This window comes from Onthophagus taurus, chromosome 3 (assembly GCF_036711975.1).
Source record: "Onthophagus taurus isolate NC chromosome 3, IU_Otau_3.0, whole genome shotgun sequence".
In the NCBI taxonomy this organism is placed as follows: Eukaryota; Metazoa; Arthropoda; class Insecta; order Coleoptera; family Scarabaeidae; genus Onthophagus; species Onthophagus taurus.
The window spans coordinates 11508509-11580597 of NC_091968.1; the positions used below are offsets into that span (position 1 = coordinate 11508509).

The window sequence follows — 72089 nt, forward strand, 5'->3', positions numbered from 1 at the left end:
TTTTTTTTTTAATTTTTAGGTTAATATTTTTTTAAATTAATATTTGTTATAAATATATACAAAAAAAGAATGTTTTATAAGGGAAAAAGGAGAATTGGAGTAAAATGCGCACGCAATCTAAAAGGGGTGGATCCAATAAACGTCGAAAATTACAAAAGACAAACCTCCAGTTTAACAGAAAACGCAGTTGAGGAAAGGAGAGTGTGTCCTGGAAAATAAAAACCCACGGGTAAGTCGATCACTTTTTAAATGATCCAATTAAAAAAACCAAAACTGTCACTCGGCGTCCGCAAAAAATGACGGATTTCGCGAAATCGAACGGCGGCAACACCAATAACAACAATAATAACAATAGTTACATCGTTCGCGATCGCAACACGTTTTTAAAACCAAAAGGGGGACGTTGGGGTGGACCCCATTTCTACGTTCGCACCCCTTTTGGCGCCGTCCGAAGACCGACATCTAACAGACATGGAATATCTCGAATTAGGGGTGTTGGTGGTAGTAGTACTTTACCTCAAATCGCAATCAAACGAAAAGACGAATGCGGAGTAAACGCCGAGGTACAATTTTAAACAAATAATTATAATTTCTCTTTTCTTATTTTCCATTCCAGGTTGTTCTTTTGAACGGAAATTGGGATACCTCGAATGAAATCCCAAATATCATCGCAGAAATGCACAACGTAAATGTTGAAGAGTTGCAGGGTTGTCTTCATCGCGGAGTTTCCAGCAAACACTTGAAGATGGAATCAACGGTGGATGCTTTGGGGAGTCCCATGGGGTCCGATAGCGGAATTGAAGGAGATTGTTCCGAAGGAAATTTATCGTGGTTGTTGAATTATAAAATACAGGAATTACCACCTGTACCTGGTTAGTATTTTTTTTTTGAAAAATTAAGTTTTCACTTCACAAAAACTTGTTTATTAAAATTGTAAATAAACAAAACTATGTTTATTGTTTTGTTGACATTTTCACCTGTTTTGTCAATAATCGCTTAGAAATGTGACGTTCTTTTTGATGTTGAGGGTAAAAAAAAATCAACAACATCAAAGCTTACTAAAAAATACTTATACAATTTAAAGATTTTTTTTGTTAATTTTAGATTGTGCAATACCCGAGACGCAAACTTTTAATTTAAATCATTTCCAACCGACAAATTGCCCAACTCAAACTTTCGTTGCAACGGAACCTCCGAAACAATTCTATTTCCATCCTCAACAACAACAGCAGCAAATTCAAAACGTAAGTTATTTTAATTTTATGATAAAATTAAATTAATAATTTTTGTGTAAAGGTTTCAACTCAACAGCGACAAGAAAAATCAACCACACCATCTTCATGTCGCCTATTAGATGATGGTAAATCTCACCACAACAATTCATATCGTTATGCTGGCCCGAAAAAGCCCCCGTTTACTTACACCGAACTCATTGAGCACGCTCTTAATGAAAAAGGAGAATTAACGGTTTCGGGAATTTATCAATGGATATCGTAAGTATAAATGTTGATTTTTGAGGTTATCTGTAAATATTGTCTTTTATTACTACATTGGGGTTGTTGAGGTAAATCCCTGCGGAAAATGTGTTTGCGTTCTGTGTCGATAAACGGTGTCTTGGTACCGCGTGGTACCCCGTTAAAATGACCCCCGAACACGCGCCCTTGCACCCTATAAACCCCCCTCAAGCCCATCCGCTCTCACCAAGTGATGGTGCGGTGTTCACTTTCAAATGTGATTACACGATGACGCCTTAAACGTTTTCGTTTCGGTTGAGTGGAGAAAAACCGGAAACAAGGTGCATAATGCGTTTATTGCCTCAAAAAAGGAAAAAAAGGTTTATAAAAAATTAAATGCACCTGGTTTTTTGAATTTCTTTTTTTAATAGGGTTGTTATTGAACCGTTAAATAATCTAATTTTTTTCGGTACAAAAATAAAATAAATAAAAGTGAGTTTTTGGAGAATAGAAATAAAGGGAATTTTTCTTTTGGGGGGTTGGAAAATGGGGTGGAGACACGAACGGCGGTACCAGGCACTGATAGGACGGCACCTGTTGCACGTTTCTCTCCTAAATGGGGATTGGGTCACGAATGACCCTCATTTCTAAGCAGACGGGGGTTAAAAAATCGGTGAAAGTTCTCAACCAATCAAATGATTTCGAATAATATCTTTTCTTTATATTTTAAAGGTTATCGATCACATAATGTTTTATACGATATTTAGGAACTTAAAGCTTATTAATGTGTGCTTCAGAAACAACATTACCTCTTAGCTTCATGTAGTAACGAAAATAACAAGAATTGTATGCTTTTAAAAGAACAAGGAATACCGTGCCTGGAACTTCAAGATAAAAACTGGCTTTAAGATTTAATGTTTCTGGCTAACAATCATGCAGCTAGCTTTAATTCTAATTCAGCGTTAGATTGTTGTACACTGAGAGAAATGGATAGTTCTATGCACTAAAAATATACTATAAAGTACAATAGGTTTACTACCAATAGTGACAGCGAGACGAGATTGTATTCAGTACAATAAATATAATGAATATAATACAATGAATTGCTGCATGTATAGAATGAATCTGCATGTATAAAATTTTTTCTATAATACGATTCGTACAATCTATTTCTCTGAGTGTATACTTTACATTGAACTGATTTAGCCGTCTTAAGAGATGTCCGGCTAAACCCGAATGTTTCTAATTCTAGGTCTAGTGTTAGTTATAATGCTAGTGTTAGTTTTAGTTTTTGTTTAGTTAAACTATGTAGTTTACTATGTAGAAATTAACACTATACTAATAATAGATATTTTTAGTGCATAGTACAATCCATTTCTCTCAGTGTATTACTACTATAGCTACTACTATAGCCGTCTTTAGAGAGTGTTAGTCTAGTTTGACAGTAGCACTATTATCATGTAGAACTAACACTATACCTAGAACTAACTACTCTACGTCTAATGTTAGTTCTAGTGACAGTGCAAGTGCAGTTCTAGCTTTAGAACTGACACTATAGCTATAACTAGAAACATTTGGGTTTAGAGGCATGTCTCTAAAGACGGCTAAACCCGAAACTTTCTAGTACTAGGTCTAGTGTTAGTTCTAGTTTTAGTTGTTATTCAGCGCTAGATTGTTGTATACTTTTCTTGAACTGATTCGGGTTTAGCCTTCTTAAGAGACGTACGGCTAAACCCGAATAATTCTAATTCTTGATCTAGTGTTAGTACTACTTTTAGTTGTTATTCAGTGCTAGATTGTTGTATACCTTTTTTGAACTAAAAGTAGAACTAACTCTAGTCCAAGAACTAGAATCATTCGGGTTTAACCGAAAGTCTTTTAAGACTGCTAAACTCGAATATTTCTTGTTCTAGGTTTAGTGTTAGTTCTAGTTTTAGTTGTTCTTCAGCGTTCATTCTTCAGAAAGAAATTAAGTTGAATTGAAAAATCTTATTTACTTTATTTATTGGAGTTAAGAAACGATTTATATCACAAATTGAAGTTAAAGGGTGCTATTTTCAATATCATATAAAACTTGTTGAGTTAATAATAAAAGATTGTAGAAAATAAGTTTTTAAAAGGAATTTAGTTGAATTAGGATACATTCGAAAACCTCAAAATCAAAAAAATCCCATTGACTTTATTTTTTGTAGTTAACAAACGATCTATATCACGAATTGAAGATAAAAGACGGTATTTTAAAGTTTAATATAAAAATTGCCGTGTGAATAATAAAAAATTGTAAAAAAAATTTATTTAAAAGGATTTAGGTTGAATTAGGTTATGTTTGAAACGTCAAAATTGTGATTTAGTGCAAGGTCTATACTATAGAACGTAAGGTTACCCAATGCCGATTCTTCTCTCAGGGGCAAGGTGGGTCAGTGACGTAGCTGGTTCTATGAACAACACAACACGATGCGAGGTTTAAATATTTTATATAGACTGTACCACAGTATAGGCACATATAGGCTAGTAGTATAGACTCTTAACGGTTTCTACAGAAAAAACTAGGGCAATGATTTTCTCTCGGAAAAGAAACATTACTCGGGAACGGTTATTGATACATTTCAACAACAGGCTATCATGGAAAAATCAAATTGGTGAATCTGTTAAGGCTACTTTCAGTGGTTTAAACAGTCATTTGCCTCTACAAAATGGGGCAGTGACCAGAAAATATTAAGATTGCTCTACAGAAATATAATTAGACCTAGATTAGAATATGGACTTTGGCTAACCATTCCAACTGCGAAGTATCAGATCTTAAGAATGGAGAGAATAGCCTATGATGCTCAACGATTGGTTTTGGGGGTACTGAAAACTACTCCTTTGAATGCACTAACAATAGAAATGGGGGAAATGCCTTTGTCAATTAGAAGAAATATTGTCGACTACTTAAATTTATCTTAAACGATATGAAAGAGCAACCAAACATTATTATTAAAACAATGGAAAGTGAACAATATGGTGATTTGAATCATATATTCCTCGCATGCAACAGATGAGTTGGCCAGAAATATCCTGTTTGAAAAATTAATATAAAGAAAAGGTATAATTTAATCTCATTACTTGCTGATAACGGTTTAAAAATATTTATTTATTTACAATTTATGGGTACAGAAAAAGGAAAAACCAAAATGATCTGTACCACAAAAAAAAATTTACAATAAAAAAAAAGAAAACGTGTACCAAGGAAAAATGTATAAAACAAAAAATAAAAATTATCAAAATTCAAGCGAGCAATAAAAATAAAATTAAACATGAAATGAAACAAAATGATAAAATAAAATAAAACAATAATAATAATACAATAAAGCAAAACAAAACAATGCCTAATAGTAATCAGGCATTGTTTCACTTAACAGTAACGGCGAAATTAAACATTATTAAACACAAAAACTGAACCAACGAGATACCAAAACGTAGGAGGCAATTCGCAGACTGCATTAAAAAGTAAGCGCCTAAACGTAAAAAATGAATGCTGAAACAAATCAATATCGAGCTTATCAGTCTGGCGAGCCATTCGCAACATAGGAGAGTTTCGAAAAGCATTGGTGCGCGGAATAGGGGTACAGAACAAGAAATTAAAGCTAAGAAGACGGGGAGGTACATGAATATTGACCGAATTCAAAAGAACTGTGGAATCACACATATTGTGTAAAACCTTATAGAAGAATAATACGTCGTTACACCGGCGACGCTGTCGAAGGGGTATGGAAGATTTAAAGTTTAGATAGATCTAGATTGGATTTTTTCAATTCGGTCAATATAAATAAGATATTGGGGATTCCAAACTACAGTGCAAAAATTAAGAATATTGTAAACATATGCGAAATATAAATTTTTAGTCGCGTCAACGCTTACAAAGTAAGAGGTGGATCTCATAATGAAACCGAGCATACGCCAAACCTTATTAACAGTAGTGTCAATGTGCTGTGCGTAGAGAAGCTTGGAATCAAGAGTCACTCCAAGGTCTCTAATAAAGGAAACACGTATTAAGTTTTCGCCAGCGATGTTGTAATCGTAATGAACAGTATTCTTCCTTCTCGAAAAAAAATAACGTTACATTTAGAGAGATTTAGGGTCAAATGGTTTTTAGTGCAAAACTCAGAAATCCTGAGAAGGTCAGTCTGCAGTCTAGAGCAGTCCATCGGAGAGGAGATACGCAGATAAAGCTTGAGATCATCTGCGTACATTAGACATTCACAATGCTTCACAACCTTGAAAATATCGTTATCATAAAGATTAAATAGCAAGGGTCCGAGGTGGCTACCTTGAGGGACACCCGAGGGAACTGACATAGGGTCAGAGCAATATCCGTTAACAGACACAATCTGGCTCCTACCTCGCAAATATGAATCAAAATATGAAGTTTTGATAAAAGAAGGCTGTGATCCACACGATCAAAAGCCTTGCTAAAAGCGGTGTAAACAGAATCAACTTGACAATATTGGTCAAATGACGTTAAAATATAATTTGTGTATGCTTAGTGGTTGCTCTCCACTGACCGATTCGCAAAAAAACATGTTGTCTGGGATCGATTTTGGATTTAAGGCTAAAGAAGAGTCTGGTATAAACCAGTTTCTCTAAAACCTTACCAAACACAGACAATATAGATATTGGGCGATAGTTAGATATAAGGTTACGACTACCGGATTTGAAAACGGACAAAATATATGTACGTTTCCAAAAGGCAGGAAACGTACCATCATTTACAGATTTGTTAAATAAGATGGAAAGTGGTAGAGAAAGAGATTCAAAACATGATTTTATTAGGATAGGAGGAATACCATCAGTGCCTGGACCCTTATTTATGTTTAAAGCAATAAGTGCTTCCTCAACCTCAGACCGCTCAAAGCGCATCGGACCCAAACATGTAGTATCATTAAGGTCAGCATTAGCAGAGTGAAGTGAATTAACAGAATTAACAGAGGGAGGGACATACACCGAAGAGAAATATGTTGCGAATAGCGAGCAGACACCCTTACCGTCCCCGGCAACAGCCCCATTTAATGTCATAGGTGTAGGAATTGTATCCGCACCTTTCTTGTTTTTAATATAAGACCAAAAGTATTTAGGATTAGCTTTAATAGTGCTCTCGACACCACCAACATACTTCCCATAGTCGCGCCGAATGAGAAACTTGGATCGCCCTCGCAATAATGAAAAAGTCAAATAATCTATTTGTTTTCCATACTGTTTCCACTTAACATGAGCCCTTCGCTTTTTTCTGATCACTCTGATAGTATCTCGCGATAACCACAACGGAAAACCATTAGTGAATTTGCGCTGGATCGGAGTAAATTTTTGAATGGCAAAATTTAAATGGTAATAAAAGAAATCAACAGCAGGGTCCACTTCACGAGTATTTAGCTCTGTATCCCAGTTAATAGTAGACAGGTACGAATCAATGTCAGAGAAATTAGCACGTCTGAAGTTAAACACGTTAGAAGATTCAGTAGGAAGACGGTGTGGCATTTCAAACGAGCAAAAGAATTCTAAAGTGTTGTGAGCACTATCTTCAGGGATCAGAGGATGAGTGCTTAATGAAATAGAAGATATATTAGAAAAATTAGCAAGAATTAAGTCGAGAGTGTTCTGAAAGGCATTCCTGTGAAAATTGAATTGGTTGAGACCACATAATGCGAGGGCATCCAGAAACTCACTCGAACGAACAGAAGAAGTGTAGGCACCGGTTGCAAGATCGGCCGACCACCGAATTTCAGCTAGGTTAAAATCGCCACAAATCAAGAATTTGTCGTTAGGATGGTCTTCAATGATTAAATTAATTTCATTACATTTAAAATTAAGCAATGCATTTTGATCAGAGGGAGGAATATAAACGCAGCAAATGTGTAAAGTAATAGAACCGGTCCGTAGAGTAACAAACACTGCCTCAAGGTCCACAAGCCATGTTGATTGCGGAAGGACAGACAGGGAAGATGCTACCGCAATCAAAACGCCACCACCACGTACATTATTATCGGGGACGTTCGGGTGATCACATCTGAAAACTCTGTAACAACAGGGAAAGCCTTCGGCAGAGTGAATACCTTGGTGAAGCCAGGTTTCAGCTAAGGAAATAACGTCTAAGTCTGTATTTAAAAGGCAGTTATACATATCAACCAGTTTAGTGCGAAGACCTCGCACGTTTTGGTAGTAACACGAAAGAGGAGCCATTGAACATTAACAAGTAAGTTATAATGAAGGAGATAAGACAAATGACAAATGAAAGCTTAACAAATTAAAGCTTATCAATGTCACCCGTAGATCTTATTAAGATGAGGCGTGAGTCATCCCCCCTACGCACAAATATTTTGCAGTCACGGATCCATACCTATTTGTACTTCTTCTCCCTGGCCATCTTCTTGGTTCTCCCGAAGAGGATTTTATTCGCTTGGGTAAGATGCTCATTGATAAAAAGTTTATCCGAAATCCCATCAATGGACAAACCAGGGCCAGCATTCTTCGAAGTCGATCGTCTCCGCAACTTGGCGGCAGCAAGAAGCTGATCGCGAACAATGCGACTACAAAAACGAACCACAATTGCTTTCGGGTCCGTATTGAAAGCTCTGCCGTGACCTTGGGGAACCCAATCGATGTCGGAAGGTGAGATGGAAACATCCAAGGATTCACCAAATAGTATGTCATAATCCGTGTTCCTCTTTCCTATTCTCGCCTATCATTTTTTTTGTTATTTTCACGTTAGCCTGTGTTTTCATTAGGTCATTCCTTTCATAATACCACATGGCAAAATAAAATATAGTAATGTTCTAATAATTTTAATGAGTTAATAATATATACATAAATCATAGACACTGCCGGAATGAAAGTGAAGCACTAACATCGAGACTGGAGAAGAAGAGCTAATGCTCAAACTCCAACACCTTACCCGGAAGCTATAATCAATCAGTCAATCAATAATCTTAATTTTTCTTTGAACTGAGGTTCAAATAAAGGTAACCGTGTTCAACAGTCTTTCACGGTATAATTGTCATTTCAAAAGAAAACTAACCCAATTTAAGATCCTTTTCTGAGTTGATTGACATTTGTAAATATTATTAATATTATCACTTCCCATCCTGTTAGATTATGTAAATAAAAATTTTCGGCTCCTTGAGCCGAAAATAAAAGATACCCTTCTGAAAAGCAAAGTTTTTTATTTACATAATTTGTAAATATAACTAACCTGACCTACCATTTTTTCCAGGCTGACTGACATTTCTACACAAAACTGACCTATTTGTATAATACGATTGCGTTGGTGATTTGGTGAACGGCCAATTTTTCCATAGACATATGGTTTGATAACAACAGATGGCGCTTTAATCACATTTATTTATAATTTTAATTAATTTATAGGTACATACTGCTCAATTTATCATGAATTTCTTCATTTTCAAAGATAGTATACACTAACCCATTAAATAAATAATTTCGGGCTTCTGCCATTCTTTTTTGTTGATTTTAAATTTAAGATGACACCAAACAGCGTTTGCTAGCGGAAAAATCTTACGATTGATAAAATGGCGGCCGTCTACTAAACACGTTTGCAGTTAGGGTTGCGTTCACCAGAAATGTTGCCAACAGTTTGGTCTCCGTTTGCAAACGTTGACAGTTGGTGAACGCGCCCAATCTCTGGTGAACGCGCCCATTTCTGGTGAACGCAACGCTTAATACATATCCTATATACATTCAAAATAAATAATAATCTCTTGATATAAATAATGAATTTTTTGAAATAAATACTATGTCACTATTAAAATAGGAAAAAGTAAAAACTTTTTGTGAGAAATATTAAAAATACTTAATTTATTTCAAAAAGTAAACATGTTTCGAAACAAATGTTTCATCTTCAGTACTTAAAATAATTACAAATTGTTGGAAAAATTTTAAAATATGTTGCGAATAGGTATGAGTTTTAGTTTTCTTTCTTAAAATACAAATTATTTTCAAAAAGTTTTTTACAAAAATCAAAAATAAAATCTTTTAAATTTCTTGGAAATTAACTGCCTTTAATGTTATGCGCAAATAATAGGCTTTAAAGGTAGAAATTTACCCCTGATAATCAAACTAAGTAATGAAAACTAAGTAATTCGGAAACAACTTCATACACACAATAAGCTGCTCGCGTACACGGTAATAGAATAAAACAAAGTGTGTCTGCTATGCGCCTACTGTCATCTGATGAACCGGGGGATCCCACGCCGGCACTAACCGGCGTAAATCGAACCGGCGCAAAACGACGTTTACGTTTACGTTGTATTATAATTTTATAAAACGTACGTGGCGCGTTTTTTATATTCGTCGTTTTTATAATCTTGTTATATGTCACACTCTTATATTTTAACAAAGCTTACTAAATAGTTTCTTTACATCACCCCTCCTCGGGAAGAAAATATTCACAAAACACTATATTATACATATACATTTTTTTATAGTGCAGGAACCGGAATAAGTTTTGTAATATGAAATAGATTCGATTCGGATTTTTTGTGGCCTGTATCTATCTTGTATATTGATATTTTATCCAATATTTGATATGACCCTATTTTCAGTTCGTCCAATTTTTTTCTGGTTAATCTATTACCATTTTCGACATACTCAGTCTCCTGTAGTAAAATAATGTTCATTTCTGTGTTTGTCAAATTTGTCTTTATTATAGTCATGTGACATTATTGTATTTTGCAAGGCTGATTTCCTGTCTACTAATAGGTTATTTGTACCTCCTTGTTTCAATTCTTCGGGTAGAATTCTAATCTCTGCATCTTCTAATAAGTATTTTGGAGCGAATCCAGTAATTATATGTTCTGTTTCATTGTAGTTTTCTGTAGTCTTGTGCAATGGTCGTCCACGCTGATTTTTTTCTTTCCTTTTTGTTAATCTTATGTCTAATTTTATTAATTAATATTTGATTCAACCTTTCATTCAGGCCATTAGAGAAAGGTAAATTTACAGCTGTAAAAATAATAAAATTGGTATATCTCTGTTGCGTAAAAACAGTTTAAATTTTTTAGAATTTTTTAAAATCATTCCAATTTCATTATTGTCCGATACTTTTTTAATAAGTTTCGATGTTAAAATGTATAGAACAAGAAGGTGCAAGTACTTTTTGTTGATCTGGTCCTCCAAATTCTCCTATTGTATCTATAGACCTTATTTCAAAAGGTTTTGTGGCTGGACCGATTATTATTGTTTTATTTAAAATTTTGAAACGTAGAGTGAACGAGCGTAAATGCGATAGAACTTTATTTAAAAATTAATTTGAAAAACAATAATAATAATAAGAAAAGCACTGACATTTAAACGTCAAAAATATTTCTGACAAAGATTGCAAAGCCTACTAAGGTTTTTTCATTAAAAATTCATTCCAACTTTCGATTAACAACCCTACAGCTTAACAGTTAGTGTTTGCTTAATTATTTTTTTTCTCAAAAATTAGTCGTTTTTGGAAAAATTTTAAAGAGACAAAAAAGTTTTAGGATACTTTCATCTACCTAGATAAAATTTTTTTAATGTATTTATCATCTGCATAAAAAAAATATTAGCAAAAATGTAAAGGGGGTGGTTACGTTTAGTAGTTTAGAGGGGTAGGTTGAAAGTACAAATAGGGTCAAAACATGCCCTATTATGAGTTAAATATATTCCCCAAATTTCATTTTCCTAGCGTTTATGGTTTTTGAGAAAAAAAAATTAAACCAAAATTTTCCGCCATTTTTGAAGGGGTGTAGGGGAGCCGAAGTCGCCCATGGTTCATATATCAAAGTACCCTTAAAATTCACTAAAGAATCACCACTTGAAGTTTGTTGCAGTCATTCAGATACACCCTGTATATCTGCTGTAGTAAAGGAACTGATATCGCCTGAGCACAGTTTCTGACCAGTATAGCAAACATAAACATAATGATAACAATAAAGGGTGCCCCGTTAAGGGTACGAAGCGGCTGTATGTCGATAACGGTAAGGCCTAGAGGTTTGGGAAAAAATCCTTACAGGCAAAGTGGGCAAGAGAAATAGCTGTTAGGGGAACTAACTGCCATAGAGAAGTATAAAATTCCCGCTATCTCAGAAAGTTACACGATGAGTTATAATTTTGACATCATTTAGTAGCTTGGATAATACTGAATCGCTTTTGTTTTGCGATATTTGTCATATCTGTCAGAATAGGGGAGGGAGGCCAATCTGTTTTCAAATGTTTACATTTTAATATCTCCTAGACCATTCAACCGATTTGAATATTTTTGGTCTTGTTTGAAAGAGCATAAATGATATTTTCAGTAAGACCGTTGGTTTAAAACAAATAAGCTAGAAGGCGTTATTTGCAGCGATTACATATTTATGTGATTTTTGAAAATAAGTTAAATGGAACGGTACTATTTACATAACAGATCCTTAGTCACCATAAAATTTGCTAAATATTAGTGAAAACCGCATATCAATATCTGCATCCATTCTCGAATTATAGAAGAAAATGTTAAAAATTCGTATATCTTAATCGGATCAAGTCACTTTAGCAAACAAATAAGAGAGCACAAAAATGTTATTACCTAGAACCTTCCTTTACACTTTGTCCAAGCTTAGAACTGGTGCAAAACTAAAACTAAAAGCCAACGGATCAATGAAACATCAACAATGACAATAAAATAAAATAAACCAAAACACATAGAAGAACTTAATTTTTTGGCAAAATTAGCTCACAAGTGTTCGAAATGCCTTCCATAAACATCGATGCGCATTTAATCTAGTTTCGACGGAAACAATCGCTGTTTAAGTCTCAGCCCTGGACACGTTTCTAATGGCATTTAGTGTTTTGTCATATTTTCCCTGGTTTTTGGTTTCTCTTGAAAAGTTAGGTCGTTTAGTCTACCCCATAGGTAACGGGGTGAAAGCAATGTGGGTTTGGCTCGAACCAAGAATGCATATTATGCATGTTGGTGTAGCTTGTAGCAAGATGCTTCATGCATACATTGCATTTGTGATAAAATGTTTGGGTTTGCCCGAATCATATTTAAAAGTCAATGATAATAGTTCAATCTGTTATCATAATCGGTATCTGTTAAACCTGATGTAAAACAATGTGGTGGAGATACTTATTATTCCCTTGAGGAATCTTGTGGACAATTGTTTTCGGGGTTCCCAGATTATGTGGTATCGCATTGCCCACCAATGTGATTTACGAATTCATAGAGCTGTCTGAATGGGCTACACGTTGCCAGTTTCCCGTAATCGCTAAGCCAATCTTAAAAACATTGCTAGAGAAAAATATCTTTCTTTGTCGTAATTGCATTGCACATTTTTGCCATGCAGTTGCATTATATTCGAAACATTGAAAATAAATCATCATACGCTCTATCATACGCTTCTGCGTTAGTAAATGACATGTTTACAGTTACCATGGTTATGTGATTTGTTTTTCTCGATGAGGTAACTGGATCCGATTGCTGACACTCGGGTTTTTAACATTTTCTTCTATAATTCGTGAACGGATATCGAGATGTGGTTTTCAGTAATATTTAGCCAATTTTAAGGTGACTAAGGGTCTGTGAAGTAAATAGTACTGTTCCATATAATTTTCTTTCAAAAATCACATAAATATGCAATCGCTGCAGATAACGTCCTCTAGCCTATTTGTTTTAAACCATACGGTCTTACTGAAAATATCTTTTGAAAGAGCATAAAATGCTCAAAAAAAATATTCAAATCGGTTGAATGGTCTAGAAGATATTAAAATGTAAACATATGAAAACGCATTGGCCTCCCCCTCTCTTATTATGACAGATATGAGAAACAATTTCACGCTAAACATTCATTTTTCGCTAAACAAAAGCGATGCGGTATTCTCCAAGCTATTAAATGGTGTTGTCAAAATTATAGGTCATCGTGTAACTTTCTGAAATAGCGGGAATTTTACGTTTCTCTATGGCAGTTACGCCCCTAGCGGTCGAATTACGACCTTCAAAATAATGTCTAGCTATTTCTCTTGCCCACTTTGTCTATAAGGATTTTTTTCCCAAACTTCTAGGCCTTAACGTTGTCGAGATGCAGCCGCTCCGTACCATTAACGGGACCCTGTATAGAACACAATGGTAGATTCGCGGATTTTTTAAACCAATTTGAGGAGTCTTTATCAGTGTTATGTCCCGTAGGTGATGAATTGTTTTGTATGGGTGATGTGAATGCTCTTGTTACGGAACACTCTGTAGACAACCTAAGTCACCTAAGTCTTGACGTCACAGAGATGGGCGGAGCTTTTTTTTAAATAACATTTCCAACGACAATTTTATGGCGATTTATCGTTAGCAACTGTCGTTAGCAACGAAATTCTTTGGAGTCGGTATAAGTTCCGCCTATCTCTGTGACGTCAGACTTAGGTAGTCTATAGTTTATATCAATTAAGAGTATGACAATGTCAAAAACTGGTGTCGTCGATGACATGAAATTAACCCAGGAATTAACAAATTTTAAGACCGGGTTTTCTCTAAATAGCAGGATTGAACACAACGCTATACAGCACACGTGGGAAACTAATATTTTCCACTAACTTGTATGTCTTTACACACTCGCCTTCAGCTCGTGTGGGAATCCGACATACGCATTAATGAAAAATCTTAGTTTCCTCACTTGTACTGTAATATACTATTATTTTTTGTTACTATTAAGCGGGTTTTCACTTTTCCTGTGAGGTAATTGTATGATATTCTCATATAACTTATACAGGGTCATCCACGACGACCGTCCATTAGAACTATACAGGGTTCTGGCCAAAATAAAAATTTGAAAATTTACATTTAAGTATTATCAATATTGCGTTCTCTTCGACTAAAATATTTTCAGATTTCTAACACTTCTGGTTTTACAGGAAGTCGCCACCTACTTTATTTTTTAAATTTAACACTTGTATATTTTTACATATTTGGATTTGTCTGTTTTCAAGGTTTATGAATAACTTTACTTTTTGCAATTTGATTCGGCCGTTCTTGAGTTATTCGAATTTTTCTAGAAAAATCTGCTCCAGCAGACATTTGCTCAAAAAATCAGAGAACACTCCATTTTTGGGATATCAATTGAGAATTCAGAACATGCTTAACCAACATGATGGAATAATCACGTCTTAAACTGACCAAAAAATGTAGTAGTTAATGCACCGGAAGAGGTGAATACCTTGGTTTATTTCGAGGTCAGTCCCAACGCCTCAATTCGAGCTGCCAAGGAAGATTTGGAAATCCTACTACGAACTTTGTCGCGCTTTTCATGTATAAAAAATAAATTAAGACTTTCTTGATTTATGTAAATATTATTTTCGTTATTGTTATCGATTTTAACTCTTTTTAGTGCTAATATTAAGGGACCTAACAGATAATTATTAGCTTACATGCATCAAGTGACGTAAACAAGTGAGTCTTTGACAGGAACTCATTGAAAAGGTTTGTTTTCCATGGCACACTAGGTTAAATATCGATATATGTGTGCATTTTTCAAAAAACCCTAATTATCTCCCAAACTATAAATGTTAGTTATAGGACATATGGGATATAAAAGATGTAAAATGAGACACCGAAGACGACTAACAAGGGAAGTATCAGAACTGTCCCTCACCGATTTTGTTGAAATTTGGTACAGCGATCGTATGGCCAAAAATAAGGTTTACGTATTTTTTTATACATGCTAATAAAGCCCCTGGGGCGAGTTATAAGGGTTGGAAATCGGGGCAAAATATATATATTCGCTTATAGGCTGAAAACGAAAATAGCTATCGAAATGTGGTAAATGTAAACCGGTATTCATTTTCAAAGAGCTTTCCATTGATATATCACACATATATCTGAGGGCTTCAGGGGGTAAACTACCCCTAGCTTTTTGGAATATTTTAAAAACTACCCTGTCGATTTTGGCGATATTATGTATCCTTATAGTACGTTTAAAAATATTAATGACGTGTTTTTTCTTATTTGCCTCTGACCATCCCCTGCAAAGTTACGGGGTATGATAGATAACCCCTTTCCTTAAGAATAATGTGATAAACTGTTACACTTTTGAACAATATTTTGAAGAAAACCATTAATTAGATGTAAATTAAGATGTACGCAGTAAAATAAACTCTATACGATATTAAGGGGTGGCTGGGGTTAACTACCCTAACCACCCCAAAAATTATTCTTTTTTGCGAAAATTGTGTGCCGATTTTGGTGCAATTTACCACGATGATTTTTTTATACATTAGGTAGTACACTATTGTAAGAACTTACAAGGGTTAGAAGTTTGGGGTAGAAAATATATTTTCGCTAATAACTTTAGCAGTTTAGCAGTTATAACTTGTGCATGGTGTAAACAATCGTTGTGTTTAAAACATTTTTTCCATGATTTTCATTATTGCCAACAATATATTGAATAAAAAAAGTAAAAATAAAGAAATTAAATTAATAATGTAGAATTCAATTTGTGATAGTCAACCATTCTTTTGTCAGTTACTTTTTAACTCATTATTAATAAATATTTATATAATTATCCAATCTTTTGTGTTATTTAATTAAAAAGCTTTTTCTGTAGGAGTACGAAAGTTATTAGCGAAAATATATTTTCTACCCCAAACTTCTAACCCTTGTAAGTTCTTACAAGAGTACTACCTAACGTATAAACAAATCATCGTGGTAAATTGCACCAAAATCGACAAACAATTATCGCAAAAAAAAGTAATTTTTGGGGTGCTTAGGGTAGTTAACCCCAGCCACCCTTTAATGTCCTATAGGGTTCATTTTACTGCGTAAATCTTAATTTACATTTAATTAATGGTTTTCTTCAAAATATTATTCAAAAGTGTAACAGTTTATCACATTATTCTTAAGGAAAGGGGTTCACTATCACACCCCGTAACTTTGCAGGGGATGGTCAGAGGCAAATAAGAAAAAACACGTCATTAATATTTTTAAATGTACTATAGGGACACATAATATCGCCAAAATCGACAGGGTAGTTTTTAAAATATTCCAAAAAACTAGGGGTAGTTTACCCCCTGAAGCTCTTAGATATATGTGTGATATATCAATGGAAAGCTCTTTGAAAATGAATATCAGTTTACATTTACCACATTTCGATAGCTATTTTCGTTTTCAACCTATAAGCGAATATATGTATTTCGCCCCGATTTCCAACCCTTATAACTCGCCCCTGGGGCTTTATTAGCACGTATAAAAAAATACGTAAACCTTATTTTTGGCCATACTATCGCTGTACCAAATTTCAACAAAATCGGTGAGGGACAGTTCTGATACTTCCCTTGTAAGTAATAAAATATGGGGGTGCCATTTAAAAAAAAAGAAGTTGTGGCACTTCCAAATTTCGAAAAGTTAACGTGCCGTAGTAATGTGACCAAACGTTCTAGACAGCCCCTACTCGGCACCCAAACATACTCCATCATGTTGCTTAAGCATGTTCTGAATCCTAAATTGATATCCCAAAAATCGAGTGTTCTCTGATTTTTTGAACAAATGTCTGCTGGAGCAGATTTTCTAGAAAAATTCGAATAACTCGAAAACGACCGAATCAAATTGCAAAAAGTAAAGTTATTCATAAACCTTGAAAACAGACAAATCCAAACCGGAAGTGCTAGTAATCTGAAAATATTTTAGTCGAAGAGAACGCAATTGATAATACTTAAATTTGAATTTTCAAATTTTTATTTTGGCCAGAACCTTGTATAGTTCTAATGGACGGTCGTCATGGATGACCCTGTATAATTAACTAAAATATAAATATTGAGGTTATCTCGTTATTAATGAATATTTATTTTTCCACAGAGATCACTTTCCATTTTACAAACAAAACGACGACAGATGGAAAAATTCCGTTAGACATAACTTGTCGATAAATCCCCATTTTCGTAAAGGAAGCAAAGCAATACATGGAGCGGGTCATTTGTGGACGATAGCTCAAAAAGAAGATAAGAAAACCTGGAACATTGTAAACGCAAAATTCTTTATTTTTTCCTTTTAAATAAGTTATAAGATACGATTTTCAGAAAAAACAACGAATGCAACAATTTATTCAAACGACTTTAAACGATTGGAACAAAGAGAAACAACAGGAAATGGAATTGGCTGCTGCCACAGCGAGTATTTTGCCGGCGGATGGTCGAGAAGATGTTAACGTAATGAAATTTCGATATTTTTTGAAGTTATTGTAAACTTTTTGATTTTAGAATCACGCGAACGTATTAAAAATGGAAATTGGGACGCCGCAAATACAAGGCGTCAATCAAAAGCAGAACGTAGAAGTTGAATATATCATCGATATGTCAACCGGGTTAGGAGGTAAGTCTTTTAATTTATTTTAGTTAGATTGAAAGTTTTTTGATGATTCCTCTTTCTTGTTTATGTCGGTCAAGTTGCATCATTAGGTAGGTTTTATTTATATTATACAAATCTCAAACTTGAGGTTAGAGTAAATGTCAAATTTATTTTTCGGTTATATTTCCCCAATGATAATTAAAAACCTTGCAATTTTTTTTTGATGAGTTACGATAGATATTAGATAACAGAGAAATTTTTATTGGAATTATAGATTTTCTCTGTCCGCCAGTTTCAAAAGAAGAGGTCGTCGAAGAGTGTGGTCTTGGCGGAGGTGACTTCCTCATCACCGATCTCAACCCGAACGCCCTGGGTCTTAACCTAACCGAGGCGGAGATTATTAATGGTTCGAATCTCTACGACGACTTAAACTTCCAGTGTTACGAATTACAAACCGAATAGCAAAATTTTAACATAACAAAAAAAATTAATAACTTTTATTAATTTTGTTCAATCCGTCCTCACCATCCCCGAAACAATGATCCTATTTAATCATTTAGAGATTGCTTATAACCTATAATAATAATAATTTAGAATAATTTAGTGGAATAAAATAATAAAAAAAATTATTAATTATAAAACATTTATTTTATTCTTAAAAACGAGTTTTTAGTTTTGGGACGGATATAAAAAATACTTTTGACTTAACCTAACCTTAAAATAAGAAGAAAAAATGGTGAACATCAAGATCTGTCGAGTAAACATATTGTAAACTGACCGGCAAAAAAAAACCGGCCACTATAAATTAGCCACAACTTCAAAGCTGGGTTTCTCGCGAACCGGGCATTCGAAGAAGAAGAAAACAATATTTATTTGGACTTATATGAAAAAATAACTATAACAAATGAGAAAAAAAAATACATATATATATAGAACAAATATAAAAGTGAGTTGAAAAGGGCTATAGACCTGAGTCTTCCTGCCCGTGACTTTGACTTCGGTTTGGATGTAGGTCTTCTCAGTTCCGGACATTCGATTTTGACGATTCTTTTTTTGATCGAAAGGTTGATTCTTCGGTAATAATAATCGGTTATAAATTTTCATTCAGATTTTAATTTGAGCAAATACGAAGTGCAAGAATGTGAAAAACTTTTTGTCGAAATTTCTAATACCCTGTGGGGTGCAGTTGCTACAGCAGAGGGTGTTAACTGGAATCAAACGGTGATCATTTTGTTTTTTTATTCACTCAATTATCTCTGTTACTAATGCAGTGTTTTAAAGCGAGCGTCTGTGAAAACTAGACAAATAAGCATAAAAAATCTAAGGTGACGCGCTAGGTCATGCTGTGTTAATTCCGTATGAGCTTGCGTTAACTATAAATTTAGTTCAAACTACCGCCACGTTACGCACACATACGTACAAATACTCACACATACGTATCAAATACGTCATCATAGGAAGTATAAAATCAATAAAATTTTGACATTGAAAAGTCAAATTGTTTTTGACTTAACATTTTGTTTTAAAACTGTGTGTGTTGAAATTTTGCAGAAACAAATTCTCTATAAACAAAATTAACAGCTTTTGCTTATAGTGAATATGTTTCTGTAAAATTTTATCATGCATGGTTTTAAAACAAAAACCTAATTCTAAATATTTTTCAAATTCCCGGGTAGAATGCTACCGCGCTACTAGCGCTAAATGAGGGTAGTCTGAACTAAAAACAGCGTTTCATTTTAAGGTGAGGAACCCACCATCTATATTAGTATATTTATATATTTAATCTATGCGCTAGGTAGCGTATGTCAGTTGTTTCGAATAATAAATAGACAGTTGTTAAAGATTTTCAGTCTTTTAAAATAATAGCAATGCCGTTGTCAGTAATTGATGTTGCGCGTATTGTTACATTAATTGAAGATGGCAAATTTCAGCGGTACGTTGCCCATACGTTGGGTATACCCGGAACAACAGTTCAGGATACTTGGAACCGATATGTGGAAATAGGAAATTTCACTAGGTGGCAAGGTTCCGGTAGAAGACGAGTGACAATAGCAGTTGAGGGAATCGTAGAACGACAGGTGTAGAAACTCGGCATCGTCTTCAAATGGTGCGTGGGGTTGACGTAAGTGAAAGAACCATTCGTCGAAGACTTGCTCAAAGTGATCTGACTGCAAGAAGACCTGCCGAAAGACAGTGGCTACTCCAGAGACGTCGGCGAGCACGTCTTTAATTTGGGGGAGTATATATGAATTGGGGAATGGAACAATGGGGTAAGATGCTCTTCACTGACGAGTCCCGATTTTGTCTCCAGAATATGTTGATGAGGTGGGTATTGAACGGATGGAGTGGACAGTGTGCAGCCCGGTCTTCAGGAGTTACGAATTGCTCTTGAAGAAGAGTTTGCCGCAATTCCTTAGGAATCAATTATCAGTTCGATGCCGCGTTGACTACATGACGTTATTTTGGCTCGTCACACACACTTAATTTTCGTGTTATTAATAATTATTACGTTCAATTAAATTTGTTTTTTATTCGTTTCTGTTTTTACCGCATATCAGAACTGAGAACAGATGTTTACAATAATGAAGGACGTATGCAATTCTGTAATTCTAAGAAAATGTAAATGGTTTGCTACAAAACTGTTTCGAGTGCCCAGTTTTTGTTTTCAATGTCAGTGATTTAAGGCGCCACTTTTAGCAAATATTAAAAATCTGTATAGACTTCTTTGGAAATTCCCGGCCACACCATCACAGAACCACCATCGAAACATTCGCGTTTCATAATTATATAGTCCACAAATCTTTCATTTCAAAATCTTCATATTCGCTCCCGACCATCGGGTGATAGTAGACAAAACTAAAGTCTCTAGATTTACAAAGTACCGCGGTTCGACGCCATTTTGGCTCGAAAGTCAAGCGGGAAATTTAAAACTATGTCGTTCTATTGGTAACATTACGCCAAATTTCCTTTCTTTTTTTCTCGTGGTACTCTGAAGAGTCGAAAGTCCTTCTTACTGCCATTTTTGCAACTCCAAAGGCAATAAGACGGCAATATTTTTGTAAATAAGTGGTGAGATGCAGTGACAAGCTGTCAAACCACCATTGTGGCTCGAAAACAGGCTTCATGAACCGCGGTACTTTGTAAATCTAGGGAGTTTAGACAAAACCAGTACTCATCCGTAAAAAGGACTTTCCTCCATTGCTCGATCTCCCAATTCACATGTAAGCGCGCAGATTGAAAACGCGCTCATCGGTGTCTTGGAAGCAACCTCGGTCCTTTGGCAGCCTTCTTGTAAGTTTTCAGTGAATGGTTTTCTCACTGACATCAACAAAATGCACCATTTGACGACGACGCCGAGCTTCTACAGCTGTCGTTCTACAATTGCTTAGAACAATAAAATAGTCTTCAGCTACTATTGTCACTCGTCTTGTTTTCACACGCCATCGGTTTAAAATACTGCATCTTCGTTAGTAACAGAGATAATAGAGTGAATAAAAAACAAAATGCTCAGAAAAGATTGTGTTACTGTTTGATTCCAGTTAAAACTTAAACAGCACTACAGTTTTGATGTTAATATGTTTGATCATTTCGTCTCTGACCATAAATTGATAGACATAAAACTTACAATAGATATAATGACTAAGATAACAAACAAAGCAGTCGTATGAATCAAAAATAGTAAAGTACGATGCCTTAAAGCAGAATGTTGAAATTGTGTTGAACTCTAGACAAATCGAAAACATTGAAATAGATATTTTGCTTGGCGTTCTTCAAGCGGAGATTGGTAAAGTCACGAATATATCTGTAAGACGTACAACAACAAATATAAGTGAGGGATGGTTCACTACAGCAGTCAAGAATAAAATAAAAGAAAGAGATAAAGCGTATAGTAGGACGAAGTGTTTTCGTGGAAGTGAATTACACTTGTGTCATTTTGTCAAATTACGGAAAGAAGTCACAAACGATGTCAAAAAAGTTGTCGATTTATATGGAAAATAAACGTATTTCTAAGATTGTAAGCAGTAAGGGAGATACAGTGGATCCTAGGGTAATTTCTAATGTTCTGAATGATCACTTCACCTTCAGTGTAGATAGGTTGCTTGCGGGAAAGCGGGCCGCCAATGTCACCTTGGATTATGGAATAGATTCCTCAATGTACCTTAAGCTTACAACTGCAGATGAAATTGGGCGTCAATTTCCCGATATCCTAAAAATAGGAAGAATAACTCCAGTGCATAAAAAAGGCTCAAAAACTCTCCCGGAGAACTATAGACCAATATCTATGCTGTCAGTCTTTGTCAAAATAGTTGAATAAATTTTAAAAAGTAGACTACTGTCCCATTTGAATACGATTGGTTTCCAAACTTGTGAGCAGCATGGTTTTATAGGCGGTAAGAGCACACAGACTGCTATTATATGATTGTTCGGATTTGTTTATAGAAATTTCAATGAGAGCAAAACCGTTTTGGCTGTTTTCCTGGATTTGTGTAAGGCGTTTGATGTGGTTGACCATGCTATACTGCTTAGTAAGCTCTAAGCTTTGGGAGTTCAGGGACCATCACTGAGAGTTTTTAAAAATTATTTAAAAAATAGAAAGCAGTAGGTACACTGTTTACAATAATGCTACTATACTCTGTTTTTAAACCAGGAGGAGTATTTTAAATTTGTCACCAGATTGACCTTGCACGTGATTGGTTGAATGCGAGGAAGGTTCACACACATGCAATTTTGAATTTTGATTTTAAATTTGAAGGTTAGGTTATTGATCGTTCGACCGTTTCGTATCATTATTGTAAATTTTGTGTTTTAAACCCTTCTTTATTATATTTTAAAATAAATACACTCCTAACTTCAATGTTAGTTTGTATGTTTAGTGTTGACGATAACAAACGAAAATAAATACAATAATAAGTAAATAAATAAATAATAATAATTATTAATTTAAATTTACCGCCAAAATATTTAGTGATATTTTCAGGTGATTTTTCCTAGTGTAAATCTGACTTTCGTATTTACTCCTGGTTTAAAAACAGAGTATAGCAGCAATAAGAAAGCTATCACCTAAAAAGTAATGGTCAATATTTCAACAATGAAACGAGATTTTCTATTTATTATGCCTATGCTCACTCTTACTTAAATTATATTTGCGGTTTTTGGGGTCACGCTCGTAAAAAAAGACATTAACAAGATAAGTTTTTAAAGATTCTCTTTTGTAAACCACATAGCACAAATACTACATCATTGTATAATGAGTTAAAAGTGCTTAATGTACATGAGATGATTAAGCTTGATAGTGTGAAGCTAATATATAAAATCAAAAATAATCTAATGGAAACTGGCATTCACTTTATCCTCAACTGCGATATGCATGCGTATAATATAAGAATTAACTAAAATATTCACATCTTGCCCCTTGCAAGAAACATTGGGAGAAGAAGTGTTACAGCAGCAGTAGCGGAGTGGTTTAATGATTTACCATAAAGGGTGAAGAATCAGAATGGTCTGGACTCCTTTGCGGGAGAAGCAAGGACTTATTACCTTAATCTTAGGTTAAACTGATTTTGAAATGTTTTTTTGTGTTGTATATGTATGTATGTAACTTCTTCTTGCGTTGTCGTTATATTTTAGTGTTTATATACCTGTTATGGACTCTTATGTCTTTTTGGGAATGAACAATAAATCAAAAAAAAACCTCTGCTGTAGCAGCTGCACCCCACAGGGTATTACAAATTTCTTGCACCCCTTATATGCTCAAATTAATATCCCAATAAAAATTTCTATCGCAGGATTATTACAGAAGAATCACCCTTTCGATCAAAATCGAATGAGTGATTCGCGAGAAAGCCAGCTTTGAAATTTAGGCTAAATTTTAGTGGCCTTTTTTTGCCGGTCAATGTATAAGGTTGTCCAACTCCCTATGGATGTATCCCCCCGCAGAGACCTTGCTGTGACGTCATTGGAGGAATTGACATTTCTATATTTTTATTTATATACGTAAACCAACATAAACTCTCTATTTCTTGAGTTTAATAACACTTGTTTAGTGTTTAACTTGATAGATATTATTATTATATTTATATCTAAAGTTAGGATAAAAATGTTATAATTGTAGTAATAATTGTTTGTTTAGAAAATAGATGGCGGCACTATACATTATTTTTATCGAATTTTCTTTAAGGAAATACTTTAAGACAGTAGTGTTGAGAGAGTTAAAACGCCTTCGTTAAATATTAAGTTAAATTGACTATTAATGATGGTACAAATTATTTATGGCCTAACAATAATATTACACTATATTATATTTTTCCTCCAATGACGTCACATTTCCCTCCTCACCCCGCCAACGTCAATTTGTTCGTGTTGTATAACCTTATAAATAACCAATACTCAACAGACCTTGGTGAATTACCTACAATAATAAATTCCAACTTATTAAGCCTATTAATATCATTAAATTGGGCACTAAATTAAAGCTTCCATTACACCGATGATCTAAAAAGCAAAAACAATACTGTACAGATTCAAAATAGTTTCGATGAACGTCCAATTCTTTAATTGAATTGTTTACGTAATGTCCCAAACGGACATCTTTAGCAGCCGGACGACATCCTTCGTAATGATCAGCCGGAATATCGGTTCGATAACCTCTAATTGTACTCAAACAAGCCCTCGTTATAATTTCATCAGCTAAAATTATTTTATTACTTTTATGTACATATTAGAAAGCTTATACTCATACTATCTTTCCGTTCTTCAATTTTAACACAAACATCGTCATCTTCGGGGCAAATTTTAGTCCAATGCCACCACCAATTAAATTCTCTCCCACAACCGGATTCTGTACTAACACATTGGTAACACCAAACGCGGACTCCGCCAGAAACTGAATTAATTTAAAGAGACACACCCAAAACATGAATTTGAGGTTATGTTTAAAAAAAAATCTTTTTCAGAACTTACCGTTAATTAAAACCGATATGATTAAAATCGAGATTATTATTTGAAGATAATTTATCATTTTTTGGGTTTTAAAAACGTTATCTAATTGTAAATAAATAAACTGAAACGAATGAGTAAGAAATGAGTCAATGTTTCTTTATTTTTATTAAGTTGGTAAAACAGGAAAATATTAGTAAGGTTAATTGATAATGTTGAAAGCAATAACGATAAATAATATATTAAATTATAAATTAAAATATCAATTATTTCATAAATTTTATTTAAATAAAATTTTTTCGGTAATTGGGTAAAATAGAAAACTATAGAGATATGGGGTTTTTCGTTTTTAAAATTTATGTTGGTACTTGTCTTTGACATGTGTCAAAAGTGACAGTGAAATACCGCAAAACACGTAGATTTTTGCATATTTCTCTATAAATTGGAGGTGAAAATAATGATTATAACTTAAGTAGTGATTCAAAAAAGCCATCCTAAACGGTAAATAAATTCTTTCGTTTCAATGCGTTTAATGGGGATTAAAAAAATCAATTTTTATTTGCGTTTCGATTTTAGTGATTCACACAGAACCAACTATGCATAAGTTAACAATAATCTCTGCTTTTTTACTTAATCTTGTTGCTTACGCAGCAACGGCGCCGGCAAGCACCAACAGTACTTTATTAGATATCCTAAACAATAGTGACCAGTACGCTGAGTATAAGTGCCCTTTTTTACGATCAACATTTCTTGATGGCGCACAGTATCCATTTTTAAAGGAATGCCCTGCGAATATGAAACCAAAAAGTAATAATGAAATAATGTGCACAATTTTTTATAATAATTTCTTGAAATTGTGCGTTAATTCTTCGATTGCTATAAAATCTTTAATAAACGAAAGTACTATCCAAGCCAGTTATGATATTAATATTGCTTGTAATAATTTGAAAGCAGTTGAACCATTTCGTAGTTCTTATAAAGATGTTTTTGATCGTATAAATACATATATGGCGATTAATTGTCATGGAATTTGTATGGATTTTTTAAGTGGTGAAGTTTCAAAAATTTGTGCTCTTTCCGGATTGATGAGTAACGTTATCAAACAAAATATGATGAATGTAGATAAGGTTGAACAAAATGCTGCAAAAATTAAAAGTAAAAATGAAACTGCTAAATTAACACCCGAGGTAAAAGATAATAATAAAGATGCAGTGCAAGGTAAAAGTGAAAATGTTGGTAAAGATGCGGGTGATGTAAAAAGTGATGTCACTCAGTCTGTAAACAATCAGAAAACCCAAAATGAACAAAAACCAACTGGAAATCAATCCCAAAAAAAGCCACAACTCAATGATGCCCCAAAACCAAATAAGGTTCAAACTAATCCTGAAGAAACTGTTGTGGCTTCAAATGTTGCTCCGAATGCTGATTTAGCTGCATCGAAAGAAGATCAAAAGAAACCTAAACAAGAATCGAACGTTGAAATATCTCCTGATCCGGTTAAAGAATTAAAAAAGCCTAAAGACAACGTTGTTATAAAACCAAAACAAGATCAAGAAAAGAATGATGCAGTTGATATACCGAATGAAAATGTTGCTAAAAAGGATCAGCAAAAAGCCAACCTTCAGCAAGAAAATGACGACCTTGAAACTAATTTTGAAGAAAAACCTGAAGACCAAGATAGAATTGAGATGATGAACGACGACGATCAACTCGATGATGACGATATTCAACCTGCAAATTCAGAGGATTTAAAAAAACCAGAAAAAAAATCTTCCAAACCAAAACCGAAAGAGGTCAATGAAGATGTTAATATGCCGGTTAATTCAGATCAAATCGAAGAAGAGGATTCATTCTTTTTTGTTTATTTCATGATGGTTTGTGCAGTTTTTATTTTAGGATATATTGGTTACCATAATAAACAAAAAGTAAGTACCGCTTTAATATTAAATTAAATTATTCGATTAGAAAAAATAGTTTATAAGAATCGAATTTATTTATTTCTTTTTTAATAGGTGTTAGCCTTGGTTATTGAAGGCCGTAGAGGAAGAAGAAATTCTCGAAGAAGCGGTAGACCAAATTCCGCTAATTACCATAAGTTAGATAGTAATTTAGAGGAAGCCGTTACGTCGTCAGTGCACAAAAACACCACCAATATTATCTATTAAAACGTTTAGACGTCGTGGAACGTAATACGAAAAATATTTAAATGTAAAATTAATTTAATATTTTCTTATTTGGTTTTGATTGGTTGTTTTTTTTATTGTGATCTGTTTCGCCTGTAAATACACTTATTTGTAATGTATAAAGGTTTAATATTAATAAATATTCTTAATAAACGTATTGGTTTTATTAAAATTTTATTATTAAATTATTATTGAGCATTAGTGTTACTTTTGGATAAGCGATGTCGCTAGGGTTTTTGTTTACTCCATATACAGCCTGTTTCAGAGTAAGCGCCTTTTTTTTTTGCGACACTGTAGCCACAGAATAACCAAAACTGATAGCTTTGTCGGAACGTTTGATGTTTTAGATTGGCGAGTTTGGGACCTCGATGCTTTGGCGCCATGTATGGCTCCACTGATTCAGCCATTTTATTGGAGTTTATAATACAGGTTTATACGCTCTAATTTGTATCGTAAAAGAATTATTTATACAAGTTACATTCGCCAATCCTGTAGGGTTGCAATAAAATAAGAAGTAGGAGTTATAGATAAGCAGCTTCTATATAATAAGATGCACCACTACAATTAAGGAAGTCTACTTTTAATCGCTGTACCGTGCGCGTCGGGTCATATGTTAATTTTCCAATAAAATAAAACAAATAAGTTTCAAGTTCAAAAGTTGTTTTGATTTAATTTGAATTTAAATAAAATAAACTCTTTTTAAAAACCTTAACCGCTCGACACGATTTGAAACTGGCGCAGTCAGTAGGATAACTTGTACGAATACTGGAATTTAGTGAAAGTGTTCGGTGAATTTTAATTCTTCAACAAGCGAATACAACAATTGGAACTTAACGGTGACTTAAAAAGGCGTTCACTGTACTTAGCGAAGAAAGAAAAAGGGACCCACGGTGGAAGGTAAAATTCCTGAAATCAACGAACAAAAGGGTCGGATCAATATTTCCTATACCCACGACACCCACAGCGTGAGGATAATATTTCCCATACGCAACACACCCCCCGGTCCAGAGGATAGAATTTCCCAGCGATCACAACAAAGAAAAACCGAAGAAACGAACAAAGAAGAACGAAGACAAAAACCGAAAACAATTTAGAAATTAAGAAAACAGCTTCCACGTCCGCAACTGACGACAACAACAACAACAACAACATCAACTTTATGTGCACCACAAGGACCATAGCCTCACTCATAGTCCTGTAAGTGATTTCTTTTATATTTTTGTAAAACTGATATTTTCAAAATTGACGAATTATTGGCAAATTTCAAAAATTTGAAATTAAAAATGGCAAATGCAAATCCAGTTCAACCTGTTGCGAACATAAATAGAATAGATCAGATAACAACTGTTGAGGTTAATATTATTCCAAAATTTTCTGGTAATCCTATATCTTTACCGCTTTTTATTGAAGCATCAGAAAGTTTAATAAACAGACGAGCCAATAGGGTTAATGAAGATGATCCAATTAATTTTTATATATTGCAAATTATAAAATCACGTTTTGAAGGAGACGCGCAAGATTTAATTGCATCACGGGAATTAAATACCTGGGTTGACATAAAATCATGCCTTGAATTAGCTTATAGTGACCAACGATCAGAAGATTGTTTGTTAACTGACTTAATGAATATTTTGCCTACTACAAACGAAAATCCTTATTCTTTAGGTAATAGAATTAGAAATGTTTTAAATCTCTTGCTGACAAAAGTTAAGTTAACTGTACACCAACTTGCTGATAGACAATTAAAAATCAGTATGTATAAAAAAACTGCATTACAGACGTACATGCGTTCATTGATGCAATATTCAGATTATGGAGAATATATTTATTTAAAAAATCCCGCAGATTTAGAAACTGCTATGCAAAATATTTTGGAAAAACAAAATTGGCAATATTATTGTAAACAATCATCAAAAATAAATCAATTTAATTCACCAAAGCAAAATTTATTAATTCCGGGAAAAGATTTAAATTTATCTCAAAATTCACAAAACAAAACAAATCCTTTAAATTTATCATCAAATTTAAATAGGATAAGAGCAATTGATAAATATCCACAACAATTCAATAGAAATCCATTAGGTCGAACTCCACAATTTAGTATACAACCAAGACCCACAACTTTTGCACAACCAAATTTCAATCAAAATCAATTTAATTTTCCAAGACCTCAATTTAATCAACCAAATTATATGCAAAAATATCCATATCAAAAGCCAAATTCTAAACAAAATATGAAACCATTTGTACAACAAAAGCCACACATGCCAACTCCGATGGATGTAGATACCACCATGAGTAATTATAGATTAAATAAATCTAAAATAAACAACATTGAAGGCGAAAATCTATTTTATGATGAAGAAAATGGAATGTACTACCAATACGTCGATCCTTACTTGCAAACACCATCAAATGAAAATTTTAATTCAACACAAGAAGAGATTACAGATGAAGAAACTCATAATTCTTGTCCTGAAATTTCTGAAGTAGACTCTGAAACAAATTTTCCTGTAACAGCCTCACCACATCAGAATCCGTAGTTGAAGTAAATTTTCAGAATTCTTCAACATTACCTTATATCATATTACCAGAGTTAGATAATGTCAAAATTTTAATCGATACTGGTGCAACACATTCGGCTATATCTTCAAAATTAGCAAAAAGTTACTTTCAAGAGTATTATTATTATGAACCATATGTAGTAAAAACTATGCATGGATTAACAAAACACTATTATAAATTGAATTTACCCAGTTTTAAAACTTTCAATGACTACGAAAACAATTATTGTTTCAATATAATAGATTTTTCTGAAAAATTCGATGGAATCCTAGGTAGCGATCATTTAGAAATGATGGGAGCTAAATTAGATTATCAATCAAAAACGTTACAAACTAAAAATGCGAGTATACCATTTTATTTTAATAAAACTGTAATTAATCTACCCCAACGAACACGACAAATTGTTAAAATACCTGCAACTAACAAGGAAGGACAATTTTTAATAAATCATTGCGAAATAATGAAGAACGTAGAAATACCTAATGCATTAGTAAGTGTTAATAACTACGAATGTTTAGTAGAGATAACAAACTTTAACGAATATCCTGTACAACTAAATTGTAATCCTGTGGAACTTGAAGAACTTGACGTAAAACAGTATGAAACAAACAAAACACTTACAAAACAACAAGTAATTAAAATCCAAAGAGAAAACATTAGTAAAAAGTTACGTTTAGATCATCTAAACAACGAAGAAAAATCGATGATAAAGAACTTGTTACATCAATATCCAGAAATTATACATGATGAAAGAATTCCTTTAACATTTCATTCGGAAGTAAAACACGAAATAAATTTATCAGATGAAGTACCTGTTTACCAGAAGCCATATCGACAACCATATGTTCAACAAAAAGAAACAAAAAGGCAAATTGAAAATTTAAAATCACAAGGGATCATCAGAGATAGTTGTTCCCCATGGGCAAGTCCAATAGCGTTGGTACCAAAGAAATTAGACGCATCCGGAATTCCTAAATGGAGGATGGTAATCGATTATCGACGTCTCAATGATAAAACAATAAAAGATCGGTATCCCTTGCCTAATATTAACGAGATACTAGATAAATTGGGAAGAGCAAACTATTTTTCCTGTTTAGATTTAGCAAGTGGCTATCATCAAATTGAACTAAAAGAATCAGATAAATATAAAACTGCGTTTATTACAAATCAAGGTCAATACGAGTTCGAGAGAATGCCATTTGGGTTAAGTAACGCACCCTCAACCTTCCAAAGGACGATGAACAGTATGTTACGAGGACTTACCGAGGATATATGTCACGTATATCTTGACGATATTATTATATTCAGTACCTCATTGCAAGAACACAAAGTACGGTTGCAAAAGGTATTTGAAAGACTAAAGCAGAATGGAGTTAAGATATCTTTAGACAAGTGTGATTTTTTAAAAAAGGAGATCAAGTATTTGGGACACTTAATATCCGAAAAAGGAATAAAACCTGATCCTTCGAAAATCGAAGCAATACAAAAATTTCCCTTACCAAGAACTAAACGTGAAATAAAATCATTCACTGGGTTATTGGGATATTATCGAAAATTCATTAAAAACTATGCGAAATTATTAAAACCAATAACACAATATTTGGCCAAGGATAAAGAAATTGAATTCACATCCGAATATAAAAATTGTTTCGAAATGTGTAAAAATTTATTGTGCAACGATCCCATTTTACAATATCCTGATTTTACAAGACCATTCATAATCACCACAGATGCAAGCAACGTCGCAATTGGAGCAGTGCTGAGTCAAGGAACAATTGGCAAAGACAAACCAATAGCTTACGCAAGTAGAACCCTATCTAAAACAGAATTAAAATATTCTACAGTAGAGAAGGAACTATTGTCAGTCGTTTATGCTTGTAAGCAGTTCCGTCCGTATATCTATGGAACAGAATTCACTCTTGTGACCGACCATCGACCCCTATTGTGGATACATAATTTAAAAGACAATAATCTCAAGCTACAACGTTGGAAGATTTATCTCCAGGAATTTAACTACAAAGTCGTATACAAAAAAGGTAAAATGAACGTTAATGCAGATGCACTAAGTAGAATCCAAATAAATCACATTGATAATGAAAGTATTTTGGCAAACAACGGATCAATAAACTTAGATGATGATAATGAAAGTTTAAATAGCAATCAAAATTCCGAAATAATTAATACAATTCCAATTACTGAAGAACCAATAGACAATAAAAATAATCAACTTTTTATCTATCTACATGAGAAACCAACTGAAGTACAAGAAGAAGTGAAAGAAAACAAAAGAATTTTAAACATCTATATTAATAAAAGAGAAATTGAAACACATTTATTACATGTATTAAAAGAATACTGTACAGAAAAAATTGTATCATTTATTTTGCAGTGATGAAATGTATAAAATTATTACTGAAATTTATTTAAATCATTTTGAAAATGGAAAATTCAAATTAATTAGATGTTTAACAAGAGTTCAAGTTATTAATGCAAACGATAAAATGAGACAATTGGCTTTAATAAGGAAATACCACGAAGGAATAACCAATCACAGAGGAATAGAACATACAATTAAGGAAATAAGAAAAAATTTTAGTTGGAAAAACTTAAATCAGATGGTAAATAAATACGTAAATAATTGTCAACAATGCCAGCTAACTAAATATGATCGAAATCCACCTGAAATTAGACAAGTAATTACTGTTACACCTACAAAACCGATGCAAGTTTTGCATATAGATTCATTTTCAACAGAAAGAACATTGTTTTTAACAGTAATCGATAAATTTTCTAAATTAGGACAAGCCTATGAACTCAACGATAAAAACGCCATAACTATTGTTGATAAATTAACTGAACATTTTAGCAAATTCGGAATACCAAGCGAAATCGTATGTGATCAAGGAAGTGAATTTAACAATTATTTAGTTAGAGATCAATTAAAATTATATAAAATAAATGTACATTTTACTACAATAGGTCATCATAATTCAAATTCACCTATTGAAAGATTTCATTCAACACTTATAGAACATTTGAGACTTATAAGATTAATGGATAAAAATCTTTTTCTACGCATTGCAATGAATAGAGCAATTTTAGCATACAATTCAACAATCCACTCATCAACCGGATTCACACCCTTCAACTTACATTTTGGACATTTGGACAATTTAGATCCAATTAACATAGATTATGAGCATAGAGCCTCACAAGATTATGTCAATAAACAAAAGGAGATTACCCAATTAGTTTACGAAAAGATAAATGAAAAAGAAAAAGCGAGAAAAACTAATGTAAATGAGAAAGTAAACAAGAATATACCTGAATCTCAATTTACAGTAGGACAGCAAGTATACTGGTACAAGGAAAATAGAGAGAAATTAAAAGAAAAATATATCGGACCATATGAAATTATAGAAATTCTAGCAAACAATAAAGTAAAATTAAAATCTAAAAATATCAAAGGAACTAGAGTGGCACACATGAAAGAATTAAAACATCGTCTTTTTACAGGTGCTATGCCAGCACAGGACGACCCGAACTAATAAGATTAGAAGATTCTAATGGAGCGATTATACATCAGTTAGGAATCGCATATAACAGTCATTCAGACGCGGAATTAGTATTAGAAATAGATTTAAGAAAAGTTATTAATACTATAAACACTAATTTTAATTTCATTAATTCAGACGTAAGATTTAGCAACCAAAGTGCAGAATTAATTTTTAAATTACATAATGAAATACGCGATAAGTTGGAAATTTTGAGTTTAAAGCAAAGAAATAAAAGAGCACTAATAAATATAGCAGGGAAATTAATAAAAGCCATTACAGGCAACCTTGATGATTCAGATGCAGAAAGGTATGACAATTTAATAACAAAATTAGATAAAAATCAAGAAAAACTTGATCATAGTTTACATTATTTGGCAAAATTGGTAAATAAAACTAATATTCAAGTTCAAAATAATTTCGATCTGATTATAAATAAAATCAAAAGATTAGACGATAAATTAGGGTTATTATGGCTTGATAAAAATGTAAATGAAATTATTGAATGCTACGAAATGACAGCAAGAAATTTGAACGAACTTATAGACGTATTAAATTATGCGAAAAGGGGAATTGTACACCCTCTATTAATAACTCCTTCAAAATTGATAGAAGAAATTAAATTAATACACTTGGATGATAACCATAAATTTCCTTTCGATTTATTACTAGAACAAGTTGATATAATTGACAGAATAACGGAAGTAAAAGCATATAAAAAGAACGATAAATACACGATCATTTTACAGATACCTTTGATAAGTAATGAAATATTTCAGTATTACGAAATTCATCCATTGCCAACTATTGTCAATGATACCTTAATTCAAATTGAAAATCAATTTAAGTTTATAGCATCAAACGAAAATAAATACATTACTGGTAATACTATTTGCGAAAAATTATTTGAAGAACAGTATTTGTGTAAACAACAGATTGAAAGTAAAAATTTGCAAAGTTGCGAATATCAGTTAGTAGTCAGAAATATTGTAAATGAAAATTGTAAATTAATAAATTTAATGATAGTAGATTTTGAAATAATTGAATATGAATTTGGTACGGTAATTGTATTAATTAAAGAAACAGAAATGTCAGAAATTTGTAATAAAATGATAAAAATTCATAAATTAAAAGGCACTTATTTAATTAATCGAAAAAATCAGTGTATTTTTAAGATAGCTGATATTATGATTCGTAATTTTTATACTGTTAGTATGGATACGCCATCAATATCAATACCAATTATAAATAAAAATGTATTAAATATAACATTTGATGAAAATAAATTAAAATTGGAGAATCTTACATTTGTTAACAGTAATAATTTAGAAAAATTGAATTCTATTAAAAATTTTGGCGAAACCCATAGTTATATACTCTATATAATTATTGTTATAATTGTTTTCGTACTAATTGTGTATTTCATGAAAAAGTTCTTTAAAAGCAAAAATTTTAAAGTTAAGAGAATCCAGGAGGATCCTCAATCTAGGCAAGGAGGAGTTACATTCGCCAATCCTGTAGGGTTGCAATAAAATAAGAAGTAGGAGTTATAGATAAGCAGCTTCTATATAATAAGATGCACCACTACAATTAAGGAAGTCTACTTTTAATCGCTGTACCGTGCGCGTCGGGTCATATGTTAATTTTCCAATAAAATAAAACAAATAAGTTTCAAGTTCAAAAGTTGTTTTGATTCAATTTGAATTTAAATAAAATAAACTCTTTTTAAAAACCTTAACCGCTCGACACGATTTGAAACTTACACCGCATTTTTTTTGTATTTATGCTATTATTTTATTTAATAATATTATACAGGATGTCACACAAAAAACGCCCCAAGCTGTAACTCTGTCATTTATATTCCGATTTTCATGACCGAGGCATCAAATGAAATGGTTTGATGAATACTATGGTTCATGCTACAAATAAATTTTTTTCAAGGCCATCTTAAATTTTAAGCGATTATAAACTTTTGTTTTTCAAATTGCTCCATATATTTTTCTTCACGTCATTAGATAGAGATTGTTTTTCTGAAGCCATTGATGTGCAATACATCCATTTTGAATGTAATTTTAGCAGAAAAAAGACACCTGTATATACAGGTTGTCGCACAAGAACGCCGTAAGCTGTAACTCTGTCATTTACCTTCCGATTTTTATGAACGAGATATCAAATGAAATGGTTTGATGAATGCTATGATTCATGCTACAAATAAACTTTTTCCAACGCCATTCAATTTCAAATCGATTTCAAGCGATTGTCAACTTTTGATTTTCAAATTGCTCGGTATGTTTTTCTTCACGTTATGGGATAGATAGAGGAGATTTTTTTCTGAGCCCATCGATCTACAATACATTAACATTAATTGTAATTTTAGCAGAGAAAAACAATTAAAAATTTTGAAACATTGTCTTAGTCACTTCTGTAATACTGCAGTGTGCCATGGAAAAAAATAACACGCAAAACTGATAACAGTCATTAAATGCTATGTCAATGCCCGAAGCAGTTGTAAATGATACTTATAAGTTGTTTTTTCATTTATCCCATGGCACACTACAGTATAATACAAGTGACTTTAAGAGAATGTTCAGAAACTATTTTAATGTTTTTCTCTACTACAATTATAATTAATGTTGATGTATTGTACATTAATGGATTCAGAAAAAAAATACTCTATCCAATAGCGTGAAGAAAAACATACCGAGCAATTTGAAAATCAAATGTTGATAATCGCTAGAAATTGAAGATGGCGTTGGAAAAAGTTTATTTGTAGCATGAATCATAGTATTCATGAAACCATTTCATTTGATAACCCGCTCATGAAAATCGGAATGTAAATGACAGAGTTACAGCTTGGGGCGTTTTTTGTGTGACACCCTGTATATACACAATTTATATATAAAAGTAAAATAGCAATATTAAAATTTTTAATCCATCGTTATTGATAACTTTAAGGACAGAATTACACGTTTTTAGTAATATACATAAACAGTTAATGATAAGAAACATTATTTAATTATTTGAGATACACGTACTTATACAGGGTGTATCTGAATGACTGCAACAAACTTCAAGGGGTGATTCTTTAGTGAATTTTAAGGGTACTTTCATATATAAACCATGGGCGACTTTGGCTCCCCTAAGGAGCTACACCCCTCCAAAAATGGCGGAAAATTTTGGTTTAATTTGTTTTTCTCAAAAACCATAAACGCTAGGAAAATGAAATTTGGGGAATATGTTTAACTCATAATAGGGCATGGTTTGACCCTACTTGTACTTTCAACCTACCCTTCTAAACTACTAAACGTAACCACCCCCTTCACATATTCGCTAATATTTTTTTTATGCAGATGATAAATACATTAAAAAATTTTTATCTAGGTAGATGAAAGTATCCTAAAACTTTTTTGTCTCTCTAAAATTTTTCCAAAAATGACTAAGTTTTGAGAAAAAAAATAATAAAGCAAACACTGCACGTTAAACAACGGGGTTGTCGATCAAAAGTTGGAATGAATTTTTAATGAAAAAATCTTAGTGGGCTTTGGAAAGTTTGTCAGAAATATTTTTGACGTTTAAATGTCAGTGTTTTCCTTACTATTATTATTGTTTTTCAAATTAATTTTTAAATAAAGCTCTATCGCATTTACGCTCGTTCACTCGACATTTCAAAATTTTAAATAAAACAATAATAATAGTACGAAAACTACTGACATTTAAACGTCAAAAATATTTCTGACAAAGATTGCAAAGCCCACTAAGATTTTTTCATTAAAAATTCATTCCAACTTTCGATTAACAACCCTACAGCTTAACAGTTAGTGTTTGCTTAATTTTTTTTTTCTCAGAAATTATTAAATTTTCGAAGAACATCAAAGAGACAAAAAAGTTTTAGAATAGTTTTATCTATTTAACTGAAATTTTTCCGATGTATTTATCATCTTCATAAAAAAAATCTAGGCATAAATGAACGAGGGTGGTTACGTTTAGTAGTTTAGAAGGGTAGGTTGAAAGTACAAATAGGGTCGAAACGTGCCCTATTATGAGTTAAACATATTCCCCAAATTTCATCTTTCTAGCGTTTATGGTTTTTGAGAAAAAATAATTAAACCAAAATTTTCCGCCATTTTTGGAGGGGTGTAGCTCCTTAGGGGAGCCGAAGTCGCCCATGGTTTATATATGAAAGTACCCTTAAAATTCACTAAAGAATCACCCCTTGAAGTTTGTTGCAGTCATTCAGATACACCTGTATATCATAAATAAATTTTAGGTTGGAGTCAATATGTCAAACTTTTATTACGAGCCCTAACAACTATAGGTATATTGGGACAAAATAAAATGTGTATATAATTAACAATAATTAAACAGTTTAATTTCTTTTAATAATTTTTTCAGATTAATATCATTATTAACAACAATTTTGTCTAATGAACAACACAAAAAACAAAATACATACCCTATTGCTTCTAATTAAACTAGAAAAATGTATATTTTACCTGACAACTTAATATTAGGATAATGCTAAGTAACTTCCATAAAAATGGAACAAATTAAGATTAAGTAAACTGTGGAAATAACGGAAAAGGGCCACGAGTTTAAGAACTGTGGGAATAGGGAGAGAGAGGCGGTATGTGCAAACTGCAAAGCCAGGGGGAAGGAGGACAGACACGAAACGAGGGATAGAAACTGTGGGGAATACCAGATAGCGGCGGAGTTGGTGAAGAGAAGTATTAATTATGACGACATGAAGAGAGGGCAGCAAGGGATTTTATCAAAAAACTAGACGGGGGAGGGGAGAAGCCGGAGAAGAGCGAGGGGTTGAAAATGGTGTTCTGGAATGTAGCGGGGATTACGAATAAGGGAGGGCAGTTCTGGGAATATCTGAAGAGATTTGAGGTGATTTGTATGGTGGAGACCTGGGTTGATGAAGGAGGGTGGGCAAAGATTGAGGGAAAGTTGCCAGAAGGGTATAGATGGGATTGCGTGTTTGCAGAGAGGAGAAGTAAGAGAGGAAGAGCGTGCGGGGGTATTATAACAGGAATAGCGAGAGGAATTACGGAGGAGAGTAAGACGGAGGGGAGATGGAGGCAGAAGGGAATGGTAAAAAGGCAGATCAGCTGGGAGAGAGAGACGGTGCAGATAGTTACGGTGTATAGCAAGTCAATGAAAGAGACGAGAAAGCAATGGAATGAGATGGCGGGGGATGGGACGGGGGAATATATAATAATGGGAGGGGATTTCAATGCTAGAGTGGGCGAGAAGGGGGGAAGGGTGGAGATATGGGGAGAGGAGGGACGACGGCGGTCGAAGGATACTGTGCGGAATGGAGAAGGAACAGAAATGCTGAGATGGGTGGAGGAGAACGGATGGGAGATACTGAATGGAAATAAAGAGGAAGGGGAGTATACGTACATCGGGGCGAGGGGGACATCTGTGATTGATTATGTACTGGTGGATCAGGAAATGTGGGAGAGGGTGGAAAGGTTCAAAGTGGGAGAAGCGGTAGAGTCGGATCACCAACCGTTGGAGGTGGAGGTAAAGGGGGTGGACGGCAGAAGACGAGCGGAACTGGGGAGCAAGTTCATCAGGACAGACTGGTCGGAAGAAGGGGTAGCATTCTACAGGGGAAACCTCGATACTTGGCAACAGAAGATACAAGAGATCAATGGTTGGGAAGAACTTATTCAGGTAGTGCGGGAGGCAACACTGAAAAGGGAGTGTGTACATAGGGGCGGCAGAGTAGGGAGGAACGACTGGTATGATGGCGAGTGTAGGAAGGCGAAGAGGGAGGCGAGAAGGAGGTTGAGGCAGTGGAGACGGGGGAAGATAGGGGTGGATAGATATAGGGAGGCCAGGAGTGGATACAGAGAGTTATGCAGTAGAAAGAAAACAGAACTGAGGGAGAAGGGGGCGGCAGAGATTAGAAGGATAACAAGGGAAGGGGAGGTCTGGAGGTATCTGAAAAAGAGAAAGAAGGGTAGGGAGAGGATAACCAGCGAAATACACATGACAGATTGGAAGAGTTACTTTATGGGATTATTGGGAGGGGTTCAAACGAGGCTAACGGGTTTGGGAGGCTATGAGGGAGATGGAGGAGAGGAGATAGCAGAAGAGGAGATGGAAGCAGTGCTTAGGGGATTGAAGAAGGGAAAGGCGCCAGGGGAAGATGGGATCCAGAACGAGGCATGGTTGGAAGCATCAAGGGTGGTGAGAGTGAAGTTGTTGGAGGGGATGAATAGCGTATGGAGAGGGGGTGGGTTTCCGGAGGGATGGAAAGTGGGGGTAATTTGCCCAGAATATAAAAAGGGTAATAAGGGAAGGGTAGAGAGCTACAGAGGAATTAACCTACTAGACTCGGCATACAAGGTATACACGAAGATACTGCTGGGAAGACTGGAGGAGGAGATGGAGTGGGGGGGAATTTTGCCGGATGGGCAGGCAGGCTTTCGGAAGGGAAGGGGAGCAATCGACAACGTGTACGTGTTGAAGCATCTGGCAGATAGAGAGCTGGATAAGAAGGGAGGGAAATTGTACGCCCTATTTATAGATTTGAAGGCGGCTTTTGATAAGGTGGATAGGGGAAAGTTGTGGGAGGAGATGGGGAGGAGGGGGATCACGGAACACCTAATTGCGAGAGTGAAGGAAATATACATGGAGACTATGGCTAGGATAAAAGTGGGAGATAAGCTGAGCGACGTGTTCTGGACGACGAAGGGACTGAGGCAGGGATGTCCGCTGAGTCCAAGTCTGTTTGCACTGTATACTGCGGACCTGGAGGATAGATTGGGGAAGGGGCAAATGGGAGGGTTGGTGGTGGGAGGTAGAAAGGTGCATATATTAGCATACGCGGATGACATCGTGGTCATGGCGAGAGAAGCGGCGGAGATGAAAGATATGATAAAGACATTGGAAAGATATTTTAGGGGGAAGGGGCTGGAAGCGAATGTGGGGAAGACAAGGATGATGAAGTTTTGTAAGGGAGGGAGAAAAAGAAGAGAAAACTGGAGATGGGAGGGAAAAGAGATCGAGGAGGTTAGGGAGTATACTTACTTGGGGTATGTGTTCAGGGAGGACAACAGGGAGGGGTCGCATGTGATAGCTATGGCAAAAAAGGCAAATAAGGTGATGGGACAAGTATGCGGTTGGGGGAAGAGAGTCTTTGGAAGGAATGTGGCAGCGAGGAAGATTATGTTTGAAGGTCTGGTTAGCAGTGTGATGATGTATGGAGCAGAGGTATGGGGATGCAGAGAGCAGGCAATGCTGGAGGACGTGCAAGCTAGATACTGGAGATGGGTGCTTGGGGTGGCGAGAGAAACACCGGGGTATATAGTGAGGGAAGAGGTAAAGGTGGATAAAGTCAGAGTGGAGGGGGGCAGGAGAGCAGTGAAATATGAAGAAAGAATAGAAGGGAGGCCAAACTGCGGGATCTTGGGGGAGTGTTGGAGGGAAATTAGAGAGGGAAAGATCAGATATGGGAAAGGAGACAGAGACAACTATTATAGACGAGCGGGCTACTCGGTAACTGAGATAAATAGTAGACGAAGGGTGGGTAGGGAGATGTGGAGGGAGTTGAGAGATAGGGACCGAGATGTGCAGAGACAGGAAAGAAGGACACAAATAAAAGAGGGGAGGTATAACGAAAGGTACAGGGACATAATAACGGAGGGGCTGCCTAGATACTTGTTATTGGAAGGAGATGAGGAAGGGAAGAAGTTGGTGGCTAGGTTCCGTTGTGGAAACGAGGAGAGAGCTAACAGATACTGGATGGCCGATGAGGAGAGGTGGTGTAGGCTATGCAGGGAGGAATGGGAAACGTTGGAACATATGTTGAATGGGTGCAGTGAGTTGAGGGAGGAGGAGTTGGACCGAGGGCAGATCTTAGGAGAGGAGGGAGAGGGGAAACGATGGATGAGAATGGTTGTGGGGGTAAGGAGACAAAGGGAAGGATGAGGGGATGATTGGGCCGTGGAGCCGAGGGTATGGAAATGGCGGAAGAGGGTAGAGGGTGACAATAATATACTAATAATATATATATTAGAATGTATTAAGGGGATAAAAATTGTAAATATTAAAAACAATAAAATGCTTATTATATAATTAAACATTATGGAGAAATTGGGCAAATTTTAGAAAAAAAGGGTAAAAGTTCATGTCGTCCAAAGTTAGTTTCTGATAGAAATAAAAGAATACTTGTAAAAATCTGCAAAAAAGGACGAAGAAATATTTTAAGACAAGATACCGCTGAATGGAATAATGAAACTGGATTAAATATATGAAGGGAATGCTGTCGCAAATGGATTGCTAAAAGTGGATTAAAGTTTTACGAGGTTTACTTACAAGCAATAATTAAAAAATGTCGCTTTTAGAAAATTGTTGTTTTATAAGCAAAAGAAAAACCACTGTTAACAGAAAAACAACAGAAAGCCAGGATCACAAGGGCAAAATCTAAACTGTCTTGGTCAGCAGAAGACTTCTCCAGGATAATATTCAGCGATGAATCGAAATTTGCAATAAACATGAGGCATTTCATAAAGATTGTTTAAAACGTTGTGTAAAATCTCCGAAGGGAGTAATCATTTGGGGCTGTATGACAGCTTCAGGATAAGGATGCTTCGAATTTATTGATGGCACCGTGAACGCCGCAAAATGTCAACAAATACTACAAAACAGCATATTACCAAGTATCGTGCAGTTAAATGTTGGCGAAAATTACATATTTCAGCAGGATGGAGCGGCTTGTCATACGGCCAAAACTACAAAAAAGTGGTTGGCGATCAAAATATTAATGTTCTGTATTGGTCTACCAACAGTCCAGATCTGAATGTAATTGAAACAGTGCGGCACAAAATGAAACAAACTTTGAGGAACAACCCACAACGAACATTGCCAGAACTTAAAGCCAAAATAAAGCAAATTTGGGATGGATTTACTCCTGAACAGTGTAGAACCTTAGTGAATTCGATGCCCAACCGAATTCGAGCGGTTATAAAATCTAAGGACTATCGTGCAATGTCCCAATATTTAGTTGTCAGGCAAAATTTACATTTTTCTAGTTTAATTAGAAGTAATAGGATACGTATTTTGTTTTTGTGAAAAATGTATTAAAACAAAATAATCTGTTTAATTGTTGTTAATTACATATAAATTCTATTATGTCCCAATATATAGTTGTTAGGGCTCGTAGTAAATAATAAACCGACGTAATATTAGCTCAAAATAAACTCCAATAAAATGGCGATTCACAAGGCCCGATTTTGTCTAGAGTCTAGACGGGCTCACTGTCATTTCTGGTTATTCTGTGCTATAGCTTTGTTCGTTGGGACTGCACTACTCTGCACGACATGGCACTCGTATCACGTCATCACAGATTACCAGATGCTTAACTTATACCGCTCTCATCTGGACCTCATATTCTATCTCTCTCTAGAGAATTGAAACTGTGTAGATGGCGTTAGTAGTGGTCCGATAAATACGAGCGGGAATTTGAATGCTCGTTTAAATAAAAATCTTATTACTCTTTATTTTTTTTTTTAATAATAAGTTCCAAAAAATCAAAAATTGTCATCTCAAAACTTGAACATGTTTTAAGATGAAAACACTGATTTTTTTGAACTTGTTATTAAAAAAAAACTAATAAAATATTATTAAATAGAAATGCAAACTTCAGAAGAAAAAATCTATGTATATTTATACACAGAAATTTACAACTATAAATTTTTAAATATTTAATCGTTTTCATGCTCATAGGTGCGTTTTGAACAATGGTAAAGCATTTGCTTCAAGGCTAGAGGAAAAGCGATGAAAAATTTTTTCATGGGTTTTGAAAAACTCTAGCATACCATAAGTCAAATAAACTTCTAGACAAATTTAGAAATACAAATTGTTATTGCAAACAACAGATTTAAGACAGCCAGAATAAAAAAATACTACAGAGCAACTAAAATTAAAAGTATTACAGCGAAAATGAGCAGTACACAGTATTAGTGATAAAATGTTGTTTTAGTTATAAAATAATTATTGGTTCCGAATTAACAATTGATATAAAACTGTAATATTTCTTTTTATTTGTTTCTGTTCCTATCAATTAAAATGCAAAAATATTTGAAACTTAATTAATGTTTTATTATTATTACTATAACTTAAAGTTAATCTTAAATTAAAGTGAGCAAAACAATAACAAACCTAGCAAAATTTATCAGAATTAAGACAAAACAAAAAGGAACAAGATTCATGTAACATGTTTTAGTCTTAGTCATAGTTTTAAGTTCTTAGTTCATCATTTATCATAATCATGGTTGGCATTGCTTTAACTATGATCACAACTAAGACTTAAACATATTGCCTCAATTCGTGATTAGATAATTGGAAAGTAAACATTATTACCTTTATAAACCTGAGTAAAATATTCTGGTTTGTTTAACATATCTGTCAGTAATGTGGTTTTATTTTCATAATTCTTCTTAAGTCTCCGGATCTGTTTCTCTTTGTTCTTTAAAATTGTAAATTTTCATTTAGTACAAAAAATGTATCTAACTTAAATTTATAAATGTACTTATTGGTATTTAATGGAAATCAAAATAACTTGACCACTTCCTCCACCGAACGTCCGCAAATGTAGCATCCAATTTGGTCCTTACTTTACCACCAAAAACCAACTAATTCTAAGATAACAAAGTATGACAATAAAACTAAGGAGAACTAAGTTATACAAACAAATAAACTACTAAACAAATCTATAATCAAACGATATAGATTTATTTAGTAGTTTAAATAATCAAACGATAAATACGCAAAACTGCACAATAATTAAACAAAACTCAGAAAGTTCGTTAGTTCCGACAGAACTGGACGTAGCTGTAGGATTTACAGATTTACGACTTAAAATACATAGCGCCATAATCTATTGCTTTCTCTTAACTCTACGAGTTAAAAATTTTGAAATAAATGGTGCCATCTATTGGTTTGTCTAAATACTACTGTAAGGCGACAATTGCGCCATCTACACAGTTTCAGTTTATGTGAGAGAGAAAGTACCATACGAATTTTTCATTTGTTGAACAAGGATAGATAGGAGTGCCAATTTATTAGCCGGAGTCCGGCCTCTGTGTACTCTGTGCATGTCATAGTGCAATGAAGTGTAAGTCAGTGCAATGTCATGTCAACTTAGTGCAGGTCAGAAAAGTGTATAAACCGTGGTCGCAACGAACAGATTTTTATAAAAAAAAGTGTATAATATTTGAAATGGACGAACAGGAGATTGTCAGCGAAATACTCGTGGAAAATGAAATCATTGCAGAATGTTTTTTTAGTAGCAATTCATCAATTATTATTATATTATTTTTTATTTTTTTCAATTGTTAGCGAAATATATTTTCTACCCCAAACTACTAACCCTTATTAGTTCTTTCAAAAGTACTACTTAACGTATAAAGAAATCACATGCTAAATTGCACCAAAATCGATAAGTAGTACTTGAAAAAAAAAAAATTTGGGGTGGTGAGAGTAGTTAACCCCAGCCACCCCTAAATGAGAAAAAACACATAATTAATATTTTTAAATGTACTATAAGTGTATTTAATGAAGCCAAAATCGACAGGGTAGTTTTTAAATTATTCCAAAAAAGTAGGGGTACTTTTCTACTGCCTCTACTGGGATTGAATATACTGTGTTCTCTAATACAACAAATATTAATTATTATAAGGTTTTATTTCTTAATATTTAATATTAATATTAATTATTACAAAACACGCTTTCAAATATTCCGCCATATTAGTTACACTGCATTAAACTGCACTTATTGAACTTAATCGAAAGCAGGTGGAACAAAATCTGCACTAACTTGCACTGGCTGCACTAAATTGCACTGCACATGGCCTAACGAACAGTATGAGTGCAACTGCACTAAACTGCACTATCCCCAACGAACACACAACATCTGCACTAAACTGCTTAGTGCAAGTGAGTGCAAGTAGTGCAGTCCCAACGAACAAAGCTTATGGGTACTACTTTCTAAATAGTTGACAGTTATATGTTTTAGCACAATGGTGATACCAGATTTTCAATTGGACGAATTATTTCAAAATGGCGACTTTCAACCTTTTTTTTTTAAATGGAATGCCATAATTTTTTTTTATTGTTGAGATCCTAAAAACATTCTTTTTACGATAGTATTTCGTTTTTCTCAAGGACAGTAGAATCTAACAGGACTGCTACATCCATTGTATTTTTGTAGTCCACTACGGGTTGGTTGCCCGCACTCTACGTCACACTATTTGCCACGCCTGGTAACTGTCTGTGTTTTTAGAGGTTATATGATAGACATTAATACGTCTAAAAACATAAAACTTCAAAAATAATATGAATATGTCTAGCATATAACCTTTAAAAATACACAGCAAACGCATAGACCATAGCAACAGCTGGGCGTGGAAAATGGTGTGACGTAGTTTGCGGGCAGGTTGTCACAACAATGGATGTAGCAGTCCTGTTAGATTCTACTGTCCTTGGTTTTTCTTAAAAATTCATGTCTTTTCCCATCAAAAAGCAAACTAACATTTTAATCTATAGTTCGTTTTTTTTCTATAATACTTGTCAATGTAAATTTTTTAGGGTTTCTGTTGGTATTATCTAGGACTCTTATAAAATTTACGTTATTTTCCTGATTTTTAGTAACATTTTCAGTAACTAAATAGTTGAGGTTAAAATACTAATAAATTTGTAGATAAATACGATTTTAACGAAGTACATATTTATTGTAAAAACGTGCTAAAAAGTAATTAAATAGAACAAAACACCTTTTCTAGGTAAGTAAATGGCAAATAAACACCTCACAACATTTTTTATGCACCTTTTCTTTTGGAATAACGAAAGCTCAAACGTCAGTGTGACGTATCTACTTCAAAACATGATAAAACAAAATTCCTTGTTAATTTTGCCAACTTTACAACAATTTGACAGGTATTATAGAAAAAAAATGAACTATAGTAGCTCGTGAATGTTTTTACACTCGATGTTATTTGTCTGTTTTTGTCATGCCCTCGTGTCGCGAAAGCGCTTGCGCGAATCGTAATTTTTAAAGAGTTTGAAGTGTTTCGCGCATATTTTATGCAGATTTAAAATGCAATTACAATTGTAGATGGTTTACTTAAATAAATCAGAATATATGTACTTTTGTGTGAGATTGAGGTTGAATATTGCTTTAAATATCAACTTTATCTAGGTTGTTCATTAAACATTATATTCTGTAAAATTAAATTAATACATACATAGTAATTATTAAATATGTGTACCAAAATAGAGTTATTAATTTTTAACATAATTTGTGAGCTCACGCTATTTAATGACGTTGTTACATTAATCAAAGATATAATAACAAAATTCATAAAATATGTAGGTACTTACTATTTAATGTACAGGGTGGGCAAATTTGGGTGTTATTATAGGCTATCTCAGAAACTATAAGAGATATAAAAAAAGTAGGTGCCATGTCCCGGTCTCTTTTTCCGAGACTAATCCAATCCCGTAAAGACCAAATCTCTATCTTCTTTTGTTTTTAAGTTATAGCCAAAAAGTCAAATTTTAGTGATTTCAAAAAATGCTTATATTTCCTTTATTTTTGAAATTAGAGAAATCGGGTTAATACATTCTTAAGACACTTTTTTGAGTAGAATATAATGCCGTTGAAAAATTTTTGACATAGCTGATAATTTTTGAGATATAACATAAAGTTGTATTTTTTTAAATACAAACTATACTTTATTATGATGTTACTGAAAAGAGCATATTTTTAGCTTTCCAATGACGTATCGCACGCATGATGTTTCTGTGGAAAATAAGCGTTATTTTTCAATTTTTAAAATATTAAAGATTAATATCCAAATTTTTAATTATAGTAGGCGAGGAAAACGCTACATACTATGTACTCAGTTACTATAGCAACGTGAGTTTACTTATCATTTCATTCATGAATTTTGCGAAACAAGTTTCCCGTTTAAGAAGTTCCGCAGTATCTTTAAATAAAACGATAAAATTAAATATAGAATATATTGGAGTCCGCTTTGAAGATGATACATAAGTCTTCATATCCCCATTCAAACGGTGTTCAATGGAAAGTCCGCTCCCAGTTTATGATCCCTAATTTTCCTCTATCTCACCCAATTTCAAAAGAAAAGATTGCTGATATCAAAAAACTTCTACATCTTATGTTTGAGGAAAACTGGGAAAATACAAAATACTACCGCAGATTTCATTCATTGATACTGTTCTAATCTTACAACCAGTAAGTTGAGTAGAAAAAGATGACAGTTTATGACTGTTTAGTTCCTGAAGTTGTCCATATTTAATTATTCATTAATTAATACATTTCTTGTATTTTTAATAAACAAACTTTACTTGCTAATCATTTTTTATTGGTGAACAAAGTCAGGGATAAGATGCTGAGAAATTTAAATTAACTATTCAAAGTTTTTATTCGTTGGTACAAAACCAACTTATCCTGAATAATGGTACAAAACCAACTTTATTCTGTCATATTCGTGCAAAACCATATATTATAGCCACTAGGTAGTATTTACTGTCCGGACCCGCCTACTATAATCAAAATTTTGAACATTAGCGCTTACTATTTTCCAATTGAAAATTAACGCTTATTTTCTGCAAATACACCATACATGCGATACATCATTGGAAAGCTAAAAATATGCTCTTTTCTTTAACATCATAATCAAGTATAGTTTGTATTTAAAAAAACACAACTTTGTGTTGTATCTCAAAAATCATCAAGTATATTTAAAACTTTTCAACGGCAGTATATTCCACTTAAAAAAGTGTCTTAAGAACGTATCAACCCCATTATAATTTGAAAAATAAACGAAATATGAGCATTTTTTGAAATCACGAAAATTTGACTTTTTGGCTATAACTTAAAAACAAAAGAAGATAGAGGTTTGATGTTTGCGGGATTGAATTAGTCTCGAAAAAAGACACTGCGACATGGCACCTACTTTTTTCGTATCTCTTATAGTTTCTGAGATAGCCTATAATAGCACCCAAATTTGCCCACCCTGTACATAATATTCTATCATAAAATTTGCATCTATGTAATTATTAATAATTAGCTGCTTGTTTGTTTATATTTGCCATGTACTTACCAGACTTGTGGGTTACACCAAATATTAACAAAATAAAAGACGAATTTTAAGAAAATTATTTTTACTCTACTGATTTTTAAACAAAATAAGTTTATAATATTTGGATCGTATATTATTGAATTTTAAAGAGTTTAATTTAGTTTCGTGGAAGATGCGAATCGTAATATTTTTCTAAAATAATTTTTATAAGTTGAATCATGTGATAATCTAAATAATCTTGATCTTTCTATATAAATACATTGGAAAATTTCAGTTAGATAGATAAAACTATTCTAAAACTTTTTTGTCTCTCTGATGTTCTTCTAAAATTTAATAATTTCTGAGAAAAAAATAATTAAGCAAACACTAACTGTTAAGATTAGTAACTAGTTCCAATTTATGAGGTGTATTGTTCTTATTTTTGACAGGATCTAAATTGTGAATTTGTGTGGTGGTGTCGTTATTACTATATAGATAATTATATTTATCAGAGTGTTTTTCGTATATATTATTATGCTTCACCTGTTGTTGTTTTCTTTTCCTTAGTTTATGAAGTTTCCTATTTTTAGTTTGTTCATCTTGTATACTCTGTTGGATAGCTTCTTCTTTAACGTTGATAATAATTTCTTCTAGTTCCAGGAATTGGAATTGTGTATTAAGTTGTCTATGTAGCATTGTAAGCTTTGTGTAAAGGAAATTCAAAGAACAATAATGTTTGCGTTTTTCTTTGTTAAGTAAATATTTTTCAATTCTTCTCTTCTTGGTTTCGTTGACATTTTTAGTTTTTATTTTAGCAAAGTTTGGAGTTATTTCTTCACATGTTTCGATGAAATAAATGTGGTTGTAGATTATGAAAACGTGTTTATAGATTTTCCTATACTTATGGACAGTGGACGAGTTTATATCCGATTGAAACCTGAAAAGGTCCATATCGCAAAGGCCAAATAGTAATGTGTGGGAAGTTGAAATTAAACTCTTGAAGCCTCTGTTTGTTTATATTAAATGTACTTCCCTTCATTTTAGTTCGTTGCCGTTTAAAGTGCACTCAATTTTATTTTATTTATACAAATGTATGTGTTTTTAAATTGTATTAACATGTTTTAACTTATACAGGGTGAGCTTTTTCCATGTTTAGTATAGAGATCTTGAAAACTAGCGGAGATAGAGAGATGATTAAATAGGGAAAGAATTGCAGTTTCATGAACTCAATTTAATGACCTTTTTGTTTTTTGTATAAAATGCATATGCAAGTAGATATCTCGAAAAAACTGTTTTTTTATTATATCGTTATATTGTAGGGTATTACATGTTTAATAAAGCAGTCTAACTGATTTTTTTATGTAAGCAATAATTTTTGAGTTATGACACAAACTTATCATTTTTCTAATGGAAACCATAGTTGGCCATGACTTTATAAAAAATGCATTTTTTTAACGATTCTAATGATATACCACTTGTCATAGATATTTTCATTAATAAATAAATTATAGCCATTTATTCTTTTAATTGGAAAACTGTTCAGGTAGTATGGAAACAATTGATAGATACGTTTGGTTACGACAGCAGAAATGAATTTTTCTAATCAATAAAAGCGTAATATCATTGAGTGTTACATTTCATGCTATAAAAATGCAATACAAGCTGCAGAACAGTATTTTGATCGTCGCCAGCCTTCTCTACCTACTTTGAAAAGAGGCTGATAATTTTGGGCGAGTATGGTTCTTTCTGTAAACCAACTAAAGATGCAATATAGAAGTAAATGTATTAGCACGAATCCATCAATATGCATCGGTTTCAACACAAGTTGCATCTGAAGCAGGCGTCACAACGCGTTGTCGTAAGAAAAATGTAAGAGAAAAGAATATTGTACGTTGTTTATTAACATGTGTGAAGCTGATCATAGCTTAGGTTTTGTGGACTGATGAAACACGATTTACAAACTGCGGCATGTTTAATAGATATAATCATGGCACACTAGGTTAAATATCGATATGATATGTGTGCATTTTTCAAAAAACCCTAATTATCTCCCAAACTATAAATGTTAGGTATAGGACATATGGGATATAAAAGATGTAAAATGACACACCGAAGACGACTAAGTAATAAAATATGGGGGGTGCCATTTAAAAAAATGAAGTTATGGTATTTCCCCCAAAAATCGAGTGTTCTCTGATTTTTTTAACAAATGTCTGCTGGAGCAGATTTTCTAGAAAAATTCGAATAACTCGAGAACGGCCGAATGAAATTGCAAAAAGTAAAGTTATTCATAAACCTTGAAAACAGACAAATCCAAATATGTAAAAATATATAGGGTGTTCTATTTAAAAAAATAAAGTAGGTGGCGACTTCCGGTATAACCGGAAGTGCTAGAAATCTGAAAATATTTTAGTCGAAGAGAACGCAATTAATAATACTTAAATCTGAATTTTCAAATTTTTGTATTGGCCAGAACCCTGTAAAGTTCTAATGGACGGTCGTCATGGATGACCCTGTATATTATCGATTTTCTTCAATTTTGACTGTAAGTAATTTTAGGATCATTGTTTTTCTTTAGATTTTTGTAATTTTATTTATATCTTGTAAATTTGTATGCATTTGTAGATTTGGCTGATGATGATCATTATTAGTTGATCGAAACCGGTACCAACTACATTTAATATAAACAAACAGAGGTTTTAAGAGTTTAATTTCAACTTTCCAAACATTATTATTATATGAGCATGTAATGAGGGCTATTCACTAAGGTTAAGTTTATGTTACGAGCGTAGCAAGTGGTATAATTAACCTGAGTGAACAATAGCTCATTATATGTGAGTAGAATACTATACTTTGTCCACGACTATTGAAATTGATTTCATAAATTTATTTTTAAATAAATTTTTGGATAAAGTTTAAACATCAATGTAACACAGTTTCAATGTTACTAACTGTAACCAATTTCGCAACAATTTGTCAAAATTAAATATCAATTTTATAAAACGTCGTTTTTTTTACGAAAATTAATTTATGCTTAAGTCATACCAAAAAAGGAATTTGTTTAGGTTTTCTTAATGTCAAACCTTTAAACTCCTAAAAAATTGAATTAAATTAGCGTTTTTTGAAATTTTAACGTTTCAAATAATTATTATTAGTCTGTTAAGTTGATTACCCGTGAATAATGATTATTATTCACCGCTATTATTCACTCCGTGAAAAATAACTACCCTTTTGTTATAGAAAACTCATTCATAAGGTATTGTTATTATAATTACAATATTATAAGGGAGTCGTGGACAAATTATAGTTTTTGCTGTGTGGATAAAATTAAGACAGGTTATTTACTATTTTAATAGTAGGCGTTGGGTGAACAATTGTCTATCCTTGGGGAGGGGGGATCCCTAATGAATAAAAAAAAAAAAATTTAAGCGTCGTCAAATTCTAATGCCAACCTGCGGCTTATATTTCTCATTTATTCTTTTTTGTATTTATCTTTGTTTAATTAAGTCAAATTAAATGATGTCAAACAATGTCAAATATAAATGATATTGATAAATCAGTTCATTTTTGTAATAAGTGTAATTTATAAGTGTAAAAAGTGTAAAAAAACATTTACAAATTTTTAAATAATAAAAATGTCGGTTACTAAACCTTGCCGTGTACCATCTTGCGATGATAAAGACATTAAAAGGTAAATTATAAAAATTATTATTTAATACGGCATAATTACTTTCATTCTGTATTTCTAGATATTATTTTCCGACCGACCCTATTATTCGAATGGCTTGGCTCTCTCGAATAAATAATTCAAAATTATTTGAATTAATTAATGATAAGCGTCCAAGTAACTATTGTGTTTGCGCCAAACATTTTGCACCAATGTGCAAATATGTTGAGGGGAAATTGAAACAAAGCTACCTACATTATACTTGCTAGGTAAACGAAATTTTATATAAAAGTTTGTTTTTTAATCTATATAATATATATTTTTTATATCATCTTGATTTGTAAGAAGAAACTATAAATAATAAACTTTTTGTCCCCACAAGATCAACCAACAGAAGATACTTCAGGTATGTTGCATGGTATGAAATCAATTATTTAGTTTCATCATTCATAATTATATAATTCAATATACAGTGTGTCCCCGGATTGTGTCCCCGAAAGGTATAATTGACAATAAATTTTTGAATTCAAATTCCATCTTTTGCAATTAAAGTCTGGATGTCATAAAACGAAATATAACCAAGTTTTACGTCAAATATCCTCAAAGTACCAAAGTTAACGCAAGAAGTTTGTTAACCGTTGCAGGTAAAGTGATCTTTCTGAGCAATGTACAACAAAAGTTGATTAAGATAAAATGTTTGTTATGTTAAATTATAGCGATATGCCGAATATATACCTTACGGGGATACAATCCGGGGACACACTGTATACCATATTATATGTTTATACCCCGACATGCCATATACAGGTGAGTCAGAAAGAATGGGAAATCCGAATATCGGAGATACTAGACACCAAAATATGATGATTTAACGTATCATCTCTTATACAAATGTCAGTGGTTTTCGAGGCACAGGCTGTTGAAAGTTAAATTCTTATTTCGAAATTTCTTGATAATTTTGAAGGTTTTTGTACTATTAACATAAAATTTGGTAGTTTTATGTTTTCGAGCATGAGAAATACGAATTTCAAACTTGTTTTGTTATTGTTCGTAGAGGGCGCTAGATACACGCTGCTCGTTTGATAAATCAAATCATAAGTTTTTTGACTCGACAGCTACGACCAATAAGAGCTGCAAATCACAAAGAGCATTCAATTTTACATAAAAAAGGTACTCTTATTCAAATTGTCTAAGTCTATCGGTTTTCGAATTATTTCCTTTTAAATGTTTAAATGAATTTTTTCTTCTAAAATATTTATTTTTTAACATAAGCAAAGTTGAGTTATTTTTCCGCTTATGTTTCGACAATTGCCTATTAATTGTCAACATTGATCTAATTTCCGTCTGCAATAATCATTTTTACCAACAATAAAGTTATTTCCAATTTGAAAATGTCACGACATAGTAAGTTTTTTAATAGTGAGAAATCCAGATTTAACTCCACCGGATTTTTGAAAATGGTCACAATATTCTATTGTTATTAATTAATTGTTATTGTTATCGATTATTATCGTTACTAATTGCAATAGTTACTGTGTGTTATTGATTTTAAATGTTAACCTTAAAATTACTTTGAAACAATTAAAAGCAGATAACTTGGAAACCAGTAGAGTTAGACAGTGTAAGCAAGAGTACCTTTTTTGTGCAGAATTCACCATACCTCAACTGACAAAATAGTCATGACTTGACATCTCAAACGTACAGTGTGTATCTAGCGTCCTCTACGAGTAATCACAAAACAAATATTCGTATTTCTCATGCTCAAAAACATCTAACTACCAAATTTTATGTTAATAGTACAAAAACCTTCAAAATTTTTTCAAAAAATTTCGAAATAAAAATTTAACTTTCAACACCCTGTGTATTAAAAACCACCGACATTTGTATAAGACATGTTAGGTTAAATCATCATATTTTGGTGTCTAGTGTCTCCGGTATTCGGATTTCCCATTCTTTCTGACTCACCCTGTATATATGTATTTATACCCCGACATATTTATGCCCCGGCAAACTTCCTGGTGTAACTAGTTCAACTGTTATGCAAGTCTATCCTGGATGTAGTAAACAACAAGGTTGCGAAGTTGCTTCAACCTCATTTAGTGAGCAAAATTCTGTCATTTCATTAGAAATGAATAGGAAACGGCTTCACCTAAGTGATGAAAAAGAAATAATTGGTAAATATCGTAAAAACTGAATAATCATTCTTATTTAAAATTATCTTTAATGTTTGTAGATAAGAAACGGAGGAAATTACCTTTTACAAATAACTGCAGCAATTGCAACCTGGCTGGAGTAAAAAAAAGCGTTGTGTCGTGCCAAGGAAAATTCCAGAACAATAAGGCAAAAGCTAATACAATTGAAGAAAAACCTCAGGTATTGGTGAACCTCAAACATTTGAATTAAGAAACTAGAAATTTCTTTAACAGCCAGTCCCGAAATCAAAAAAAAAGAAGTGCTTCCATGACGAGAGCCTTTCCATTTACAAACAAAGTGGTAAAGGATACCGTTTCTTATTAAATTTCTTTTCATTACCATCCAGGAAGACGCTACAAAAACTGTTACGGTAAACAAAATGCAACATTATTCTATTTATTAAACTAAGACTAGAACTAATAGTAGCACTATCACTAGAACTAACACTAGCTAGAAACTTTTGGGTTAAGCCGTGCGTCTTTTGAAAAAGTGCTTGCCGTTTCGGATGCCATGTTGTAACCTTCTTCAGAAACAAGTTCGAAGTGATTTCGAGTTGTCTTCAATAGTGTTACTATTAGTTCTAGTTTTAGTTTAATTAACACCGGCCGTGAAAGCTTTCGTACTTATATTCTATTTATGTTAGCAAATTTTATTAATTTTGTGAATAATAAATTATTATGTTGAAATTAGATCTTTCATTTAAAAGATATTTATGTCCTTTTTTCAAAGCAATATTAATTGTGTTATTTTTAAATTTGGTGGTTAAAGTGCGAAGCGAACAATGTTGCCAGATCGTTGGTTAGCCCAGATTTACACCATTGTCCTAGTGGAAGTTGGTTAATCTATGGTTAGTACTCTGCGGTGACATCGGATGGAGCTGTACGCAAGGTACATTTTAATAAGGTAAAGTTGACCATTTCTATTTTAATTACCTTTTGAAAACTGTCAAAATTATAAAATTTTTACTACACCTGTTATTCAGTAAATAAATCGATTGAAGATGCTGGGAACAAACATCCCCTCGTTGATATTTAGCCCGACTCTTGCACACACCTCCTTTAAGTCGTTCAGCATTAGTTTAATCTCTCCAAGGCTATCCGACATAAGAACTATATCGTCCGCGTAGCACAAATTACTTAAGCATTTGCAATCAATGTTTATACCTTTTTGGGTCCAATCCAGTTGTTTAAATGCACTCTGAGGACTGTGATGAACAATCGCCTTCTTTTACTACTTCTACTCTTTTCAGTTCTTTCATGCAATTTTACCGTCATTGTGGCATTCTTGTAGATATTATAAGTAAGTTTGGTATATCGATAATCGACTCTGCATTCTTGAAGTGCTTGCAAAACTGCCATCAACTCAATTTAAATTAAATTTTATAAATACCTCTAAATACCCATCTTGGGTAAATACCCCCGGGTATATATTCAGGAAATTTACCTTTGAACATAAATACCCGGGTATTTAACAACACTGGCTATCAGTAATTTGTAATCATTTTGTAATATCAAATTACCCTTCGCTGTTACCTTCTGTTCACCTTCTGTTACTAAGTATTCGACACTATGAAAAGTTAGTAATTTAAAACTAACATGATATACGAGAAGCGTTATCTAAACTTGTAAGAAATTAAGATATTTGAAAAATCATACCTTCCTCATTTTTAAAAGTTGGAACGTGTTCTTTATCTCAAATTAAAGCTCAAACATTCCAATTTATGATAAGATTTAGAAAACACAGGATTTGATTGTAAAAATTTTGAGAAATGTAATGATAAATAAAAATTGCCAAATTATGCGAGATCTTGTAAGAAAATTATAAATTAAAAAAAATCATACTTCCTTATTTCTAACAGATGAAAGGCGCTCTATTATCTCAACTTGTAGCTCAAACATTCTAATTTATGATAAGATTGAGAAAAGACAGGATTTGATTGTAAAAATTTTAAGAAATGCAATGATAAGCAAACAATTGCCAAATTATGCGAGAACTTGAAGAGAATTAAAAATTTAAAAAATCATACTAAACAGTCTAAACACGCAGCTATAAAGCTCATGTTGAAAACAGGTGGTAGTTTAAATGCGAATAAATTATATATACAGTGTGTCCGTAAAGTAACGGATATAGGCTATAAAATCATAATAAACGGTTTATGGAAGAATCCCTGAAACGGATCTAAAGATTTAAATTTTTTGCAATTGTTTTTAAACGAGTTATGACGTTATCGATATTTTTTTCAAATGGCTATCCCCCATTTTTCTTATGGAATATGAAAGAGGATTTTTTTCTGATTCTAGTACAGTCAATATTGGTTATATAAGAAAATTTTAAACAATTCCCTGAGTGTCAAAAACTGATTTAGTAAAGCTTCTTGAAGTGCGGTGGCGCGCCATCTTGTTGGAATAACTGCCGTTGCAATTGACTTGGGTCAACATTATCGGGATGGAAGAAATGACATCGTTTTGAAAGAATTTAAACATCTCTTTCCAGTTGAGGTTTCCTCAAATCTGTTGCGGATATTGGGTGTGCGACTTTGTTGGCTAATTTGGATTTTGGGTAGTCCAATACCGACAACTTTTCCTATTTACTTGTCCACTTAACGTAAATGTCCATTCGTCGGAAAAAATTATGTTTTTGACAAAGTCTTCGTCATCGTTACAAAATTGTTGTTGCAAAAACTACGATTCATTGCTCGTGAATGAGGCTTACTTTATGGGAATAATATTTTACGGGTTTTACAATTTTGTGAACCGTTGATTTACTAATATCCAAATTAGACCCAATACTCCTTACAGTAACATGAGGGTTTTCCTGGTCAGCCAAAATCACGGTTTATTCGGTTTATTACTTCTCCTGAAACATTTAGTAGGCCAGACTTCGAGAAATGCCCATCCTTTTTAAATTTAGTCACAGCTAGGGTCACCATACTTTGGCCAATGAGTTGGTGATTAGGATATGTTGTATTAAAGAGGTCAACTACTTACTAAATCAGTTTTTGTCACTTAGGAAATTGTTACTAATTGGTTACCATAGTTACTCATGGCTACTGCTATTTTTATCATGTCAACAAATCTGAAGTAGTTAAACTTTAAAGTAATTTTTCTCGAAAATTTTCTTATGTAACCAATATTAATATTGACTGTACTAGATTAAAAAAAATCCTCTTTCATATTAGGTAATAAAAATGGGGGATTGTCATTTAAAAAAAATATCGATGACGTCATAACTCGTTTAAAAATGGCGGAAGAAATTTAAAATCTGTACCAAACAATTGCAAAAAATTTAAATCTTTAGACCCGTTTCAGGGATTTTTCCATAAACCGTTTATAATGATTTTATCGCCTATATCCGTTACTTTACGGACACACTGTATAAGAAAAAGAAGAAGAATTATGGCGTTGATAAATAATCAAAATTAAACTATCTTACAAATGTTCTTTTTATTTGACCACTACTACACACTTTCGCGGTTTCGATACGAGTTGTCCCGAAACTCAACGTCAAGCGGGCACCGGGTGAGGGTCCAACCCATACCTATTCTGGTAAAAATGAGAAAAAATTTCCATGTCTCCTAGTTAAGTGGTAATAGACATATTTTTGAAAATGTTAAAAAACGGTCCCGTACATCATATCTTTAGGTACTACGATCAGAAATGTTCGCAATTTAATAGTGATTTTTTTAATAATGTATTATATAGTATATAAAAAAGAGAGGAATATACGTTTCATACAAAATAAAAATAATAACTTACTGTCAATAAGGGTAAACATGAGAAACAGAAGCATCCATAATTAAAATAATAAAGTATTGAAGGTAAAAATGCACGAAAAACACACGAGGAACACTACAAACATGTGCGGGAAGTGGCGTTGTTCAGAGTACAACATGTGCTATTGGGAACAGAAAGGAAAAGCCGAGGGACAAAGAAAAAGAGCTCGAAACCCAAAGAGAAAAGTCGTAAAAGAAGAAAAAGAAAAAGATAACAACACGCAGTCGTGAAAAATAAAACAACAAATAACAAAATGCCAAAATCAAATCAATTATTTGCATCCAAATACATAAAGAGTGAACCTTTTCTTATAAACATGCACATTTGGTCATTAAATATTCCTGTTAGTTGCGGTAACAAAAAGCATTTGTGCGGGAAAACGCGTTTCCCGCACGTCCTCTCTGTGCGGGAAATAGGTATCTAGATGCTATGAGTACAAAAAAATGTTTTCCTACGATCACTACCCAAAGCAGGCTTTTGCACACTCAAATCTAACCGCAAAGTTGATGTTTTCCGTGATCTGTCATAATTTGATATTATTTCCGGTCTGGAGCGTACTTTTACGCTCGCCTGTTTTCATTTACAATAAACTAATGAAATGTAGTAAATAATAGGTATATTAAAACAAAATGTAGGGCAGTCTGAATATATTTTTCCATAGCGAGACGCGACTCTCGACGCGACGCAAACGCGACGCTGGGCGCTCCTACTATGAATAGACCTTAAGGCAGCAAAAGAGTGTAAAGACTAGAGTGCAGATATATATATATCTGTCTCTGTCACGCACCCTTCTACTCAAGAGGCATGCGTGAGCACGTGGTGAGTACGCTTTTATCTTATTGGACGGTGAATTAAAAATTAATAGCAGTTGATGACCTTGATGTTTATAAATCACCAAATAAATGTTTGACATAAACATAACCTAAAATCTAAATATTTAGTTATGTATATTATAGGTTTCATGTGTATAATAACATAATTATTAACATATTTTAGGACTACGCAATTTAAAATGTAATTATTATTTGTTAAGAAAGTGAAGAAAATTTGTTAAAAGATATTTTTGGGGCCTAAAAATTGGTTGAACAGGTAGAAGGAACGATTTCAGTGTAATAAAAAAGAATTCAAAGCCCTCCTTTTCTTGAAACATTTTTCTTACAAATTTAATTAATAATTACATCGATATGATGAAAATTTTATGATAGAATATTATGTACATTAAATAGTAAGTACCCTAAGTACATATTTTATATCTTTAATTAATGTAACAACTTCATTAAAGGGCGTGAACTCACAAATTATGTTAAAAATTAATAACTATATTTTGGTACACATTTTTAATAATTACTATGTATATATGTATTAATTTAATTTTAAAGAATATAATGTTTAATGAACAACCTACATAAAGTTGATATTTAAAGCAATATTCAACGTCAATTTCACACAAAAGTACATATATTCTAATTTATTTGATGTATCTATGATAATTTATAATTAAAGTCAATTATCTACAATAATTGCATTTCAAAGCTGCATAAAATACGCGCGAAGCACTTCAAACTCTTTAAAATTTACGATTCGCGCAAGCGCCTTCGCGACATGGGGGCACGACAAAGACAAAACATGTATTATTCTGTCTGCTTTTGATGGAAACGCTCGCCACTCATTGCTTATATAGGGAGTCAGCGATATAGGAGATAGTATATATATGGTTATGTATATTATAGGTTTCATGTGTATAATAACATAATTATTAACATATTTTAGGACTAAGCAATTTAAAATGTAATTATTCACTTTCTTAAGAAAGTGAAGAAAATTTGTTAAAAGTAAAATAAAAAAGAAAAAGAGTAGGGGAGATATTTTTGGTTCCTATTTTTTAATTATTGTGCAAATAGAGGAAAGATTTCAAAATATTCCTAAGGTTATTTCGAATTTCAAATTATTTACTAATATAAAAACCTTAGATCAGTGTGATTTAGAAAATTATTCAAGAAGTTTTATAAAACTGTATAATAACGATGTAAACGAAGATTTAATTCAAGAAATTTCCTTATTAAAAAACTTAATTTTGAACGAAAACAATTTAAATAGCGTCCAAGATATTTTACAGTATATTTTAGACAATAATTATAACGAACTATTTCCAAATGTGCTAACTGCTTTAAAAATTTTCTTCACGTTACCGGTTACTACAGCATGTGCAGAACGTTCCTTTAGTAAATTAAAACTTATAAAAAATTACCTTCGATCAACAATGTGTGAAGAACGTTTAAATGCACTTGCTATGTTAAGTATTGAAAGAGACATTGCAAACAATTTAAATTTTACTAGTGTAATTAATAATTTGGTTATAAAAAGGTGTGCTAAATAATTAAAATTTTACTAGTGTAACTTAAGATAATAAAACTATTTAATTTATTAAAGATAATAAAAATGCATATAAATTTGGTTATGTTAATTTGCTTGTTGTTAAATTTGAACTAATCCGCTATTTTTATACCGAATATAAGAATAAGGTTACAACATTTTTCTTGCACCGGGGCCCCTTCATTAAGAAGGCCGGCCCTGAAAGAGACGAGTATTTTATTATTATAATTTAGATTTTTAGTTCTTTCAATAAATTGTAAGGAATTTGTTTAGATTAATTAGAATTATTGTTACCTGCAACTTGGGTTGCCTATTTCATGTTTTTGATCATTTTTTTTAATGTTAGTATGCTTTGAAAATAGTGTTCGTCGATACAAACAAATAAAAAAATGAGTTAGTAGCAAAAAATTCGTTTCACCGGCATCACACCGTATTCATCGTCTAAGATAAATAATTAATAAACAACGAATAAATCAAGAACTAAAAGAATTCGTGTCAACCAACGCGAACCAGATAAAATCAAAAACATAAATGGTCCTTCGAGCTGGATTTGAAGAAATTTAAGAATTATTGAAAAATCGCCAAGCCGAATTCAACGCGACGCCGCCGCCATTACTGTGTTGTGCGTCCCTTCCCTTTTTTTCCAATTTCCTATTTTTCCCTATTGTTTTCGATCTGAACCAAGTCTTTATTTGCATTCAAAATGAGTCAACTAGATAATTTAATTAGAGAAGCAAAACTAACGAACTTTGTTAAATTTATTAATATACAGGGTGTCACACAAAAAGCGCCCCAAGCTGTAACTCTGTTACATATTTACATTCCGATTTTCATGACCTAGGTATCAAATGAAATGGTTTTATAAATACTATGATTCATGCTACAAATAATTTTTTCCAACGCCATCTTCAATTTTAAGCGATTATTAACTTTTGTTTTTCAAATTGCTGCGTATATTTTTCTTCACGTCATTGGATAGAAATTGTTCTTCTGAATCCATTGATGTACAATACATCCATTTTGAATGTAAGTTTAGCAGAGAAAAGACACCTGTAGATACAGGTTGTCACACAAGAATACCGCAAGCTGTAATTCTGTCATTTACATTCCGATTTTCATGAGCGAGGTATCAAATGAAAAGGTTTGCTGAATACTATGATTCATGCTACAAATAAACTTTTTCCAACGCCATCTTCAATTTAAAGCGATTATCAACTTTTGATTTTCAAATTGCTCGGTAAGTTTTTCTTCACGTTATTGGATAGAGATTTTTTTTCTGAATCCATGAATGTACAATACATCAACATAAATTATAATTGTAGTAGAGAAAAACATTAAAATAGTTTCCCAACATCGTCTTAAAGTCACTTGTGGTATACTGTAGTGTGCCATGGGAAAAAATAAAAAAAACTACTTATAAGTATCATTTACAACTGCTTCGGACATTGAAATAACATTTAATGACTGTTATCACTTATCAGTTTTGCCCGTTATTTTTTTCTATGGCACACTAGAGACAATGTTCGGAAAATGTTTTAATTGTTTTTCTCTGCTAAAATTACAATTAATGTTAATCTATTGTACATCAATGGGTTCAGAAAAAAAATCTCTATCCAACAACGTGAAGAAAAACATACCGAGCAATTTGAAAACCAAAAGTTGTTAATCGCTTGAAATTGAAGATGGCGTTGGAAAAAGTTTGTTTGTAGCATGAATCATAGTATTCATCAAACCATTTCATTTGATAGCTGGGTCATGAAAATTGGAAGGTAAATGACAGAGTTATAGCTTGCGGCGTTCTTGTGTAGCAACCTCTATATACAGGTGTCTTTTCTCTGCTAAAATTATATTCAAAATGGATGTATTGTACATCAGTGGATTCAGAAAAACAATTTCTATCCAATGACGTAAAGAAAAATATATAAAGCAATTTGTAAAGCAAAAGTTAATAATCGCTTAAAATTGAAGATGGCCTTGGAAAAAATTTATTTGTAGCATGAATCATAGTATTCATGAAACCATTTCATTTGATACCCCGCTCATGAAAATCGGAATGTAAATGACAGAGCTACAGTTTGGGGCGGTTTTTGTGTGACACCCTGTATTTGAATCTGATATCACAAGCGCAATTAGAATAATAGATGAATTTGAGGATGTTCAATATGAAATTGATGTGTTGGGCGTCGATAGTGAGACGCAGGATGACGAACGAGAAACATTTGAAGGGTCATTTTACTCTAGCACCGCGAAAGTCAAGCGCCTACTATCGAACAAAACCATGTGTAGCCATATTCATCATTTTTTGTAGCGAGTCCTACTCCGGATCAGAGTGTGCGACTGCCGGTAATCGACTTACCGAAATTTAAAGGCGAATATGAAACTTGGTTGGAATTTCGCGATATATTCGAATCGTTAATATATAACAACAACGCTATAAACAATATTCAAAAATTTCATTATCTGATATCCGCATTATCCGGGTCCGCTCGTGAAGTAATATCAAGCTTAGAAAGAACTCAAATAAATTATGATATAGTAAATCCCAAGCAACGGGATTTACTATGTACACGTTATAATAATCCGCGAATTTTAATTCAATATCACCTTAAATCATTATTTGATATAGAAAAAATTACTTTCGAAAAATCACATTTAATTCGAAAATTTATTGATGATATTCGTAAACACATGCGCGCCTTAGCTGCTTTAAAAGAGCCCACGGAGAACTGGGACACGATTATTATTTATTTAGCTACAACTAAATTAGACAGTAGCTCAAACCGTGAATAGATTCCAAATTAGAAGATTTACTAGAACTATTAAAAAATCGTGCGGATCTATTAGAAACACTCGATCACATAGAAGTAATCGAAATCACTTATAGTGGCGAATGAATCAAACGTTAGAGTTTGCGTAATTTGTAAAGGCGAACATTACATACAAGATTGCCCAAATTTCGCAAAACTTTCCGTACAAAGACGAATTGATCAGGTTAAACGTTTAAAACTTTTCATTAATTGCCTTAGAACCGGTCATTATCTTCAGCAATGTCGCTCAAGTTCTTCTAAAAAATGCAAAGCTAGACATCACACATTACTTCATTTAGAATATAATCGACCAGAACCGCCCTCACAGTCATCAACGACTACGCAGGCTCACAACATAAATTTTGCATCTAATACAAACGTGCATTCAAACATCTTACTTTCCACAATCATAATTCATGCCTATAACAAGCATAACCGAAAATATTTGATTCGAGCACTTTTAGATCCGGGTAGCCAAAGCAGTTTTATTTCGTCGGAAACTCGTCAACGGCTAGGATTAAGGGAAAGAGAAACACATGTTAATGTTGCAAGTATAAATCAGTTACAATCTACGATTAATAGTTCGTGTTTGATACAAATTTATTCTCGTTATACTGATTTTTCGCTGAAACTTCGTTGTCTTGTTATTGGGGAAATCACGAGTGATTTGTCAAATTTCGTAGTAAACGCGAATGATTTACAAATTCCCAGTAATCTTCGACTAGCAGATCCATCGTTTAACAAACCAGACAAAATAGATATGTTGATTGGAAGCCCCAGGAATCTTAGATAGGAGAACTTGGGACTGATTGTATGTCGAAATCCCACCGTAAGATGGTATTAGCGTCTATACTGAAATAATTTAATTAAACTTACAATTTTGTTATTAATAGTGGGAATGATGAGAGACAGCAATAACAATTATTACCAGTATCATTCTTTTAATTTAAAAGGTATACATTCCAATTCGTGTTATATTTTTAATTTTGTCGCTAACTTCAACTATTAAAAAGTTGAAGCACAGTTGAAGTTTGTTCAGAATGACAGATGAAAACGTCATTTTAAAGTGATTTTTTGGTAAGAGTATAATAAAGTAATAATGGTATGATTAAATAATTAGATTATAATTGACATTATAGCTTTGTTTCAGCTAACGTTATAACTGGTTGGAAGCTCGTTAGATACAATCTCACATTAATAGGATAAAAAAGAATAAGTCCACGATGATTATTTATTATTTTTTTCTAATTTCGGTACAACAATGTTTCGCTTTTTCTAAAAGCGTCTTCAGGTACGACTAGAATAATATGGAACATAATTATTACTAGTTGACGGGTTTTTTTGTTGGTGATATAAAATTAAAAATTATAAAAAGTTCTTACCGTCAAAAACTAAGAATGATGAACACGTGAAAAAATGATCATGTGGAAAAATTTCTCTTACAAAAAACTACGACGGACCGATGATTAAAAATATAATTTTGGATTAAAGAAAAAAGTGAAATTTTTGAAAACGGCGTGGGTTTACCATGTCAGGTTAAAAACTCCAACGTCGGGCGATAGGTTAATAAAATTTTGAAATGCTGAAGGCAGGCGTAAAAGAAAATGTGAAAGCTGAAGGCGTGTTATAAAAAGGGAATTTATCGTTAAAAATCTAAAAGAAAAGGGTATTAATATTATTGAAAGCGTATTATAACGTTCAGTGTTACCAAAAAACTTGAGTCGTGTGCACATGTCGACTGGTTACAACGGACTGAGGTCAGTTAAAAGAGGAAGTAAGTAATATGACAACTTAAGAAAATGAAAGATTGGTATCAGGATGTGACAAACCAAATGCAAGAGCGGTGAGTTTGAAATTATATGAAAGGTGTAAAATATCTATTATAATTGTTAAAATCAGTAATTTCATTCAAAATATGTTCAGGGTTTTTAATGTGGTATGATTTTATATAGTATTCCTCAAATAGGTCCATTTTTCTGGATTTATTAAGATGTTTTAGAAGTTTAATTTTTAATATATCAGTTTTATGTTTATGTTCTTTTAAATGTTTATAAAAAGTAGAATTTTCTTTATTTAAGTGTTTCTTGAATCTAGTACTGATATTCCTTCCAGTTTGTCCTATATAAAAGGAATCGCAATCGTTACAATTAAGTTTGTAGATCCCACTTTTTAGTTTATCAGAGAACAGAATCCTATTCGACATATATAGAAAACCTACTACTACCAATACCTTAATCCAAAAAATTCATTTACATCATTTCAACATAAATACGCATCTTTTCGTTTTTGATAGAATTTTAAATTACCCTCTTTCACGTGCTAGTTTTAACAAGGAAATTAATACTATCATCAAGCTAGGCTTCGATAATGGTTACTCCCTTCAGGAGCTTCAAAATCTATTTTTCCGCATTCATCAAGCTAGAATTAATAATCTCATATATCCCCACTTTTCCAACCCCGGCGTTTTTGTCTCTATACCTTTCCACTCTTTAATCCAAAAACAATTTTCCGATATTTTCAATAAGTTTAATGTCACACCGGTATACCGTGCTAATGCTAAATTGGGCCAATTATTGACTAATAATAAACACATATTCGATGATAAACTAAAAAGTGGGATCTACAAACTTAATTGTAACGATTGCGATTCCTTTTATATAGGACAAACTGGAAGGAATATCAGTACTAGATTCAAGAAACACTTAAATAAAGAAAATTCTACTTTTTATAAACATTTAAAAGAACATAAACATAAAACTGATATATCAAAAATTAAACTTCTAAAACATCTTAATAAATCCAGAAAAATGGACCTATTTGAGGAATACTATATAAAATCATACCACATTAAAAACCCTGAACATATTTTGAATGAAATTACTGATTTTAACAATTATAATAGATATTTTACACCTTTCATATAATTTCAAACTCACCGCTCTTGCATTTGGTTTGTCACATCCTGATACCAATCTTTCATTTTCTTGAGTTGTCATATTACTTACTTCCTCTTTTAACTGACCTCAGTCCGTTGTAACCAGTCGACATGTGCACACGACTCAAGTTTTTCGGTAACACTTAACGTTATAATACGCTTTCAATAATATTAATACCCTTTTCTTTTAGATTTTTAACGATAAATTCCCTTTTTATAACACGCCTTCAGCTTTCACATTTTCTTTTACGCCTGCCTTCAGCATTTCAAAATTTTATTAACCTATCGCCCGACGTTGGAGTTTTTAACCTGACATGGTAAACCCACGCCGTTTTCAAAAATTTCACTTTTTTCTTTAATCCAAAATTATATTTTTAATCATCGGTTCGTCGTAGTTTTTTGTAAGAGAAATTTTTCCACATGATCATTTTTTCACGTGTTCATCATTCTTAGTTTTTGACGGTAAGAACTTTTTATAATTTTTAATTTTATATCACCAACAAAAAAACCCGTCAACTAGTAATAATTATGTTCCATATTATTCTAGTCGTACCTGAAGACGCTTTTAGAAAAAGCGAAACATTGTTGTACCGAAATTAGAAAAAAATAATAAATAATCATCGTGGACTTATTCTTTTTTATCCTATTAATACTCACCATGATGAACCTGGAGGCTACAATTGCCAATTGACAATCTCACATGTCATATGATGCCGTGATCAAAGAAATTGTATACAGGGTGTATCTGAATGACGTGCCCAAACTTCAGGGGGTGATTCTTTAGGCAATTTTAAGGGTACTTTCTCATATAAACTATCAGCGATTTCGACTCCCCTGCGGAGCTACGCCCCTTCAAAAATGGCGAAAAATTTTGGTTTATTTTATTTTTCCCGAAAACCATTAACACCAAGAAAATGAAATTTGGGAAATATGTTTAGCTTATAATAGGGCATGTTTGAGCCTATTTGTACTTTCAATCTTCCCTTCTAAGTTACCAAACATAACCACCCCCGTTCAATTTTTGTCTAAATCTTTTTTATGACGATGATAAATATATTGGAAATATTTTATTTAGATAGACGAAAATATTCTAAAATTTTTTTGCCTCTCTGATGTTCTTTGAAAAGTTAATAGGTTCTGAGAAAAAAATTAATTAAGCAAACACTAACTGTTAAGCTGTAGCGTTGTTAATCGAAAGTTGGAATGAATTTTTAAAGAAAAAATCTTAGCAGGCTTAGCAATCTTTGTCAGAAATATTTTTGACGTTTAAATGTCAGTGGTTTTCTGACTATTATATTATTGTTTTATTTAAAATTTTGAAACGTCGAGTGAACGAGCGTAAATGCGGTAGAACTTTATTCATAAATTAATTTGAAAAACAATAATAATAGTAAGAAAACCACTGACATTTAAACGTCAAAAATATTTCTGACAAAGATTGCAAAGCCTACTAAGATTTTTTCATTAAAAATTCATTCCAACTTTTGATCGACAACCCCGTTGTTGAACGGGCAGTGTTTGCTTTATTATTTTTTTTCTCAAAAATTAGTCGGTTTTGGAAAAATTTTAGAGAGACAAAAAAGTTTTAGGATACTTTCATCTACCTATGTAATTTTTTTTAATGTATTTATCCTCTGCATAAAAAAATTTTAGCAAAAATGTAAAGGCGGTGGTTTCGTTTAGTAGTTTAGAAGGATAGGTTGAAAGTACAAATAGGGTGAAAACGTGCCCTACTACCAGTTAAACATATTCACCAAATTTCGTTGTCCTAGCGTTTATGGTTTTTAAGAAAAAAAAATTAAACCAAAATATTCCGCCATTTTTGGAGGGGTGTAGCTCCTTGGGGGAGCCCAAGTCGCCCATGGTTTATATATCAAAGTATCCTTAAAATTGCCTAAAGAATCACCCCCTGAAGTTTGGGCATGTCATTCAGATACACCTGTATATAGAAGCCGTACCGCTTATGTTCGCCCGTATACCGGTTTGAAGCCAACGCAAGAGCATTTGTTTGGAAACAAAATTGGCCTTGGTCCTAGCGACAGTGGCGTATACGATTTAGATGAAATTGGTCAAACTTTATCCAGTGGCGTATCCAAAAAGCATCCTAATCTTTTATATAAAATTACAATTAAAAATTGATTGTTAAACTAACTACTAATTGAAAAATTATTATCGTAACACCTTTATAAATTGTAGAATGCATTTTTTTCTATATCTTTGTTAAGTTTTAATAAGACTTGAAAGTGTTAAACACAATAAATATAATGTAATCTTTTAAATTAGTCAGAGGATGTAGAAACAACTACTTGAAAAGTAGTACTACGTAGAACAACTTGGTAAATATAGAAGTATGTATGTAGTATTTTGATTGATAAGTTTTATATCTAACTAAAAGTACTAGTATACTCTACATACAAATTATTTACAAAGAAAATATAAATAAATAAAAATTAAGAAAAACGAATCATTTACTGATTCGCAAATAGGTTTATTTATTTTAGAGACATGCCTTATTCTAGGGGCAATAATATTCGGGTATGTTCGGCGATAATCGGCCGCTGGTCCGATCTGTGCACGTTCATTGTTTCAACTGGTTTCGACAAAGGTTGTTAGTAAACAAACCGCGTGTTGCGTTGGCTTCAAGTTTTAGTGTTTGTAACTGCTTCTATATATACAATTTCTTTGGCCGTGATATTCAAATGTATCGGCATTATTTGACAGGTGTAATTGCCATAGGTAATTGCATCTGAGGAATTCTCAACCAGTGGGAACGTTAATTGAATTCCAAACACTTTCCAAACAGTTATTCTGTGGTTGGAGCTTTTATATACAGGGTGTATCTGAATGACTGCAACAAACTTCAAGGGGTGATTCTTTAGTGAATTTTAAGGGTACTTTGAAAATGAAATTTGGGGAATATGTTTAACTCATAATAGGGCACGTTTTGACCCTATTTGTACTTTCAACCTACTCTTCTAAACTACTAAACGTAACCACCCCCTTTGCATTTTTGCGAAAATTTTTTTTATGCAGATGATAAATACATTAGAAAAATTTTACATAGATAGATGAAAGTATTCTAAAACTTTTTTGTCTCTCTGAAATTTTTCCAAAAACGACTAATTTTTGAGAAAAAAAATAGTAAAGCAAACACTGCCCGTTAAAAAACGGAGTTGTCGACCAAAAGTTGGAATGAATTTTGAATGAAAAAATCTTAGTAGGCTTTGTAATCTTTGTCAGAAATATTTTTGACGTTTAAATATCAGTTTTTCTTACTATTATTATTGTTTTTCAAATTAATTTTTGAATAAAGTTCTATCGCATTTACGCTCGTTCACTCGACGTTTCACAATTTTAAATAAAACAATAATGAAGTAAGAAAACCACTGATATTTAAACGTCAAAAATATTTCTGACAAAGATTGCAAAGCCTACTAAGATTTTTCATTAAAAATTCGTTCCAACTTTCGATTAACAACCCTACAGCTTAACAGTTAGTGTTTGCTTAATTATTTTTTTTCTCAGAAATTATTAATTTTTAGAAGAACATCAGAGAGACAAAAAAGTTTTAGAATAGTTTTATCTATCTAACTGAAATTTTTCCAATGTATTTATCATCTTCAAAAAAAAAAAATCTAGGCATAAATTGAATAGGGGTGGTTACGTTTAGTAGTTTAGAAGAGTAGATTGAAAGTACAAATAGGGTCAAAACGTGCCCTATTATGAGTTAAACATATTCCCCAAATTTCATTTTCATAGCGTTTATGGTTTTTGAGAAAAAGAAATTAAACCAAAATTTTCCGCTGTTTTTGGAGGGGTGTAGCTCCTTAGGGGAGCCGAAGTCGCCCATGGTTCATATATCAAAGTACCCTTAAAATTCACTAAAGAATCACCCCTTGAAGTTTTTTGCAGTCATTCAGATACACTCTGTATAAACCCGATCAAACCTGTATTCTAGTGGTTCGGTTCTTAGCTGAATAATTCCAAAATATCCGCAACAGATGGCCCCACATGCGTTCAATTTTTAGTACGAAGTTTTTGCTTAGAGAGTTGCATTTCTATGAAGCTATTTTCTATGATGGGAGTAGATTATTTTTGGGAATTATTGTGCGTCGGTCAAGTTAAGCTTCCTACTGGTCCAATAATGCAAAATACGTGTTTCGGTTGGGTTATTTCAGGGCCTGTAGTTTCCGCAATCGCAAAATTGACCTCACATTGCAATTTTTCTAAACTCTCGGTTACTTCTGACGAGAATGATAAGAGTTTCTCGTCAAAATTATGTCAACTATTAGAACGCTTTTGGGAAATCGAAGCGGTACAAACTCAAGCTCCAATGTCAAATGAAGCAATGATTTGTGAAGAACATTTCAACAAAACGGCATATCGCGCACCTGATGGCCGATTTACTGTAACAATTCCTTTTAAAGGAAGCATAGAACGATTAGGTGAGTCCCACAAAAGCGCGGAACGTAGATTATTGAGTATGGAGCGCAAATTCAAAAGACTTCCTGAGTTTGGTGAACAATATAAAAGGTTCACGCACGAATATCTCGAATTAAAGCACATGCGTAAGATAAATTGCAAAACATCAGCTGATTTGCATTATTATTTACCACATCACGGGGTTATAAACGAATCTAGCACTACTACCAGATTGCGAGTTGTTTTCGATGGTTCTTGCTCAACAATTACTGGGTATTCCCTTAATGATTTACAAATAGTTGGTCCTACTTTACAGCCTGATTTGTTCAACGCTTTAATCAAATACCGTAAATATATTCACGTAATGGCTGCAGATGTTAGAAAAATGTATCGGACGTGTTTAATAAATCCCGAACAGACAAAACTTCAGCGAATTCTTTGGCGTGATTCTCCTGAACTTCCAATAGACATATACGAATTATTAACTGTGACACACGGTACAGCATCAGCTAGTTATTTAGCCACGCGTTGCCTAAAACAAATAAGCTTGGAATGCTCCGATCCGGTTGTAGCAAACGTTATTGGTAACCACTTTTATGTCGACGATCTATTGACTGGAGCAAACTGAATGACATTAATCATTTTAGTCAGACTTGATCAAAATGCAACCAACAACTTACTCATTTTCAGGAACATCTATTAAAAGTAGACTGGATGGTTACACAATATCAAATCTTTTTCTTTATCAGCGCGTTTATCTGCATTAATAAGAATGGCTCGGTAACGTTTCTCGGTATTTCTTGAAAAGTAAATTCACTACTAAAATACATATAATAAATATTAATAAAGGAGATTCTTTTAAACACACTGTCATTAAAATCTAATTAAATGCTAATTAACCCGTCTAAACGCATTTTAATGCCCTCATTAACGTCTTAATTACTATTCTGTACACATAAATAACCTCAAATTCTCTGTTAAAATTCAGTTTTTCCAGTTCCTGTGTAAGAGTCGGTTCTAGTGAAATATTAATCAATATGTTTTTCCAAATTTTTCCGAAAACGATCAATACAACCCAAGTGCCTTTCTTTTTGGAGTTTCCCATGGAACTAATAATAATAATTTTAGGTTTTCTTGATCCGAAATCTCTATTGCTTGCAGCCGTAACTTATAATAAGGTGATGAATGTTTGTCAAGGACACACAACTCTTCGAAGACGGCTGAGGGCTGCTCAAAAGTACGAAGAGTGAATTATTTCTTAAATCCAAGAAGTGCGGTTAAAGTAAGAAGAAATGGACCTGTTGATAATTGCATAACGAAAATTGAAGTTATTAAAAACGACTTTTTGTCTTTGGATTTAATTGGTAAGATTAGTAATAGAGGTGAAGGTAGAATTAGGACGAAAAGTAATGTTACATCTACTCGAAATTTTAGAATATAAGTTGTTAATTTTAGATGTTTAAAAACGTGTTAACGTATTCATTTTTGAATAAATTTTATACTTTAATATTGCTTGTGAAATTTAACGATTAAGATCCTAGAATAAAGTAATTTAAAAATACATATCATGTTTTTCTTATTTTGATAGGATTACTTGGAAATGTATCCTCAATAACCAATAATTTAGATGAACTTTATCCATTGAGGTCTTATACAGGGTGCCTCAGCGAGACCGGTCACTAGACGTTTCTGGGTTACTGGCCAAAATAAAAATTTGAGAATTCAGACTTAAGTATTATCAATTGCGTTCTCTTCGACTAAAATATTTCCAGATTTCTAGCCCTATTCACCGCTAACTGAGTATT

General features: G+C 33.0%; 4 protein-coding genes and 2 long non-coding RNA genes across 8 annotated transcripts; 4 read left to right on the forward strand and 2 right to left on the reverse strand.

Moving 5' to 3' along the window:
• Window positions 1-248: 248 nt before the first annotated feature.
• LOC111416884 (uncharacterized) lies at window positions 249-18411 on the forward strand. 3 transcript variants are annotated; one of them, XM_023048992.2, is made up of 8 exons: window positions 249-551; window positions 617-872; window positions 1105-1244; window positions 1297-1493; window positions 17284-17446; window positions 17505-17633; window positions 17685-17796; window positions 18047-18411. In XM_023048992.2, exons 1-8 carry the CDS (start codon window positions 297-299, stop codon window positions 18232-18234), a joined length of 1440 nt encoding a protein of 479 aa, XP_022904760.1. In that variant the 5' UTR covers window positions 249-296; the 3' UTR covers window positions 18235-18411. The 3 variants fall into 3 exon arrangements, with proteins under 3 accessions (XP_022904760.1, XP_022904759.1, XP_022904761.1); XM_023048991.2 differs by having other exon boundaries at window positions 254-563; XM_023048993.2 differs by having other exon boundaries at window positions 254-563; window positions 18065-18411.
• Window positions 18399-24879, reverse strand: LOC111416901 (QVR superfamily protein crim). Its single transcript, XM_023049017.2, has 3 exons — window positions 24733-24879; window positions 24512-24655; window positions 18399-24459 (listed from the first exon to the last, which is right to left on the reverse strand). Exons 1-3 carry the CDS (start codon window positions 24788-24790, stop codon window positions 24182-24184), a joined length of 480 nt encoding a protein of 159 aa, XP_022904785.1. The 5' UTR covers window positions 24791-24879; the 3' UTR covers window positions 18399-24181.
• A 195-nt stretch (window positions 24880-25074) lies between these two features.
• Window positions 25075-27044, forward strand: LOC111416894 (trans-Golgi network integral membrane protein TGN38-like). The gene is made up of 3 exons (XM_023049009.2): window positions 25075-25209; window positions 25285-26633; window positions 26721-27044. Exons 2-3 carry the CDS (start codon window positions 25305-25307, stop codon window positions 26871-26873), a joined length of 1482 nt encoding a protein of 493 aa, XP_022904777.2. The 5' UTR covers window positions 25075-25209; window positions 25285-25304; the 3' UTR covers window positions 26874-27044.
• A 37100-nt stretch (window positions 27045-64144) lies between these two features.
• Window positions 64145-64612, reverse strand: LOC139429353 (uncharacterized). Its single transcript, XR_011639997.1, has 2 exons — window positions 64310-64612; window positions 64145-64224 (listed from the first exon to the last, which is right to left on the reverse strand). It is a non-coding gene; the product is annotated as an uncharacterized lncRNA (long non-coding RNA).
• Window positions 64613-65920: 1308 nt separating this feature from the next.
• LOC111419723 (uncharacterized) lies at window positions 65921-66489 on the forward strand. The gene is made up of 3 exons (XR_011640072.1): window positions 65921-65998; window positions 66054-66324; window positions 66410-66489. It is a non-coding gene; the product is annotated as an uncharacterized lncRNA (long non-coding RNA).
• A 3451-nt stretch (window positions 66490-69940) lies between these two features.
• LOC111425083 (uncharacterized) lies at window positions 69941-70912 on the forward strand. The gene has a single exon (XM_023058848.2). It carries the CDS (start codon window positions 69941-69943, stop codon window positions 70910-70912), a length of 972 nt encoding a protein of 323 aa, XP_022914616.2.
• The last annotated feature ends 1177 nt before the right edge of the window (window positions 70913-72089 follow it).

What these genes read in the sequence shown, in the direction of transcription:
- LOC111416884 (XM_023048991.2), top strand. Translation starts at nt 297, where the DNA reads ATGACGGATTTCGCGAAATCGAACGGCGGCAACACCAATAACAACAAT. An exon ending in GGAATTTATCAATGGATATC is followed by an intron (nt 1,494 to 17,283) that starts GTAAGTATAAAT and finishes ATTTTTCCACAG; the next exon opens with AGATCACTTTCCATTTTACA. An exon ending in ATGGTCGAGAAGATGTTAAC is followed by an intron (nt 17,634 to 17,684) that starts GTAATGAAATTT and finishes TTTTGATTTTAG; the next exon opens with AATCACGCGAACGTATTAAA.
- LOC111416901 (XM_023049017.2), bottom strand. Translation starts at nt 24,790, where the DNA reads ATGATAAATTATCTTCAAATAATAATCTCGATTTTAATCATATCGGTT. An exon ending in CATATCGGTTTTAATTAACG is followed by an intron (nt 24,656 to 24,732) that starts GTAAGTTCTGAA and finishes AAATTAATTCAG; the next exon opens with TTTCTGGCGGAGTCCGCGTT. An exon ending in AATTGAAGAACGGAAAGATA is followed by an intron (nt 24,460 to 24,511) that starts GTATGAGTATAA and finishes AAATAATTTTAG; the next exon opens with CTGATGAAATTATAACGAGG.
- LOC111416894 (XM_023049009.2), top strand. Translation starts at nt 25,305, where the DNA reads ATGCATAAGTTAACAATAATCTCTGCTTTTTTACTTAATCTTGTTGCT. An exon ending in GTTACCATAATAAACAAAAA is followed by an intron (nt 26,634 to 26,720) that starts GTAAGTACCGCT and finishes CTTTTTTAATAG; the next exon opens with GTGTTAGCCTTGGTTATTGA.
- LOC111425083 (XM_023058848.2), top strand. Translation starts at nt 69,941, where the DNA reads ATGGGAGTAGATTATTTTTGGGAATTATTGTGCGTCGGTCAAGTTAAG.